Below are 72089 nucleotides of genomic sequence, written 5' to 3' on the forward strand. Positions count from 1 at the left end.
AGAGAGGATTTTTAGGGCCATGAAACTACTCTGTATAATACTATAAAAGTTGATATCAAACGCATAGACTATGCAATACTAAGAGTGAACCGCAATGTGAAGTATGGGCTTTGGATGCTAATGACATTTCAGTGTAGGTACATATTTGTAATAAATGTATATAGTGGAGGATATTGATAATGGCCACAGCTGTGACGTGTGGAATGGGAGTAGCTGGGAAATCTCTGCACCTTCTGCTCAATTTTGGTGTGAACCTAAAACTGCTTTAAGACATGAAGTCAATCTATTAAAAAAAGTAATCCATATCAAAGACCATCTAGATTTTCTTCCATGATATCTACTAGGAATTTTATAGTTTTGTATATTATGTATGAGTTATTTTTGAAGGCTGTTAGGCTGTATATAGAAGCAATTTATTTTGTATTTGGATGCCCCAATGTTCAGATGTTCACCGTTTGCTGAAAAGACTGTCTTGGTCATTCTCAAAGGTCAGTTGGTTGTATTTATGTGGGTGTATTTCTGGACTTTCTATTCTGTTGCATTCATCTGTGTGTCGGCTCTTTCACCAGCGTCACTGTTTCAATTACTATAGTTTTCTTGAAAGTCTTATAGTCCAATGGTGTCAATCTTGAGGTGGCTATTCTAGGTATTTGGACCAATGGCCATGGGGGAAGAGACTCCACAAGCTTGTTAACTTTTTCAGCAAGTAGAGACAGAAATGCTTAGTTCTCTGGAGAGCCTGTAGGGTTCAGCTTCCATCACTGACCCAGGGAGATCTCTAGTGACCACTTCTGGCCAATATTCCATGAGCACAAAACCTCTGCAAATTTTTAACAGCAGTCATCTTGGGATGGAAGCATTGTAGATTCTTGTCCTGCTTTATAATTTCATGTTCTCCAACATTTGTTATCCAATGAGAGGTAGCATCTGTGTGGTGGTAGTAAATTGAAAAGACAGGTTCTTTGTTCCTAGGGGCTGAGGGATGAGAGCTCTGATGTCTGTGCTGTGCTCAGCCTTGTGACCATTAGCGTGCACCTATTCCCTGAACAAAAATGTGTGGGACAGACACAGCCACTGGGAGTTTTTGTGAGCTGGGAACCCTTCCCATTTAGTTCTATAAATTCTGTGGAGGACAGAAAAATTCTCTCCCCAAGAAATTCTAGAAAAACAGGTGAAAAGAACACAGTACACAGGCATAGGAGTGTCCCCAGCACATATACCTGAGGACCCATTCCCCTGTAAATGCCAGCAGCAGTGTCAGAAGTAGGGATGGCAGAGGTGGGCACAGTGGGGAGGCAGGGACAAGCATTGTGGTGGCCCCTGGAGCCTTCTCTGTCTGAATGCTGTCCTAGAGAGGCCAAGGACTCCATGCTCTGAGGAGAGAAGACACTCCCTGCCTCCATGATGTCAGAGGAAGGGGATTATGATGAAGGAATGACCATGGGACTTTTAACACTTTTTCTTTAGATTATCAAATGGAAAGACAAGGGGCCACAAGCTGAGAACCTACTGGGCCAGTTGCTTGGGATTTCCAGAGCTTATGGAATTCACATGCTTGTGCTCATTCCTGAGGCTCATCCCATCCCAGTCTCACCAGGCTTCACCTCTGCTGATGTAGAGGCTCAAAGACATGGTATGGAAAGTGTAAGGGCCTACTTAATCAGAGGGAGCCATTTTGTTGCAGTGAACTTAGATTGACACTGCCCCTCCCAGAAGAACTTCCTTGCAAAGCCTAGATACAAGGGCAGGTCAAGCCAGGTGAAGACATCCAATCAGAGGGGCACGCATATGTCTACTAGGGTAAATTGAAATTCAATTGGCCGCCCCTGTGTAACCTAGCAGGTTTTTTTGTGTGTTGCAGATCTAGCATGACTGTGCAGTTTTCTCTGTGTATTGCAATCTCATTGGCTACCTGTGTATAGGCCGGCTAAAAGTGCCTCTATAAAAGTTAGTTTGCATGGCTAGTAGGGGCCGTAAGAGCTGTAAGCCTCGTCAGGAGCAGTCTCGCAGGAGCAGTAAGAGCTGTTAGTAAGAGCTGTTAAGAGTCGTCGGGGAGTGGCCTTGCCAGAGCATCCTCCTTCTGGGGAGTGGCCTTGCCAGAGCATCCTCCTTCTGGGGAGTGGCCTTGCCAGAGCAGCCTCCTTCCAGGGAGGGCCTAGTCTGGGGAGTGGCCTCGTCGGCAGCAGCCTTGTCTGGAGCAGCCTCGTCCACAGCGGCCTCGTCCAGAGCGGCCTCATCCAGAGCGGCCTCGTCCAGAGCGGCCTCGTCCAGAGCGGCCTCACCCAGAGCGGCCTCGCCGGAAGCAGCGTAATGGGGAGCAGAGTCTGCATCATTGGGGCTGTAGTCCTCGTAGTCGTCATTGCCTCTTCATCGTCGGGAGCAGCCTCGTCTGGGGAGCAGCCTGTCCGGGGAGCGGCCTCGTCCGGAGCGGCCTCGTCTGGAGAGGGCCTCGTCCGGAGTAGCCTCATCTGGGGAGCAGCCTCATCGGGGGAGCGGCCTTGTCGGGGAGTGGCCTCATCCAGAGCGGCCTTGTTCGGAGTGGCCTTGTCAGGGTCGTCGTCACCGTCTCTTCGAAAGAGACAGCCCCTATCAGCCGGTTTGATTTTCGATGCTTGGCGCGAAATAAAGCTTTGCTTGACTTTCACTTTGCATCAGTCTTGTTCCTTTTATCACGGACCCTAACAGAAAGAGGTTAGAGTTCTGCAGATGGTGATGATTTTTGTCGTAGAGGATGGAAGGGGCTCCATCCCCATGTTGATGAGACACTGGATGTGCCAAGGTCCCAGGCTTGACCTTGGGCATGGAGGCTTTCCTCAACTGAGGCCATCTCAATGAGGGCTGACAGCTAAGGGCCATCTCCTCAGGCCTAGTGTATCACAGGATCCACCACCCTCTGCAGAGCCCTTTCCACCTCAGTTGCTTGGGCACAGGACATGGATTAAGTGCATCCACCACTGAGGTCTTAAAGCTACCCTACTTCACCCAAGCACCCAGAGTTCTCTGACTCCACCTGATCTAACCTGGGCTTCACTAATTGGAAACATTTAGGGTGGATATTATGGGGGACTGAGAAGAAGGTTCTTTGGGGATCACTGAGTGACAGGCTTTGGGGTGAGCTCTAGCAAAGGACAGAGAAAGGATGAGGAAACTTACACTTGTAAAGTAAGATAAAATCTGGGTATAGAAACGCAGACATCTCCCCACCACACATTTCCTCGAATTGCCCTCCAACGTGCGCAAGAGGCAGAGATCCAGCTGAGGACAAGATGTTGACATTATTTTTTTAGAATAGAGTTACATTTTTGGAATAGTTTTACATTAGAGAAAAATGGCGACAATCACACAGAGTCCAATATGTAGGTGCATACAGTATCCTCTCTTTATAGCATTTTACAGTAATTTGTTGCATCTGCTAAAATTAGTGAACCAATATTGGTGCATTGTTATTAACCAAAATCCATAGTTTGTCTTAGCTTGGGCCGCTATAACAAGATAGCATAAACTGGATGCCATGAAACAACAGTAACTTATTTCTTACAGTCCTGGAGGCTGGAAGTCTGAGACCAGGGTGCCATGATATTTGGGCTGTGATGAGATCTCTCTTTGAAGTTGCAGACTTCCAACTACTTGTATTTTCACCCAGTGGATGGAGTGAGCTGGCTGTCTGGCCCCTTTTCATGATGGCAATGATCCCATTCATGAGGACTCCATCCTCATGACCTCATTATCTGCAAAGTCCCCACCTCCAAATCCCATGAGCGTTGGAGAGGTACAATTATTCAGTCCAGAAGAGACTTCCTTAGTTTTCACTCCATGTCCCCTTCTGTCCCAGAATTCCATGGATGATTCCACATTACATTTTCTTGTCATGACTCTCTAGGCTCCTCTCAGCTGTGAGACCTTCTTGGACTTTCCCTGATGGCGACGGCCTGACAGTTTTGAGTGCTGCTCAGGTATATGTTGGAATGTCCCTCATTGCAATTTTTTGGATGCTTTTCTCATACACAGACTGGGGGAGTGGGTTTGGGGAGGAAGGTCACAGAGGAAAAGTGTCGTTTTCATCATATCATATCAGGGAGCACACTGTGGCCGTGGTTTATGAGTATTGGTGAACTTGTGATCACGTGGCTGGACTGCATTTGTCAGGTGTTCCCTCTGTAGTTACTAACTATTCCTGCGTGCCATCCTGTCACCTTTGGAGGAGAGTCAAACCAGTGACTGCACTGCAGGAGTAAGCAGTTAAGCTCCCTTCTGAGCTTGAAGTGTCTAGATAAATCATTTGGAGCTCAAGAAGGCATAGCTACCAGGGGCATGGTGACAGGACTGCTGGTCCCCAGAGTGTGGATATGCAGCCAGAGGAACAGAGTGAGACAAGCTTACCACATCATTGAAGAAGGTGGTGGGAGGGAAGGTAAAATATCGCAAGGATGTGACACCAGAAGTATTCAAATTAATATTGTAAGGATTTCACAACATTGAAAGTACAAGGGATTGAATGTTGGAAGATGATCCCAACTGAGACTGAAGTGAGGTAATTCACATGGTGGCCCTATATGGTCAACTATGCAATCAAAGAAGAAGGTTAGCACTGTGCAAACTATTCATGATGAGTTTTTACAAAATAACAAAATGCTTCCCTTTTCAGTGTTTCTAATATTTGAAATACAATACACCCAATAAATAATGGTTCTATTATTTTTTCAGTTTCCTATACATTCGTCATTGACATTTGGAAACGTTCTGTGTTTTAAAAACGTTTTTAAAGGTCACATAAAAATCGTTATTCTCCCTGGTTTGTTGAGATCACTTTGCATGGTTTCAGCTGCACCATCATTGTTCTGTCCTGCACCATCGTGCAAAGTGAGCACTGCCTCCACTTATCATGTCAGCTAATCTTAAGTTCTACGAAAACAATTTAATTAGGCTGTGAGCTTTGGGAACCCAGAGTGAGAGAAAGGAATTGCTATTTCATACAGGGTGGTTTATGGAAGGGACTTTTTAATAAGGTGACCTGTAAACAGAACTTAAAAGAGGAAGAGAGTGTCATACAGATCTTTAGGAGGAAGAAGCAGAGACACAGTCTGACTTCCATTGTCATGGAATCACTGTAGCTGAAACTGAAGAGCCTGTAAGAGATGAAGAATGGTCCAGGAAGGAGTGTTGGTGGCCAGGACCAGGGAGCAGCCTTGGGGTGAGTATTGCAGATTCTGGGTGGAGCTCACTAGTTTTGGGAGGAGGCTTACACTCACTCCTGAGAGCTTCTCAAGAATGTTATAAGCAAGTTGTGAAACACTGTTACCTTGCCATTGGTAACATTGGGAGTGTTGACACCATGGAAGTCCACGAGCACTACAAATCAGGCTTCTTTTCCTTTCCCTGAGTAGACTGCTTCACATTTACCATCTGGCCACTGGATGTAGCATCTGAAGGCAGAACTGAATATGGGATATAAAGTAAGAAAACCGAGGATGGCTCCAGGCTTCTCAACTGCCAGCTCCTGTACATGAGCAGTGGGGCTGGGAAGGATGACGGTGACAGAAGAGCTAGTGTTCCCATCACAGGGAGGAGGGCATCTTGTCCCTGGGACAGAGGAGTAGGACATGTAGGCAAAGAGGAAGGAGAATCATTTCTCTTCTTCAAACCAGGATGAGATTCATTTTATTTAAGACCCAGTGAAGAACCTCACCAAGTCTGGAATGTCTGGGGTTTGGCAGAAATAACTCCCAAGAACATGGACGTGAGCATGTAGTTCAGGCCACAGTCCCCAGAAGATAAATGAAAGGCACCTGGTATGTGTAGGTGGGACTTGTTTCTCACATTCAGGCAGATATGCATGCATCAGTCCCCAGAACAAGTTCCCATAGTCCCTGCTGAGGACCTGGTATGAAGACCCAGCTCTGGGGGCATCAAGGATTGTGAGAAAGAGCAGAAGGGACTGTGGGCAGGTGGGTCTCTGGAAGAAGCAAGGTATTTGGGGCAGAGTTGGGGAAGCTTCTAGTTGTTCCTTGTTTTTGGCTGGGCCCCTCAAGGAAGGAAGGAGGCAGCAGAGACTGAGGGTGGCAAGTAGTAGGGGAGGAAGGGAGGAGCTGTGGGAACCATGTTCACAGTTGATTATCTGCTCAGCATTCCAGAAATATTCCTCACGTGTCTCTTATGTCCTCGGTGCTATTTTCCTCCTGGGACACCTATTGTGAAAGGACAGGCAGACCCTGATAGAGAACTCTGCCACTTTAGCCTTCCTCCCTTAGGGCTTGATCCTCCCTCCCCATCCCCTCCAATATTTCCCACAGAGGATCAGATTGGAAGCAGTCCTCAGAGCAGCCCTCTGGCACCTGTCAGCATTCCTCTAAATGCAGACATCTTGTGCCCAAAGGAGCCCCAGTGTTCCATAATCTAGTGATGGTCTCCAAGGGATCCTCCCACCCAGCTGCCTCTCATTCAGCCTCTCTGCCCACTTCCTTCCCAGAATCCCTAGGACTCTGTCCACACCCTTTGATAGCCTTTGACCCTGTCCATGTTTATAAGTTAAAGGCCCTCTCCCCCAACACCTCAGGGAGCTGGGACCCCTGAGACCCCCAAGGGTATCAAGGGAGGTGTGTCACATGCTCTTTACTGCAGGCGGACGCTGACCCTGTGTGACCTGTGGGCTGCCCCTCTTCCTGACCTGGCTCTTTTGGGACTAAATGTGGCCTGCCCTCCCTGACCCATAACTTACAATCAGGCCCTCGCTTCTTGTGGACATAGATGGCAGAGACAGAGATGAGCAGTAGCAGCTTCGGGCCCAGGATAACAGCCATCAGGAATGGAGTAGATGGACTTGACTCTGGAAAAGAAAGGATTGGAGGCACCATCAGAGGGGGCACACTGGAGTCCATTCCCTGGGTCCTCCACTTACTCTATCCAAAGCGACTCAGGCTTATCAATGCCCTGAAGCTCATGAATTCTTCCCCTGCTCAAGGCAGAATTCGGGGTAAGACATTCTTCACCTCACTCACCCTTTCTCACTGCCAGGTGTCCTTCTTGAGGGAAGAGGTGAGGAGAACCAGCACTCCACAATGGGTAAGTTTGGTTTACTGAATTGGTCCTCATACCCAGTGGAGCAGGTCACACAGCCTCTTTCTGATGAGCCAACAGGCTCCTAGTTTACAGAGGGTGGACAGATGAGGTGGTTCAGACCCAGGGATACCCCTAATTGCTGGCCTGCAGGATGAATCTGGGACCTTGTCTTTGGACCAGGACAAAGTCAAACTTTCTGAGCTATAGGGACAAATCTCCACCTGGCCTCAAGTGGAGTGAGAATAGATGTCATGGTCAGTGGGGTGCAATGCTGTCCTGCTTTTCTCCATGCACACAGTTTGACGACTGCCATGTACAGAGGTGAGGAGGGAGGCCTCAGGATGACCTGACCTCAGGAGACCTGCAGGCTGGACAATATCCTGAGGAGGCAAGGAAATGGGGTCTAAAGCTCAAGAGAGTTTTAAACACCATCCAGCCCACCTGAACCCCAGTGCCACTCACTGTCAGCTGATGTCTTTGTGTTGGACATAGAATGTTGGGTCTGGAAGAACAGCTCCTGATTTTTTGACTTTGTACAATGACCCATTTTTCTTTTTATATTTGAATTTTTAAAATCCAAGTATATTTCTGAAATATATAGAGCAATCTTAAGGGAAGGAGTAAGGCCTCACCAAATTTGCCCCTGGCATGTTAGAGAATGGCAGGTCTCTGCTGCGGAGGGTGGGGGGCGCTGGACTTTTTCTGAGTGAAAGAGCTGTGCTGTTCATGTTTGTACCTGTTTCTAGAGGAGAGCCTGCAACAGAAGGCTGGAGGAAGTGGGGGAACAGAGGCTAAGCCAATCCTCTCCATTTAAACAACTCATGAAGAACATTCAGCTTGCTTGCTCTCTGTCCAAGGCTGAGTCTTGCTGTCCTGAATTGTGTCAACATCTCCCTTTGCCAGTCCTGCCTCTTTCGCTCTCTCACACAGGTGGATCTGGCAGCAAACCACAGTGAGCTTTCTCTCTTCTCATATCATCGGAGAGTCTCCCTCCCGGGTCACCTGATGTGTGGAGTTTGTCTGGTTGAGGTGTGGAAAGCCAACTCTAATGGGCCCATTTGGACCAAGGTCTCTTTCTGCCAGCTGGTCATGAGGCCCCCAGCCCTGTGGGAGGTAGAGCAGGGTAGGTGTCGGCTTGCCCTGCCCTTGTCACTGCTGAAACCTCATCGTGGTGACCTGGGCTCGTGTAAGCAGAGGAGGGGAGTATCTTGGCATTCTGGAAATGATGTGATAATTACAAGAACTACTGTTGCTGGGCATCAACCCTTCGGAGAAAGACAGTGCAAAGTGAAGACTGATCACATGTGAAAGGTTATGTGTGAATCTCAGGGGACTTCTGCGCAACAGTGCAGACTCCTACCTCCTAGAGCTGGAGGACAGAAAAAGCTGAGGACACAGTTGTGTCCAACATAAACATAAGAGTATCAGGGCTATAGAGAGGACTGAATTCTCAGCTACACTGCAGTGGGGCCCTGTTGGGGAAATATGGGAGATGGATACCGATGTGGCATAGGAACACTGGGGCCAAGACTTTCAAATCCCTCTGGGCACTTTGTAATGGGCTGCTGAGTACAAGACTGAGGCTTAACTACTCACCTCCAAATACAGCCTCTCAACCCAAAGGAAAAACAACAAAAGGACAGTAAATTCTATGGAAAACTGGCTCTTGGTAGTCCCTGAAGAGCAATGCCCAAACTGCAGAATCTCTGGAGACTAAAAAGAAAAATTTCCACGTCCAAATGCCCATCCCCTTAGGCCATTCCCCTCCCACCTTCATCAAGCACAGGAAAAGGCAGGAGATGGTGCAGACTCATCTCTCCCACCTCTCCTGGCTCAGTAGAAGCCTGCGTCCTGGAACTCACACGCATGGAGGGCTCTGAAAGGTGGAAGAGGAAGGCAACTGGGGTAGTTGCTTCTATTCTGGAGGATGAACCCACACCAGGTATCCTGAGTCCACACTCCCAATTCCCCAAGGCCAGAAGGAGGCCGAGCTGTGGTATTCCAACAAAGAAAAGTCTAGACTTGATGATTTTTTTCCCATTTCAAAAAAAATGAGAAGGAGCAAAATAAGCCCAAATCAAGAGAAGGAAATAAAAAAAAGAGGAGAAAAAGCAAAGAAATTAACAACAAACAATAGAGAATATCACTGAAATGAAAGTGGGTTCTTTGAGAAGACTGATAAATTTGAAAAACTTCTAACCGTTGTAACAATGAAAAAAAAATGAGAATGAGGTAGTTTAGCTCATCAGCTGTACTAAGTGCAGGAAATATTCATCATCTGTCCCTCATTGCCCCCTGACTCCCTTCTGTAAAATTCCAGGTCACAGGGTTGGTTAACTAGGGAAGGAGACCAGGAATGAATTGGAATTGGCATAAAGTAAATGTGCTTTGAGCGATCATGACTATTGCTGGTCTGCTGTCACAAATAAAGGTAGAGAAGTGACCCCAGGTGTGACCACACATGGTCACCTGGGAGCCTGGTCAAGACTCAAACTCCATATCCTCAGAGTCCCTTCTGGAATTTCAGAATGCCAAGTGCAGACATTTTCCGTGGTGATGATGGAAAAGTGTAGAAGGGATAGAGACCATGCTAGGTGGGAAATAACAGGAGGAGGGGGTGTCTGGCCAGGCATGGTGACTAAATCATGGTCAGGTGAGGAAGCAGGGAGCAGGATGCAAGAAACAGGATCATTGAGGCCTCACCCTGGGTTTTATGGGTTTCCTGGTCCTTCTGGTGTGCAGAGGCCACAAGGGTATGATTTCTGGTGACCGTGGGCTGCCCGTCGTGCTGCACCAGGCAGGTGAACACCACATCTTCCCTGTGGGCAGATGAGTTCACCAGGAGCCAGCTCGTCCAGTTAAAGGTCCCATCCTTGTTCTCTACAAGGTTCGAGGCCCTTGAGGCCATTTCTGTTCGGAGCACGTTGCCATTCTCCAACCAAGTCAGCTGGAGGCGCTGGGGATAGAACTTCTTCACTTGGCAAGTGACCTTCACCTGGTCCCTTGACAGGGGCTGCTGGGAAACCTCCACGGTGGGCGGAACTGAAACAGCACAGGGCAGAAGCTCTCACCTTATGGAACAGACAGAACACAGGGAAGGGGCTCGAGAACTTAGCTCCCCCCACACAGCAAGGGAGTCACCCAGAACAGGGCTAGGCATGCAGTTGGTGCTCAAACACTGAGGAGAGTCTTTGCGTATGAATGAAATCCCTAAGCACAGTGCCCAGCACACAGTAGGTGCTCAAGGATTGATGGCTCCTGATAGCTAAGAATGAGTGAAGTCAAGATTCTCAGCCCCACAGTTGGAATAGAACAACTGTAGCAAAACAAATGACATCGCCAAGCACACGGTGGCATGGAATACAGCAGGTGCTCAATAATTGGAATTGCTAAGGTACAGTAAGAGAAAATACTGAGCACAGTAATTGGCACGTGGTAGGCATTCACGACCCAGCGGCCATGGAAACAGTAGGAGGTGATGGCACATCTAGGTGCAGGTGACCTGGAGGGTCTGCCAGGGGTCAGACTCCAGTGAATGGAGGGCTTGGGGCAGGGAGCAAGGGAGGGACAGGCTCAGAGACTTGGGGCTAGACCCGGGCTGGGGCTTGGGGGAGGGACATCTACCTCGGAGGACCTCAGACAGGTTGGCAATCCCACGAAGAGGAGGGCCCCCCTGCAAGGTCACATGGGTCACCTCACAGATGACGTGGGAACGAACGTCTCCCGGGGCCAGCACCAGCCTGGTTGTGCTGGAGATGCTGTAGGACGTTCTGTTTCCTTCTGGGTCCACGCTGGTCTGGGAGGCTGCCAGCTCATTCCCGTTTCTGAACCATCTCAGGGTGATGTTTCTGGGAGAGAAGCCGTGGGACTTGCAGGTGAAGTTCACTGTCTGCTCCGGCGAGGCCCTGGCCGTGGGGCCCGACACCACGGGGGGAGAGGGTTTGGCTACAAGAGGAGCATTTGTGAACGATAAGCATGACTGTGGTCCTTAGCGCTCAGGATACATGTGAGGTGCTGTGGAGAACCCGCCACCCTTCTGAGAGTGTGCGGAGGGAGGTGTCTTCTCCTCCTCACACAGAGAAAGCCCTGAGGTAACAGAGCTCAACACTGAGTCGGGGGCAGGGTGCAGGTGTAGTTCCAGACTGGAGTTCAAGTCCCCCCTTCTCTTCCATGCCAGGTCACTTCCCACAAATCTGGGCACAGGAAGGACGTTTCTGATGGGTCTGACTTTGGCATCAACTGCTCCTACGTACCTCCCTGCAAACCTCACTGAGGTCAGAGAGCGTGTGCAGCAGTCCGTGCAGGGGACAGGGGACCCCCAAGAAAGCCGGAACCAGCTGGCCAGCTGACCACAAGTGGGGCTGTGGCAAAGCGTGGCTCCTCCTCTGTGACATGGGACAGGAGGGATTTCTCCTTCCGGGGTTGCAGGGAGGGGCAAGTAAGGGAATGGAAGCAGTTTTGCTTGGAATTTTTCACTGAATACACAGATAGAAAAGAGCAGATGAATCAGACACTGGCTGACAGGAACCTTAGTCTCATTATAGTGTTAAAACCCCCCTCTGAATATTCATCTCCAGCCATAATATGGAGAGCCTACTTGCCCCTGTTCGGCATCATGGCTTTGGAAATTATTCCCTGTGATCCCTTACCTGTAAAATAAAGACAGCTTTGTGAGGGAACTTCCCCTGGGTGGTCTCTGTCTCTCCCTCACCGAGGAGCCAAGCTACTTTGGTCCAGTTACAATGGGACTGCTTTTTTTTTTTTTTATTAAATTTTTTATTTCTTTTCAGCATAACAGTATTCATTGTTTTTTCACCACACCCAGTGCTCCATGCAATCCGTGCCCTCCCTAGTACCCACCACCTGGTTCTCCCAACCTCCCACCCCCCGCCCCTTCAAAACCCTCAGGTTGTTTTTCAGAGTCCGTAGTCTCTCATGGTTCACCTCCCCTTCCAATTTCCCTCAACTCCCTTCTCCTCTCCATCTACCCTTGTCCTCTATATTATTTGTTGCTTTTTACCGGTCATTGCTTCCCAGGGAGACTTCCTGCGGCCTCCAGCTGTTTCATCCACAACAGAGCAAATGTCCCACCTTCTCCAGCCCGACCGTGATAGCCACCTTCCTTTTCCATCTGACATTCTCACTGCAAGTGGTTATGGGGAGGGGTCCCTCCAGGTGTCCAGACATGTTGACTGGACAACAACAGAAGGAAGATGTGGGGTCCCGACAGCTGAGTCTAGAATGTGAACTCTCGCTCAAGGAGCTGAACCCCCTCCAGGATGTGCCTCCCAGTCATCCTTAGTCTGCAGAGCCAGGAATGGGGTGCCCGGTGTTGCTGGGATTGCGCGGGCCACTATGCTCTGTCCAGGCCAGTGTGCCAGGCTGCTCAGTGAAGGAGCAACACCACACAACAGGGGAAAGACTTCGGATGCTCTTACACGTGAGAAGCCGTGTCCTCCAGGAAGAGGCTCAGCACTTCACGAGATGTTTGCATACCTGTCTGATCTGGGGGTGCAAAGCTAGCCACCTCTTCCTGTGTTTTCTTAATGTTCACTGCTGAAAAAGAGAAGCATACAAGATTTACAAGAGTTTCAAGGAGAGGGTTGGCACTTTCTCCCACTTTGGCCAGCACAGTGAGTGTGCAGAGAGCAGGGCTGTGAGTCAGGCTGTGGTTCACTTCCTGCTCAGGCTGATCTGCTGAGCCTCAGTGTCTTCATCTGTAAATGGGTGAGATGGTCCCTCTAGCTTCATTCACTCTCATCCAGGGCATTCCCTGTGTGGGCAGCTTGGGGAAGAGGAAGGAGAGCTCTCCCAGGAGGAACAGATCTACCCGGTGCTAGAGCCACGTACTAGCACTGGTTCCCTGGCAAGGGACATACCACTGGGAACTCCTGTAACACCTGCACAATCAGGATAAAACCACCTGCATGCCTATGTCCAGGAGCTGAGGGGAGACTCAGTGCTCTTATGGGAGTCAGTCCCTGAGTTGAATGATGCTTTTCTGCACAGACCCGCCACAAATGCCCAGCCTCTGGCATTTTCTCCATCCTGGGCTCTCAGCGTAAACAGTGAGTTTATACCTCTTCTCACTGTGATTCTTCTACGTTGAAAGAAAGACATATCCCACCTCCCTGCCCTGGGTGCATTTGTCCATAGGAAGGGAAGGGAACGTGAGCTGCATGAGAAAGGAGCCCTTCCCTGTTTTGTTTTCTGCTTCCCCTGCACGCAGATGGGAGCCTATACACAGCAGGTGCTCAGTAAGTGTTGAGTTAGAGAAGAGTCAGCCACATGGAGGGGACACTCTCTGGAGGCAGGAATAAGACTGGGTCATGTGACTGGGCAAGTCACTTAGACGGTAAGTCCCTCATCCCTGGAACCAGAGGGCTGATCAGGATTGGAAAAGGTGAGAACTGTGGACCCACAGACTGGGGTTCTAGACTTTCCCACCATTTATCAGGGGACTTACGCAAGCATCAGTACCTCTCCAGGCCTCTACTTCCCTGATTAGTGGAAGGGGCTGATGTCGGGGACACCCACCACAAGGCTAATTCTTAGCTGTTGGTCAGACAATTGCAGGGCATTCTTATTGACTTGTTGTCACAACCAGGGGACAGAGGAGGCCCAGGCCGTACTCACCGCTCACAGTGACCTGGGTGCCTGGTCCAGACTTAAACTCCACATCATCAGGGGTCCCTTTCTGGAACCTCACACAGTAGTAGGTTCCGGTGTCTGCTGGGGTGATGTTACTGATGCGGATGGAAAAGTCCGTGTTGTTTCTCCTTGTGGCATCAGAAACATTTGTTACTCGGGGCAAGTGGCCTCCTTTGAAACTGAAGATTAACTCCCGGCCTGTCCCTGTCCCCCTGAACCACTGAACCGGCCCTATGGGGCTCAGGGAGGTCACGGTGCAGCGCAGAGTGGCTGTCTGTCCGGCTGCGACTGACACTGACTTGTCAGGCTGGATCACCTGCAGCCCTGCCTCACCGGCCACACCTGGAGGGAAAACAGAGCAGTCGTCTACTCATCCTGCCGTGATCCTGCACGTCTCCTCACGTGTTTACGCACAACAGCTCCCTGACTGAGTGCACATCGGGATCGGCCCTCCCCCAGAGCCTGTAATGGGAGACCCCATCACAACCGAGGAAACAAAGACACAGAGAGGCTCAGTGATGTGGCACAGAGCAGGTTTGACTTCGCAGCTGGATTTCCTGCTTTGATGACTAGTTAGTCTCTGGAGACATCGAGAAACAGAAACTCTTTCCTTCTTACGTGAAGTGTCCTCAAAACCAGGCAGGGACAGAAATCAGAGAAGCAGGCTGCTGGTGCATCACACATACACCCAGTGTTCTTTTCCATTTCTTAGCTACTCCTCAGGGAGGAAATTTGTGATTCACCCTTGCAGCGTGTGAGCTGGTAAAACCCACGCAGTTAGCAGTATTTGCAACCAAGCATGCCTCCTAAGGAGGGCAGGTATTACAGGCAGGTCCTTGGTGTGCCAAGAACAATATGTGTTTTGGTTTCAAGTCTGGAGAAGACTGGGGTCAGGATGCTGCACTGCTAGGAGAAAAATGGGAAAAAACAGGAATGCACTGGAGGGAGACATGGAGGGAAAATGAGAGGGGAGAGGGAAGAGGACCAGGTCATGAGGAGCCAAGGAAAGGTGAAATACCTACCATTTGTGTATCTATATTCCTCCTATTTCTATCTCTGGCCCACGCCTTGCCTCTCAGCTATGCTATGTATGTCCAAACACCATTCGACCTTTTTCTTAGCTAGAAGTAAACTTCTCACAGCTAACATGTCCTAAACTGAACTCAGTTTCCCACACATCCTTGCACATCTCAGGAGAGGCACCTTTATTTTCCCAAATGCTCAGGTCCTGACCCTTGGGTGCCTTTCTTTCCCACCTCAATTCCTATGCACCAGGACATCCTAATGGCTCCCCTACTGCAGGCACCCACAGTCTGACCTCTTTCCCCTTTCTCTGCTGGGTGCTGTCTTGCTGCAAACGACTTTTCCTTGTTCACTTAGATGCACTGAGCTCTTGAGGGCTCTAGCTACTTCTCCCGATGCCCTATAGTACACCATTCTCAACCAAATGCCAGAATAAAACTCATGTCAGACTGTGTCACTTCTGTCTTCAAAACCTTGCAATAGCTACCATTTCATTCAGAATAAAAGCCCAAATCCTTGAACAGTGCAAGAGGATTCAGCTCTCATGATGTTCCCAACGAAGGCTCTTGCCCCAGAAAATCATATGGCTCACCCCCCCCCACCTTCTTAAAATCTTTGCTCCAGGGTACCTGTTTAAATACATCCCACCCTAGCATTTCTCCCATTGTCGTATCCAGCTGTACTGTCCTGCTTTTTCCTTAAGGCTCCTCACTTTCTGTATCCTTTGTTATTTACTGATTTATTGCGTCTATTATTTCCTGTCCTTTCTGCCACTATGATACAGCTTCTACAAGGGCAACTACTTTGTCTCTTTTATTCATCGATATGCCCTACGTTAATATAATTGTTCTTGTCACCTAGTAGGTATATAGTTAATATTTGTATATTGTGTGAGTTGCCCAATGTGACCCCTTTCCGATACCATGAACTCTATTTTCAGTGGAGATTTCTCAGGATAGTATATTGGAAGCTGAGTTTCCCACATAGATGACTTGGAGGAAGCAAACACTTGCATAAACCCAAAATACTTGAGAGAAGCAAACCACAAATGTTCCTTACCACACCATCCCCTTCCCCACACTGACTGAAAGATCTGCAGAAATGTCATGGGATGGGTGTGGGGTCATAGGGTTTGAAAAGAGCAATGATTAGACATGTCAGATCTAGAATCAGACTGCCTAGGTTCCAATCCTAGCTCTCGCATTTATACTCAGTGACCTTGGCCCTCTCTGTGCCTTCTTTTCTTATCTCCAAGGTAGAGGTGAGAAGAATGTCTACTTTGGATACAAAGATTGCATGACATAATGGACATAGGCATTTCCAGGTTATGTGTGTGGCACATGGTGAGTGCTCAGGAATTTAGAAAGTTATCACTCATGAGATTTCCTGAGGCACAGAGGCATCAGTGGACACCAGATAATGGGGATCGGGATATGAAAATGGATATAATTACAGATCACACAGGCAAGAGTCTCTGAATTTGTGTCCCCTTCTTTCCTTGTCCACTTGAATCCAGCATGGAGGCATTTCCAAGGTAGTAATGCACAAGGTTCTACTCATTTTACCAAGAGAGAAGTTGGTTTAACTTGAGAGCTTGGTGAGGGGTGAGAGGTAGGTTTAGAGAATTAAAAAAGAGGATGAGTAGCTCAGAGACAGGGAACCAAACATCTGTCCAACGTGCATTTCACGCAGACTGCCTGTATTATGAGGAGAAAAAGCAAAGTGTTTTCAAAAATCCCATGTGTGTGCACACAGACATATGTGTACCTTTCCTTATGCCCATTCCTATGCACACACACACGTGCACACACACGAAGAGGTAAGTGCATTCCCTGTATATGTACAGTGTGGCCCAGCATGCTAGTACAGAGATTGTTTTGAGGATTAAGTGAAATTATAGTACATGTTAAACTTCAGTGACAATTTAGCACCTAGGAAACATGCAGCACATCATTAAGAAGAGTTTATGAGTACACACAGCACAGTGGAACTCTGGAGACCTCTGCGTGTGATGTGTGATGGCTCTCCTTTTGTTTACCTGTCTGTGTTTCTGATGTTTCTACACTTGGCCTCCACTGAGGAGCCAGGCAGCATAACATGGTTAACAGGGTGAACTGTGGAGCTCAGTGGGTTGGACATGAACCCCAGCTGATCCAGGGACTAAAGTAGGTGACTCTGGGCTGGTTGCTCTCTCTAACTCAGTTTTCCTATCTGCGATCAGGAGTATAGTCATAGCTATCAGCAGGGATGTTGTGGGGATTAGATCAATGAACACACACAAAGCTGTCATTGTGACCCATTGAAGCATTGATTCTTTGGTTGCCAGTGGTAACCAGCTACCAGTGATGGATCCACAGAGGAAATGCTCAGATCCCTGATTTCATGCTCAGATGAGACCTAGTCCTTGGCTTTCTGTGGAGGGTGTGGGTAGAACACCTGTGTTTATGTGGAGGCCCTAAATTCCCAAAGGAGAGGTTGAGGAGGCAGGGTAAGAGGAGTCTCCCTCAAGGCAATGCTCACCTGTGAGTCTCCACAGCAGAGCCAGCAGCAGGTGAGGAGGAGGGCATGGTCCGGAGGCAGGGGCCCACATGGTGGAGGCCTGAGGGTCCTGCTCTCTGCAAATGTGTGTGCTGGGCGATGGTGCCTCTGATCTGTGGGGAGGAACAGCCCGCCCTTCTGGTGAGGGAAGAGGAAGGAAGCATCTATAATGCAGTGACACAGCTGTGAGGCAGCAATCTGCTTCTGGATTGTGAAACAGACATCAGGCAAAGAGGCCTCACATGGTGAGAGGGACTTCTTCTTACGTTTTCAATTGTGTGTGTGTGTGTGTGTGTGTGTGTGTGTGTGTGTGTGTGTGTTTTAATTATTATCATGTTATGTTAGTCACCATACAGTACATCACTAGTTTTTGATGTAGTGTTCCATGATTCATCATTTGCGTATAACACCCAGTGCCCCATGCAGTCTGTGCCCTCTTTAATACCCATCATTGGGCTCACCCTCTCTAAAACCCTCGGTTTGTTTCCCGGCCTCTATAGTCTCTCATCGTTGGTCTCCTGCTCTGATACCCCCACATTTATTTTTCCCTTCCTTCCCCTAATGTCTTCCATGTTATTCCTTATGTTCCACAAATAAGGAAAACGATATAATAGTTGATTTTCTCTGACTTATTTCACTCAGCATAATCTCATCCAGTCCCGTCAATGTTGATACAAAAGTTGGTTATTCTTCCTTTCTGATGGTTGAGTAATATTCCATTGTACATATGAACCACATCTTCTTTATCCATTCATCTGTTGAAGGGCATCTCAGCTCTTTCCACAGTTTGGCTATTGTGGACATTGCTGCTATGAACATTGGGGTCATGTGGCCCTTCTTTACACTACATCTGTATCTTTGAGCTAAATGCCCAGTAGAGCGATTGTTGGGCCGTAGGGTAGCTCTATTTTCTACTGTTTGAGGAACCTCCGCACTGTCTTCCACAGTGGCTGTACCAACTTGCATTCCCACCAACAATGTAAGAGGGTTCCCCTTTTTCCACAACCACTCCAGCATTTCTTGTTTCTTGTCTTGTCAGTTTTTGCCATTCTAACAGGTGTAAGGCGGTATCTCAATACGGTTTTGTTTTGTTTTTTAAAGATTTTATCTATTCATTTGACAGACAGATCAGTAGGCAGAGAGGCAGGCAGAGAGAGAAGGGAGGAAGCAGGCTCCCCGCTGAGCAGAGAGCCCGATGCGGGGCTTGATCCCAGGACACCGGGATCATGACCCGAGCCGAAGGCAGCGGCTTTAACCCACTGAGCCACCCAGGCGCCCCATCTCAATACGGTTTTGATTTGAATCTCCATGACGGCTAATGATCCTGAACATTTTTTCATATGTTTGTTAGCCATTTGTATGTCTAATTTGGAGAGTGTCTGTTCATGTCTTCTGCCCATTTTTTGATGTGATGATTTGTTCATTGAGGATTGAGTTTGAGAAGTTCTTTATAGATCTTGGATACCAGCCCTTTTATCTGTCGTGTCATTTACAAATATCTTCTCCCATTCCATGGGTTGTCTCTTTTTTTGATGTTGTTGACTGTTTCCTTTGCTGTGCAGAAACTTTTTATCTTGATGAAGTCCTAAAAGTTTATTTTTGCTCTTGTTTCCCTTGCCTTTGGAGACGTGTCTGGAAAGAATGTTCTGTGGCTAATGTTGAAGCAGTTACTGCCTATGTTTCCTCTAGGATTTTGACGGATTCCTGTCTCTCATGGAGGTTTCATCCATTAGATTTTAAGCTAAAGACCGTAGTTAGAGATACAGAAGGACACTATATCATTCTTAAAGAGTCTATACAACAAGGGGATCTAACAATTGTAAATATCTATGCTCCCAACATGGGAACAGTTAACTATAAAAGGCAACTGTTAACCAAAATAAAGAAACATATTGATAATAAAACGTTAATAGTAGAAGACCTCAACACTCCACTCTCAGCAATAGACAAATGCATCTAAGCAGAAAATCAGCAAAGAAACAAGAGTTTTGAATGACACACTGAACTAGATGGACTTCATAGATACATACAGAACATTCCACCCTAAAACAACAGAATACTCATTCTTCTCAAGTGCACATGGAACTTTCTCCAGAATAGGCCACAAATTAGGGTCACAAATTAGGTCTCAACCAATACCAAGAGACTGAGATTATTGCCTGTAATTTCTCAGACCACAGGGCTTTGAAACTCGACTTCAATCACAAGAAAAAATTTGGAAGAGGGGCGCCTGGGTGGCTCAGTGGGTTAGAGCCGCTGCCTTCGGCTCAGGTCATGATCTCGGGGTCCTGGGATCGAGCCCCGCATCGGGCTCTCTGCTCGGCAGGGGGCCTGCTTCCTCCCTTCTCTCTCTGCCTGCCTCTCTGCCTACTTGTGATCTGTCTGTTCAAATGAATAAATGAAATCTTTAAAAAAAAAAAAAATTTGGAAGAAATTCTTTTTATGTTTCAGAGAGAGTGGACAGGCCCAGCAGAAATGATGCTTCCTGGGGTGCCTGGGTGGCTCAGTGGGTTAAACCCTCTGCCTTTGGCTTGGGTCATGATCCCGGGGTCCTGGGATTGAGCCCCACATCGGGCTCTCTGCTCAGCAGGGAGCCTGCTTCCCCCCTCTCTCTCTGCCTGCCTCTCTGCCTACTTGTGATCTCTGTCTGTCAAATAAATAAATAAAATCTTAAAAAAAAAAAAAAAGAAATGATGCTTCCTGCCCGCCTGGGGCCTCTGCTTTCTGCACGGGACCCCTCCTCCCACCTTGAGGTCTTCATGGTGATTCTCCACTTGGGAGCCCCAGGCCAAGAAGGATCTGCAGTTGGGGGTTGTGTCCCATCTCCTGAGCTCTGGACACCTGGGAGTGGTTGGCTTGTGGCCTCATTTTGCACCAGCTTCCACAAAGAGCTACTGAGCTGGAGAAAGAAATGGGTTCGTCAGGACCTAAGAAATTTTGGGGTCAAATGAGGTGGGCTCCAGAAATGACTCCCTATTCCAACCCTTTATTGATGGAATAGTAAACTTAGCCCAATTGCACAGTGCAGTGTGGGCTTCAGAAGTTGTATTTGCTTAGGGTATGTGGTTAGCTCAGTAGGTGAAGCGAGCAACTCTTGATCATGGGGTTATGAGTTTGGGTTCCAAGTTTGATGTAGAGATTACTTAAAAAAGAAATAAAATCTTTAAAAAAAGAAGTTGTATATGCTTGCCTCCAACAAAAAGCATCATTTCTTCCTCTTTCCGGAGAGGAAGCATGTTTTATGTCCCAGAGATCACTCTACCAGACATTTATCTGAGCAAAATGAAGACCATAGCTTTACAGAGTCTCTGTGTGAATGTTTAGAGCAGCTTTTTTCATAATGGAAAAAAAATTGGAAACCAGCAAAATGCCCAGTGATAAGTGAATGGTTGAACAAACTGTGGTGCATTCCTACCAGGAAATATTACACAGCAATAAAAAGGAATAACTTATTTACATGCACACAAATTTTGAGATTCCAAAGGGATTATGTGGAGTAAAAAAAATTACTCTCAAAATGTCCATACTGTGGGACTCCACTTCCACAACATTCTCAAAGTTATAGAGAACAGATCGGCATGTGCCAGAGGTTTGGGTGCTGGGGCTGGCTATTACTAAGAGAGGCTATCACAGGGGTAAGCTCTGTGGCCATGGAATTGTTCTGTACCCTGAATATGGTGGTGGTTACCCAAAATACACATGAGCAGATCCACACACACTAAAAGCTGGGAATGTTACAAGGTTGAGACACTTGATGTAATAAGCACTGGGAGTCATATGTTACTGGTGAATCACTAAGTTCTACCCCTGAAACTAACACTACACTATATGTAAACTAACTTTAATTTAAATAAAATCTTGAAGGAAAAAAATGTTGAGTATAAAACATCATTGCCATTATAATGTGGATACTGACTATGACATTATCTAAAATTAAAACATTAAGGGGGTGGGTTAGAAAAGGCACATGTGTTGTGGTTTCCATAGTAGCAGAGCATTGCATCCCCATCATGCAGAGTGGGAAGTCAGTGAATAACGCCTACCGGTGAGAAGTCAAGAAGAGACAATATATGCATGCTCTATGAGATCTGGGTATAGAATCTAGAAGAATCATTTTAAAATTATCAATTAAAGGAGTGCAAAATGGTTGCATCTGGGAGGTGAAAAATAGCAGGAGGTCAGAAGACTCCAGTTTTCATACGTAGAAAGTATAGAACTATTTGCCTGTTGAAGCGTGTGCATGTGTAACTTTAATGAAGGTAAAAACTAACCTAGGTGGGATGATTGATGTTGTAAGATTTACACAGAAGAAAATGTCCGTACATAATCTGAGTGTGATAAGCTTGATGGATAGAAGATCAATGTTCAAAACTCAATTACATTCTTATACAGCAGTCCCAAACCCATAATACTAATTTTTAAAGATTCTGTACACCAGAAAGTATTAAAGATAGCTCTAAGTAAGGATGCATAAGATCATCATGGCACTAAAAATCACGGTAAACAGGTGAGCTGAAAATCATCAAAGAAAACCTAAAACACCTCATTTCCGTGAGTGGCAAAACTCAGAGTCAGAAAGATGTCAATTTGCCCACATGAATATACGAAGTGAAAGCAATCAAATCATAATTGTAAGAGGGGTTTTTTTAAAGATTTTTATTATTTATTTACTTGACAGACAGAGATCACAAGTAGGCAGAGAGGCAGGCAGAGAGAGAGAGGAGGAAGCAGGTTCCCTGCTGAGCAGAGAGCCCAATGTGGGGCTTGATCCCAGAACCCTGGGATCATGACCTGAGCTGAAGGCAGAGGTTTTAACCCACTGAGCCACCCAGGCGCCCCTGTAAGAGAGTTTTTAATGAAAGTTGACAAAGTGATTCTAACTTGCATCTGGGCCAATGAGAGCCATAGCAGTTCTGAGCAATAAGACAAAGTGGGAAGTTTTGCCCAAAAGAGAGATCAAAACATATTATAAAGCTGTTCTAATTGGGAAAGAGCAGTATATGTATGTGTATGTGTGTGTGTGTATATATATATATATATATATATATATATATATATATATATGTATAATCTGCAAAACTCTCATTGATGCTCATATATGTTCTTCAGTGGAGCTCTGATGACATCTTTTTTATACACGTAAAAAATGTGATTGTCCATCTTCTTGCTGTTTTGTTGTTAGAGTTCTATAAATATTCTCTCAGGCATTGCAACCTTCTTAGAGGGCCAGACAGTAAATGCCTTATGGCTGCTGTCCGTGAGGTCTGTCTGGGCTGCAATCACTTCTCTCTGACATCTCACCTGAAAGAAGCCACCGATTATAAACTTGATTAGTACAAACAGGCAGTTGTCCCCAATGCAAGTCCTTCATTAGATTTCACATGACAATTATTCTTTCCTAGTTGGTAACCTTCCTTTTCTTTTTATTACACAATATCATTTTAAGAATAAAAGTTTTAAAGCTTCATGAATCAAATGGATCAATGTTCTCCTTTATAGATTGTGTTTCCCCTGTCTTATCTATGAAGCATCAGCTAACCCAAGACCAAAAAGATTTAGTTTTGTTGTTTTTTTCTCCCAACAGTTTCTTCTAGAAACTTCATCATTTCAGATTTTATATTTAGGTATGATCCATCTGATCATATTAATTTGTTCTTAGTATTTTTGTATGTGTTGTTCAGTCATATTGATATTAGGTAATATAATTTTAGGAAGGAGATTATGCTGTGTGAAAAAGTCAAACAGAGAAGGTCAATTATCATTTGCTTTCACTTATTTGTGGAACATAAGGAATAGCATGGAGGACATTAAGAGAAGGAAGGGAAAAATGAAGGGGGTAGAGAATCAGAGGGAGAGTGGACTATGGACTCTTGGAAAAAAAACTGAGGGTTATAGATGGGAGGGGAGGGGATGAGTGAGCCTAGTGATGGGTATTAGGGAGGCCATGGATTGCATGGAGCACCGGGTGTTCTATGCAAACAATGAATCATGGAACACTACATCAAAAACTAATGATATCCTGTAAGGTGACTAACATAACACAATAAAAAAAGACAATATCAAATTTTGTGTATAAAGAAATCAGTAAGGGTCTTCTTTTCTTAACAAAGGAGTATCTAATTGTTTCATGGCCATTTGTTGAAAAGATGATCCTTTCCACATTGAATTGTTTTGGGACATTCGTCAAAAATCACTTGGCCAACTACGTATTATGTATGGGTCTTTTTCTTTTTCTACGTAAAGGCAAATTTTATATTTAAAATATTTTTAAGTTTTTATTATTAAAGTTGTTATATGGTGCTGTAGTAGATTTAAATGCACAACATAGTAATTTGAAAGTTCTATGCACTATGCAATACTCACCATAGTAAGTGTAATCACCTTCTGTCCCCACACAATGTTATTCCAGAACTGTTGACTGTATTCCACTGTGCTGTACTCTCATCCCCATGACTTATAGGGTGAAGACATTTTTTTTATAATTTTTTTTATTATGTTATGTTAGTCAACATACAGTACATCATTTTTTATGTAGTGTTCCCTGATTCATTGTTTGCCTATAATAAAAAATGTGCTTCATGCAATCCATGCTCACCCATGGATTAATACCTATCACCAGGCTCACCCATGCCCCCACCCGCCTCTCCTCATTTGGATTCCCAGAGTCCATAGTCTCTCATTGTTCGTCTCCCCATCTGATTGTTCATCCCCTTCATTGTTCCCTTCCTTCTCTTAATGTCCTCCATGCTATTCCTTATGTTCCACAAATAAGTGAAACCACATGATTATTGTCTTTCTCTGTTTGACTTATTTCACTTATCATAAGCTCCTCCAGTTCCACCCATGTTGATGTAAAAGTTGGGTCTTCATCCTTTCTGATGGCTGAGTAATATTCCATTGTATATATGGACTACATCTTCTTTACCATTCATCTGTTGAATAGCATCTTGGTTCCTTTCACAGTTTGCCAAAAATTCTCAACAAGATCCTAGCTAATAGGGTCCAACAGTACATTAAAGGGATTATCCATCACCACCAGGTGGGATTTGTCCTTGGAAGGTAAGGGTGTTTCAACATTCGCAAATGAATGTGACAGAACACAGAAGTAAGAGAAGAGAAAGAACCACGTAGTCCTCTCAATTGATGCAGAAAAAGCATTTGACAAAATACAGCATCCTTTCCTGTTTAAAACCTCCAGAATATAAGGACAGTGGGATCATTCTTCAATTTCATAAAAACCATCTATGAAAAGTCCACAGTGAATATCATTCTCAAAGGAGAAAAGCTGAGAGCCTTTCCCTTAAAATCAGGAACGTGACAAGGATGCCCACTCTCACTACTATTGTTCAACATAATACTGGAAGTCCTAGCAACAACAATCACTCCATGGTCAAATAATCTTCAACAAAGCAAGAAAAAATATCCAATGGAAAAAAGACAGTCTCTTCAACAAATGGTGCTGGGAAAATTGCACAGCCATATACAGAAGAATGAAACTTGGCCATTCTCTTACACCATCAACAAAAATAAACTCGAAAGGAATGAAAGACCCCAGTGTGAGACAGGAATCCATCAAAGTCCTAGAGGAGAGCATAGGCAGTCACCTCTTCAACATCAGCCACAGCAACTTCTTTCAAGACACGTCTCCAACAACAAGGGAAACAAGAGCAAAAATAAACTTTTAGGACTTCATCGAGATAAAAATCCTCTGCACAGCAAGGGAAACAGTCAACAAAAAAAGAGACAACCCATGGAATGGGAGAAGATATTTGTAAATGACACTACAAATAAAGGACTGGTATCTAAGATCTATAAGGAACTTCTCAAACTCAACCCCCAGAGAACAAATAATCAAGTCAAAAAATGGGCAGAAGACATGAACAGACACTTCTCCAAAGAAGACATACAAATGACTAACAGACACATAAAAAAATATTCATCCTCATTAGCCATCAGGGAGATTCATATCAAAACCACATTGAGATACTGCCTTACATCAGTTAGAATGGCAAAAACTGACAAGACAAGAAACAACAAATGCTGGAGTGGTTGTGGAGAAAACAGAACTCTCTTACCCTGTTGGTGGGAATCCAAATTGGAGCAACCATTTGGAAAACTGTATGGAGCTCCCTCAAAAAAGTTGTAAATAGAGCTACCCTATGACCCAACAATCTCACTACTGGGTATTTACCCCAAAGATACAGATGTAGTGAAAAGAAGGGCCATCTGTACCCCAATGTTTGTAGCAGCAATGGCCAAGGTCACCAAACTGTGGAAAGAGCCAAGATGCCCTTCAATGGATGAATGGATAAGGAAGATGTGGTCCATATACACTATGGAGTATTATGCCTCCATCAGAAAGGATGAATACCTAACTTTTGTATCAACATGGATGGGACTGGAAGAGATTATGCTGAGTGAAATAAGTCAAGCAGAGAGAGTCAATTATCATATGGTTTCACTTATTTGTGGAGCAGAACAAATAACATGGAGGACATGGGGAGATGGAGTGGAGAAGGGAGTTGAGGGAAATTGGAAGGGGAGGTGAACCATGAGAGACTATGGACTCTGAAAAACAATCTGAGGGTTTTGAAGGGGTGGGGGTTGGGAGGTTGGGGGAACCAGGTGGTGGGTATTGGGGAGGGCACGGATTGCATGGAGCACTGGCTGTGGTGCAAAAACAATGAATACTGTTATGCTGAAAAGAAATAAAATATTTTTTTAAAAAAGTAAAAGTTTTTTTTTATATTATGAAAGCTCCCAAAGGATACTAAAACTGTTGCTGCGTGGACCACAGCAGAGGAGCTGGAGGGACGCTCTCGTGTGAGCCCGTGGACACAGAGACAGAAATGCTTGTTACAAAGCTGTATTACCCAAGCAGCAGACAGAGCTTTCATACCATCCTCTGAAGAATTTCTAAGTTGTAGCATATTGTTATAACAGAGAGCTACAAAGTCATGGAAAACTGACAAAATGGAGCTATGTACAGCAACATGAAAAATCCCACAAACTGTGTTCAGCATAAAACAATAGAAGTTCCAGAATATGTATACATATAACAGAATTTATATACAATTTAAAACATGCAAAGTAATACTACATATTGCTTAAGGACTTATAGTATGTTATAAAATTATAAAATCTAGTTTGAGAATAATAAACACCAAATTCAGAATGGTGCTTTTAAAAGAAACAGAGGATCATAACGGCAAATTGTTAATATTTTGAAAATTTGAGCACATACTATGTGTCAGGCCCTCTCAAGATGAGATTGATGGTGCAAATCAGAAAAAAGACCCCTACTCACTGCAGCCCAGCCCCTCTGTCTGAGTTCTGAATTCTCCCACACCCACGATCATCTGTGCCACTAGTTAAAGCCTTCCAGTCCTTCTTCAGCTCCACTAGTAAAGTTTAGCACTACTTTTCTTATTTATTCTGAAAGCAAGTCCTATGAAACAGCATCTGCGGGCACTCTCCGGAGTTTGGAGCTCAAAGCTTTGACCTTCATCCCACCTTCACATCTTGGACCCCCACCCCGGATTCAAGGGATTTCACTGAAAAACCTGCAAACCCCAGGGCACTGCCTGATGCATGAGAGCTGGAAGCCTCTGAGATCTCCTACAGACATTTAGAGAAAACAAGACTGTTCTCTACCTTTTCTTGAGGCTGGATACCCCCTGGTATGTGCTGTGTGAAATCATGGTCTCGTCTTGGACTCTTCTGATCAGCCTATGATAGTGACCACAACCCTCTCCTTATGAAATAAGGCCTGTCCCCAACTCACCTGTTATAGTTCTGCCACCTGCAGATGTAGGTGACCCTGAAACTCATTACCAGCACCTTGAAGCCCAGAAGGAAAGCCACAAACATAAGGGCAGGCATCTCTGGACTTACCACTAGGCAGAAGGAGACAGCAAATGGGACTCTCTGACTTTAAAGACCTCATGCCACTCAGTAGACAAGGGTGACCCAGTAGCTCAGAGCAGTAGAGGTGAGCTTACCTGAGCTTCCAATGACCTGTATATGCCGAGGGCTGCTGTGGACAGTAGGAGGTTGGCCTAGGTGGGAGGTTGTGCCTCATGCTGCACCTTATAGATGAGGATCCACTCGGACTCCTGCCCCAACACATTCACCAAATGCAAGCTTTCCAAAGTGTAGGTCCCATCACATTCCGCTTGTATGTGAGTTGCTTGCCTCCCATGAACTTAGGACACTTCTCTACCCACATGAGATGCACACTCTGTGGATAGAATCTCTGTACATGGTAGGTAATAGCCACCAAGTCCAAGGGGAGTGAAGACTGGGACACTGTCACTTTACGGGGAACTGACACATTCCAGAGAAAGCAGAGAATTACTATTGGAAATCCACAATGGGTGCTGGGGACCTCCTGGAAGATGAGTCATCTGCTCAGGGTCTGCCCCAGAGGAGGATGCAGGTACCCATTAACAGGTGCATGCATAAGAAAATGCATTGCTGACTGAGAGAGTGCATTGAGTGAATGCATGTTTGATGTGTGAGTGCATGGGGAATATATGCATGAAAGAATGATGGGATTGAGGAGAGCCATCCAGATCTCTCCTTTTCTTTTCCACTTTGGCTATGAAAGATGCAAAGATGAACACTCCATTCTATTTAAGAACGTGTAAGTCAGAACATTCCATTTAAGAACCTATTACTCACTCTGTAACTTGATATTTCTAAAATTTGAAGATTCACAGACACTACATGGTTATGAATCCAAGGTACGAGATTTTACACAGGAAGGAATTAGGGTTTGGAAAAGTTCAGTAAGTAGCCCAATGTCACAAGGGGAAAACTTCAGATTAGGCCAGATGCAGCATGTTTTACCATCATGCTGATCTTACAACTTTAAGGCTGTATGCATTTGGGATTCCTGCTCTCTGCAGTTATCACCTATGACTTCTAGAAGTCTTTTCAACTGGATTTTCAGCTGTGCAGTAGAATGTGTTCAGAATGAGGAAAATCTGGAAGATACTTAGATACTATAAAATATTATATACTTCAGTAGATTTCATACACATACACAGCATAGTACAGTGTAACACTAAACCAAGGGCAGGTAGATCTAGCTTGTGGTCCCTGCGCTAACCACAGTCAAATGCAAGAGAATGGCAGGTAAGCCACCCATACTATATTTTTCAGCTTGAGGGAAAGATGTAAATTTTCCATGGCCAGTTGGATGGCATGGAATGTGGCTGAACTTGAAGAGAACATTACTGAGGAAGACTGGTTTTACCAGCAGATGGACACACTAATCTCACTGTATTTAATGTAATTAGTTCAGGGAGTAGTAAGGAGCAGAAAACACTGGTTGATCTCAGAGAATAAGAGAACATCAGAGCAGTGGGTAGACCAGGGCAGACCAGCGAAAGAGTAAGTGCCAGGAGAGTGATTCTGCCCTTCCAGGACAACTTTTCCAAACAAGACCTGGGAGTGGATGACACACAAGACACCTCCTTCTAGTCTCCTGGCTCCCAAGAAGCCATAGTAGGAAACCACACTATCTCTTCGACTTTCTGTGTGAAGAACAGGTCCCTGACTGCACTGTGGTGGTCCCTAGTGACCGGCCACTGGGCCTCGATCACATTACAGGTAGAAATGGGTGAGTGGAATTGTGAAGGCTTGTAGAGGTTCTGTCTGCCTGTGGATCCCTTTGTTTTGATTCAGGAGATACTAGGCTTGGGAGCTAACTACACCTATGTTGATATTTCATCCAAATCCGGAAGCTAACATGTGGCTGCAAGGGCTGTGAGTGAAGGGTAGAGAGTCAGGAAACAGGCTACCATAGACACAATGCATTTTCTTGAGGTCAGGTTTGTCCTCACACCTCAGAAAGGCCAGTCAGACTTCTAGGCTCATTTACCAACTTTTTGGACCATGCAATGCACACTTGTGGTTGCACTTTACCTACTGAATATCTTTTTATTTTTGAGTTTCCCTTGCCCGATGTTCAGGTTTTGGTGGCTGGGCCATCAAAAAAGAGCATGGTTTGTCAATATGGCTTGATTCAATACGCTGCATAGGGTCCCTGACCGACAGAAGGGCCAACTACAGACCCAACCTACAGGGTGTTCATGGATTAAGGGGCATAGTATCCAGTGTATAGTAATGATTTGGTACATATTTCAGGTTTTGAAAAATTTATTTTTACAAGCCAAGGAAATGAGTTTCTCAGACTGTACTCACCATTCACAGACACATAGGTACCTGAACCAGATACATATGCTATGTCAGGATGCCCTCTTTCTTTTTGATATTGATTGATTGATTGATTGATTGATTTTAGAGAGCAAGAGAGAGCCTGACCTGGGGCTCAATCTCATGATCCTGTGATCATGAAACTCGGCAAACCCAAGACCCGGGTGCTAAGCTGACAGAGGCACCGGACATCCACAGATGCCCTCTTGTTCACGTCACACAGCAACAGATGCCCACATCTTTGGGCTATATGTCGCTGATGCAGATGGAATAATGTGTGTGGTTGACCTTTGTGTTTTCTACTTGTTTTATTCAGGGGCAGTGGCTTCCACTGAAACTGTAGATTAATTGCTGTTCTTGCCCATTTTCCCAGAACCACAAGACAGGCCCTGCTGGGGAGCGAGCAGACACGTTGCAGCCCAGGGTCAAGGTCACCTTGACTGAAACTGAACTCTCGGGCTGGGTCACCTGGAAGTCTTGGTCCAAAGTTCCTGAAAAGAAAATTGGCTTCATTTCTCATGTTCTTTGTCTTGGCCCAAGATGACGTGAGGCTCTGGTTCTAGGTCAAGGTGGAGACTCATCACACCCTCTTTTAGCAACATGTACTGACACAAATGTATGAAAATTACAAATCGGGTTGCTATATGGGATAAGGGGAGAAGGACCCATGTACAGAAAGGGGGAGGGTACTTTCCTTCTGCATCATGATAGGAGAATGGCCTGGAGCATAGTAGATGCTGAATAAACAGGGGAACTTGCTGCATAACAAATTACCACAAACAGAAAAGTTTAGGGAAACATATATTATTTCATAGTTCCTGTGGACCAGGAATTCAGGCACAGCTCAGCTTAGCTGTCATACACAGAGGGAAGATGATGTGAAGACACAGGGGGAATGCCGTGTACAATCCGAGGATGGTCTGAGTGTACCAGAAGCTAGGAGAGAGGCCTGGAACAGATTCCTCCTCGCAGTTTATAGCAGCTTTAGTTATAATTGCCAAGCTTGAAGGCAACCAAGATGACCTTCAGTAGGTGAATGGATATAGAAATTGTGGTACATCCTGACAGTGGAATATTATTTGGCGCTAAAAGAAATGAGCTAGGAAGTCGTGAAAGGATATGGAGGAAACTTAAATGCTTAACATTAATTGAAAGGAAAAGCCTGCTTACTGCATGATTCCAACTATATGACATTCTGGAAAAGGCAAAACTATGGTGCATGTACATATATCAGTAATTGCCTGGGTTTAGGGTGAAAAGAGGTAAAAAGACAGAGCAGAGAGGATTTTTAGGGCCATGAAACTACTCTATATAATACTATAAAAGTTGATATCAACCGCATAGACCATGCAATACTAAGAGTGAACCACAACGTGAAGTACGGACTTTTGATGCTAATGACATTTCAGTGTAGGTTCATATTTGTAATAAATGTATCATTCTGGTGGAGGATATTGATAATGGCTGCAGCTGTGACATGTGGAATGGGAGTCCCTGGGAAATCTCTGCACCTTCTGCTCAATTTTGGTGTGAACCTAAAACTGCTTTAAGACATAAAGTCAATCTATTAAAAAAAGTAATCCATATCAAAGACCATCTAGATTTTCTTCTATGATATCTACTAGGAGTTTTATAGTTTGGGGTTTTATATATGAGTTATTTTTGTGAAGCCTGTTAGGTCTGTATGTAGAAGCAATTTTGTGTGTGTGTGTGTGTGTGTGTGTGTATTTGGATGTCCTGATGTCCTGATGTCACCATTTGCTGAAAAGACTATCTTGGTCCTTCTCAAAGATCAGTTGGCTATATATATGTGGGTGTATTTCTGGACTTTTTTTTTTGTCACTTACTAGCTCTTTTTCTTTTTTTTTAAATTTTTTATTTATTTTCAGCATAACAGTATTCATTGTTTTTTCACCACACCCAGTGCTCCATGCAATCTGTGCCCTCCCTAATACCCACTTTCTATTCTGTTGCATTGATCTATGCGTCGGTTCTTTCACCAATGCCACTGTTTCAATTACTGTGGCTTTTTTGGAAGTCTTATAGTCCAATGGTGTCAATCTTGAGTTGGCTATTCTAGGTATTTGGACCAATGGCCTTGGGGAAGAGATTCCACAAGCTTGTTAATTTTCCATCAAGTAGAGACAGAAATGCTTAGTTCTCTGGAGAGCCTGTAGGGTTCAACTTCCATCACTGACTCAGAGAGACCTCTAGTGACCACTTCTGGCCAATATTCCATGAGCACAAAACCTCTGCAAATTTTTAACAGCGGTCACCTTTGGATGGAAGCATTGTAGATTCTTGTCCTGCTTTATAATTTCATGTTCTCCAACATTTGCTGTCCATTGAGAGGTAGCATCTGTATGGTAGTAGTAAATTGAAAAGACAGATTCTTTGTTCCCAGGGGCTGGGGGATGAGAGTTCTGATGTGTGTGCTGTGCTCAGCCCTGTGACCATTAGCAGGCGCCCATTTCCTGAAGAAAAGTGTGTGGGACAGAGACAGCCATTGGGAGTTTTTGTGAGCTGAGAAAACTTCCAATTTAGTTCTATAAATTCTGGGGAGGACAGAAAAAATTCTCTCTCCAAGAAATTCTAGGTAAACAGGTGAAAAGAACACAGTAAACAGGCATAGGTGTGTCCCCTGCACATATACCTGAGGACCCATTCCCCCGTAAATGCCAGCAGCAGTGTCAGAAGTAGGGATGGCAGAGGTGGGCACGGTGGGGAGGCAGGGACAGGCATTGTGTTTGGCCCTTGGAGGCTTCTCTGTCTGAATGCTGTCCTGGAGAGGCCAAGGACTCCATACTCTGAGGAGAGAAGATACTCCCTACTCCATGATGTCAGGAGGAGGGGATTATGATGAAGGAATGATCATGGGAGTTTTGACACTTTTTCTTTGAGATTATTAAATGGACAGGCAAGGGGCCACAAGATGAGAAGCTACTGGGCCAGTTGTTGGGATTTCCAGAGCTTATGGAATTCACACGCTTGTGCTCATTCCTGAGCCTCATCCCATTCCAGGCTCACCAGGCTGCAGCCCTGCTGATGTAGAGGCTCAAAGACATGGTGTGGAAAGAGGTTAGAGCTTTGGAAATGGTGATGATTTTTTTTTTAATTTTTTATTTATTTTCAGCGTAACAGTATTCATTGTTTTTTCACCACACCCAGTGCTCCATGCAATCTGTGCCCTCCCTAATACCCACCACCTGGTTCCCCCACCCTCCCACCCCGCCCCTTCAAAACCCTCAGGTTGTTTTTCAGAGTCCATAGTCTCTCATGGTTCACCTCCCCTTCCAATTTCCCTCAACTCCCTTCTCCTCTCCATCTACCCTTGTCCTCTATATTATTTGTCATGCTCCACCAATAAGTGAAACCATATGATACTTGACTTTCTCTGCTTGACTTATTTCACTCAACATAATCTCTTCCAGTCCTGTCCATGTTGCTACAAAAGTATTATGCCTCCATCAGAAAGGATGATTTTTGTCTTAGAGGATGGAAGGGGCTTCTACGCCATGTTGATGAGACACTGGATGTGCCAAGGTCCCAGGCTTGACCTTGGGCATGGAGGCTTTCCTCAACTGAGGCCATCTCAAAGAGGGCTGACAGCTGAGGGCCATCTCCTCAGGCCTGGTATATCACAGGATCCACCACCCTCTGCAGAGCCCCTTTCATCTCAATTTCTTGGGTACAGAACATGGATTAAGTGCATCCACCACTGAGGTCTTCAAGTTATCCTACTTAACCCAAGCACCCAGAGTTCCCTGACTCCACCTGATCTAACTTGGGCTTCACTAATTGGAAATATTTAGGGTGAATATCATGGGGGACTGAAAAGCAGGCTGTTCTGGGACCTCTGAGCGCCAGACTTTGGAGTGAGCTCTAGCAGAGGACAGAGGCCTGAGAAAGGAAGAGGAACCTTAGACTTGGGAAGTAAGATAAAATCTGGGTATAGAAACGGAGACCACTCCCCACCACACATTTCCTCGAATTGCTCTCCAAGGGATGCAAGAGGCAGAGATCCAGCTGAGGACAACTTGTTGACATTATTTTTTTTAGAATAGAGTTACTCGGGGGTACCTGGGTGGCTCAGTGGGTTAAAGCCTCTGCCTTCAGCTCAGGTCATGATCTCAGGGTCCTGGGATCGAGCCCCACATCGGGCTTTCTGCTAAGCGGGGAGCCTGCTTCCCTCCCTCTCTCTGCCTACCTCTCTGCCTACTTGTGATCTCTCTCTCTCTGTCAAATAAATAAATAAAATCTTAAAAAAAATAACAACTTTAGAATAGGGTTACTCTTTTGGGACAGTTTTACATTTAGAGAAAAATTTAGACAAGCACACAGAATTCCAATATATCGGTGCATACAATTTCCTCTTTTTATAACATTTTATAGTAATTTGTTGTGTCTGTTATAATTAGTGAACTAATATTGGGGCATTGTTATTAACCAAAATCCATAGTTTGATCTTGTCTTAGCTTGGGCTGCTATAAAAAAACAGCATAAACTGGATGCTTGAAACAACAGGAACTTATTTCTCACAGTCCTGGGGTCTGGAAGTCTGAGACCAGGGTGCCATGATAGTTGGGTTGTGATGAAATCTCTCTCTGAAGTTGCAGACTGCCATCTAATTGTATTTTCACCCGGTGGATGCAGTGATCTGGCTGTCTGGCCCCTTTTCATGAAGGCCATGATCCCATTCATGAGGACTCTACCTTCATGACCCCGTTATCTGCAAAGTCCCACCTCCAAATCCTATGAACGTTGGAGAGATACAACTATTCAGTCTAGAAGAGAATTCCTTAGTTTTCATTCCATGTCCCTTTCTGTCCCAGAGTTCCATGCAGGATACCACATTACATTTTCTTGTCATGTCTCTCTAGGCTCCTCTCAGCTGTGAGAGCTTCTTGGACTTTCCGTGATAGCAATGGCCTGACAGTTTGGCGTGCTGCTCTGGTATATGGTGGAATGTCCCTCATTGCAATTTGTCTGATGCTTTTCTCATACACAGACTGGGGCAGTGGTTTTGGGGAGGATGGTCACAGAGGAAAAGTGTCGTTTTCATATTATATCAAGGAGCACACTGTGGATGTGGTTTATGACTATTGGTGAACTCGTGACCACCTGGCTGGAATGTATTTGTCAGGTGTTCCCTCTGAAGTGACTCCCTATTCCTCCTTGACATTCTGTCGTCTTTGAAGGGGAGTCACACCAGTTCCTGTGCTCCAGGAGTAGGCAGTTAAGCTCCCTTCTGAGAGTGAAGTGTCTGCATAAATCATTTGGAACTTTGCTGTACAGGACAGCAAAGTTTATTAATTTATTCAGTTATTTACTTATATCAATATGACTTCAAAGATATTTATATGGGCCGTTATAATCGGTCTTAGTCAATTCAGGCAGATATAGCAAAACGTCACAGACTGGGTGCCTAGGAAACAAAAGAACGCTCTTGCTCATAGTTGAGGAGGCTGGAGTCTGAGATCATGGAGCCAGCATGGTTGGGAGAGGGGCCTCTACAGATTTCTCCTTGTGTCCTCACATGGTTGTAGTGACTGGGAGCCCTGGGGAGTCTCTTCTCTAAGGGCTAATCCCACTCATGAGGGTGGAGCACTCATAACCTGCTCACCTTCTGGAGCACACCCCTCCCCCTGCCAACACAATCATGCGGGCTTGTGGATTCTAACACTCAGTTATGTGGGGACTTGAACATTTAGACCATAACAGAACCAGATACTACTTTACTTATTTTTTGCCCAAACTCTTGCACATGGGCCACTGGGAGCTCTTCCAGAAGGTTCCTGTACCCATTCCTGTACTCCAATCAGTGTGTTACTGTTCTGTTTTTCGAAAATCCACCTGCTTGCTTTCTGGAGGATATGAAGTTCTGATAGATCTTTCAAACACAAAGAAGAGAGAGTAGTATTTAATGAAATGGTTTTAGGTACATGTACCAGTGTAGAGTGAAGTGAAATGATATTTTAAAATCCAACATTTGGTAGAAACTGATGTTTTCAGTGACCTATTCCCCAATATATGTTTTAAAAATGTGATGGCCTAACATGTGGCCGCCATTGTCTGGCAACAGGGACTGAGTTTGTGAGGTGCAGACATGCACAAATGTCAGTCACCACAAGTCAGTTAAATACCATCAGTCCCCCAACACATGATTTCAGTTTCATTTGGCATGGAGGAATTTTCCATGAGCAAATGCATGAAGTACAAATTTTGCTGCCAGCTCAGCCTCAGGCCACAAATCTTTATGTAACCAACAGGTGCTCATCATAATAATAATAAGTAAGCATCACATCTTTCAAAGCCGGTAGTCCTGGTTCTCTGTGACTCTGTTACTCACTTTACCACAGACAGCAATGCAGGTGGTTGTGTTGTCTCCTGGTCTCCCAACGAGGGACCCAGGAGACATTATACACAAGTGAATAGTGGCCAAAGGGATTGGTACAAAGCTGAAAGTATGACGGAGAAATGAGAAGAGATGAGGCCTTAGGTGAAGTTCAAATTGATTGCGAGTGGGACTCATGAAGGCATAGCTACCAGGGGAATGGTGACAGGGGTGCTGGTCCCCAGAGTGTGGATATGCAGGCAGAGGAGCAGAGTGAGACAAGCTTACCATGTCGTTGAAGAAGGTGGTGGGAGGGAGGGTGAAAATGTCCCAGAGGGTGTGACACCAGAAGAATTCAAATTAATATGGTAAGGACTTCACAACATTGAAAGTACAAGGGATGGAATGTTGGAAGCTCAGATCCCAACTGAGACTGGAGTGAGGTAATTCAGATGTTGGCCCTATATGGTCAACCATGCGATTGGAAGAAGGCAAGCACTGTGGAAACTGTTTATGATGAGTCTTTAGAAAAACAAAATGCTTCCCCTTTCTGTGTTTCAATATTTGAAATGACAGTGCACAAAATAAATAATGGTTCTATTGTTTTTTCATTTTTCTATACATTCATCATTGACATTTGTGAACTTTCTATGTTTTTTTTAAAGATTTTATTTATTTATTTATTTGACAGACAGAGATCACAAGTAGGTAGAGAGGCAGGCAGAGAGGGGGGCGGAGGCAGGCCCCTCGCAGAGCAGAGAGCCTGATACGGGGCTCGATCCCAGGATCCTGGGATCATGACCTGCGCTGAAGGCAGAGGCCTTAACCCCACTGAGCCGCCCAGGTACCCCAACTTTCTGTGTTTTAAAAAACATATTTAAAGGTCACAGAAAAATAAGTATTCTCCCACTGATTGTTGAGATCACTTTGCATGGTTTCAGCTGCACCATCATTGTTCTGTCCTGCACTATCGTGCAAAGTGAGCACTGCCTCCACTTATCATGTCAGCTAATCCTAAGTTCTAGGGAAACAGTTTAATTAGGTTATGAGCTGTGGGAACACAGAGTGAGAAAAAGGAATTGATATTTTATACAGGGTGGTTTCTGGAAGGGACTTTTTAATAAAGTGAAGTGTAAACAGAGCTTAAAAGAGGGAGAGAATGTCATGCAGATCTTTAGGGGGAAGAAGCAGAGGAAAGACACAGTCTGACTTCCATTGCCATGGAATCACTGTAGCTGAAACTGAAGAGCCTGTATGAGACGAAGAATGGTCCAGGAAGGTGTGCTGGTGGCCAGGACCAGGGAGCAGCCTTGGGATGAGCATTGTGCAGATTCTGGGTGGAGCTCATAGATTTTGGGAGGAGGCTTGCACTCCCTATTGAGAGCTTTTCCAGAATGTTGCAAGCACGTTGTTAACCTATTGGTAGCTTGCTATTGGTCACATTGGGAGTATTGATACCATGGAAGCCCACAGGCGCTACAAACCAGGCTTCTTTTCCTTTCCCTGAGTAGATGGCTTCACATTTACCATCTCACCACTGGACACGGCATTCTGAAGGCAGAATCGAAGATGGGATATAAAGTAAGAAAACCAAGGATGGCTCCAGGCTTCTGGACTGCCAGCTCATGTGCACGAACAGTGGGGCTGGGAAGAATGAAGGTGACAGAAGAGCTAGTGTTCCCATCACAGGGAGGAGGGCATCTTGTCCCTGGGACAGAGGAGTAGGACATGTAGGCAAAGAGGAAGGAGAATCATTTCTCTTCTTCAAACCAGGATGAGATTCATTTTATTTAAGATCCAGTGAAGAACCTCACCAAGGCTAGAATGTCAGGGGTTGGCAGAAATAACTCCCAAGAATATGGACGAGGGCATGTAGTTCAGGCCACAGTCCCCAGAAGATGAATGAGAGGCACCTGGTATGTGTAAATGTGACTTGTTACTCACATTCAGGTACATATCTGTGCATCAGTGCCCAGAGCAAGTTCCCATGACCCCCGCTGAGGACCTGCCATGAAGACCCAGCTCTGGGGGCATCAAGGATTGTGAGAAGGAGCAGAAGGGACTGTGGGCAGGTGGGTCTCTGAAGGAAGCAAGGTATTTGGGGCAGAGTTGGGGAAGCTTCTAGTTGTTCCTTGTTTTTGGCTGGGCCCCTCAAGGAAGGAAGGAGGCAGCAGAGACTGAGGGTGGCATGTAGTAGGGGAGGAAGGGAGGAGCTGTGGGAACCATGTTCACAGTTGATTATCTGCTCATCATTCCAGAAATATTCCCCATGGGTCTCTTATGTCCTCGGTGCTATTTTCCTTCTGGGACACCTATTGTGAAAGGACAGGCAGACCCTGATAGAGGACTCTGCCACTTAAGCCTTCCTCCCTTAGGGCTTGATCCCCCCTCCCCATCCCCTCCAATATTTCCCACAGAGGATCAGATTGGAAGCAGTCCTCAGAGCAGCCCTCTGGCACCTGTCTGCATTCCTCTAAATGCAGACATCTTGTGCCCAAAGGAGCCCCAGTGTTCCATAATCTAGTGATGGTTTCCAAGGGATCCTCCCACCCAGCTGCCTCTCATTCAGCCTCTCTGCCCACTTCCTTCCCAGAATCCCTAGGACTCTGTCCACACCCTTTGATAGCCTTTGACCCTGTCCATGTTTATAAGTTAAAGGCCCTCTCCCCCAACACCTCAGGGAGCTGGGACCCCTGAGACCCCCAAGGGTATCAAGGGAGGTGTGTCACATGCTCTTTACTGCAGGCGGACGCTGACCCTGTGTGACCTGTGGGCTGCCCCTCTTCCTGACCTGGCTCTTTTGGGACTAAATGTGGCCTGCCCTCCCTGACCCATAACTTACAATCAGGCCCTCGCTTCTTGTGGACATAGATGGCAGAGACAGAGATGAGCAGTAGCAGCTTCGGGCCCAGGATAACAGCCATCAGGAATGGAGTAGATGGACTTGACTCTGGAAAAGAAAGGATTGGAGGCACCATCAGAGGGGGCACACTGGAGTCCATTCCCTGGGTCCTCCACTTACTCTATCCAAAGCGACTCAGGCTTATCAATGCCCTGAAGCTCATGAATTCTTCCCCTGCTCAAGGCAGAATTCGGGGTAAGACATTCTTCACCTCACTCACCCTTTCTCACTGCCAGGTGTCCTTCTTGAGGGAAGAGGTGAGGAGAACCAGCACTCCACAATGGGTAAGTTTGGTTTACTGAATTGGTCCTCATACCCAGTGGAGCAGGTCACACAGCCTCTTTCTGATGAGCCAACAGGCTCCTAGTTTACAGAGGGTGGACAGATGAGGTGGCTCAGACTCAGGGAAACCCCTTACTGCTGGCCTGCAGGATGACTCTGAGACCTTGTCTTTGGACCAGGACAAAGCCAAACTCTCTGGGCCATAGGGACAAATGTCTGCCTGGCCTCAAGTGGAATGAGAACAGATATCATGGTCAGTGAGGGACAAGGCTGTCCTGCTTTGCTCCACGCACACGGTTTGAGGACTCCCCTGTACAGAGGTGAGGAGGGAGGCCTCAGGATGACCTGACCTCAGGAGACCTGCTGGCTGGACAATATCCTGGGGATTCAAGGAAATGGGGTATAATGCTCAGGAGAGTTTCAAACACCATCAGGCCACATAAACCCCATTGCCACTGTCAGCCAACATCTGTCTCTTGGACATAGACTGTTGATCTGGAAGGACAGCTTCCAGTTTTTTGACTTTATACAATGACCCATTTTTGTTTTTATATTTGAATTTTAAAAATCCAATTTCTTTTTGAAACATGGAGTAATCTTAAAAGAAGGAGTAGGTCTTCAGCATATTTGCCCCTGACATGTTAGAGGATGTCAGGTCTCTGCTTTGGGGCCCCTGGACTTTTTCTGAGTTTAAAGAGCTTTATTGGCCATGTGTGTACCTGTTTCTAGAGTGGAGCCAGCAGTAGAAGGCTTGAGGAAGTAGGGATACACAGGCTAAACCATTCCTTTCCATTTAAAACAACTCACGAAGAGCATTCAGCTTGCTTGCTCTCTGTCTGAGGCTGAGTCTTGCAGTGCTGAATTGTGTCAACATCTCCCTTTGCCAGTCTTGCCTCCTTCGCTCTCTCACACAGGTGCATAGGGCAGCAACCCACAGTGAGCTTTCTCTCTTCTCATATCATCTGAGAGTCTCATTCACGGGTTACCTGATGTGTGGAGTTTGTCTAGTTGGGGACTGGAAAGCTAGCTCTAATGGGCACATTTGGACTGGGGTCTCTTTCTGCCAGCTGGTCATGAGGCCCCCAGCCCTGTGGGAGGTAGAGCAGGGTAGGTGTCGGCTTGCCCTGCCCTTGTCACTGCTGAAACCTCACCGTGGTGACCTGGGCTGGTATAAGCAGAGGCAGGGAGTATCCTGGCATTCTGGAAATGATGTGATAATTACAAGAACTATGGGTCGGGTTGCAGGGCATCAACCATTCCGAGAAAGACATGCAAACTAAAGACTGATCACATGTGAAAAGTTATGTGTGAATGTCAGAGGACTTCTTGGCAACAGTGCAGCCTCTTACATCCTAGAGATGGAGGGCAGAAAAAGCTGAAGACACAGTTGGGTCCAACATAAACATAAGAGTATCAGTGCTACAGAGAGGACTGAATTCTCAGCTATACTGCACCTACTATGCTGGAGCGGGGCCCTGATGGGGAAATATGGGAGATAGATACCGAGATGTGGGATAGGGACACTGGGGCCAAGACTTTCAAAGCCCTCTGGGAACTTTGTAATGGGCTGCTGAGTAAAAGACAGGGGCTAACTACTCATCTCCAAATATAGCCTCTCAACCCAAAGGAAAAACAACAAAAGGACAGTAAATTCTATGGAAAACTGGCTCTTGACAGTCCTTGAAGAGCAATGCCCAAACTGCAGAATCTCTGGAGACTAAAGAGAAAAATCTCCAACTCCAAATGCACATCCCCTTTTGCCATTCCCCTCCCACCTTCCCGAAGCATAGGAAAGGCAGTAGATCGTGTGGACTCATCTCTCCCACCTCTCCATGCTCAGTAGAAGCCTGCCTCCTGGAAATCTTGTGTGGTCCACCCATGGAGGGCTCTGAAAGGTGGAAGAGGAAGGCAACTGGGCTAGTTGCTTCCATTCTGGAGGAGGAACCCGCACCAGGTATCCTGGGTCCCCACTCCCGATTCCCCAAGCCCAGAAGGATGCCCAGCTCTGGTATTCGAACAAAGGAAAGTCTAGACTTGATAATATTTTTCCCATTTCAAAAAAAAAAAATGAGGAGGAGCAAAATAAGCCCAAAGCAAGAGAAGGAAATAAAAAAAAGAGGAGAAAAGGCAAAGAAATGAACAACAAACAATAGAGAATATCACTGAAATGAAAGTGGGTTCTTTGAGAAGACTGATAAATTTAACAAACTTCTAGCCGCTGTAACAATAAAAAAAAAAATGAGAATTGACCCATTTCCAATATCAGGGATGAAATGAGATACCCTACAGACATCACAATCACAAGGATTACTAGGGAATACTATGAGAAGCTCTATATGCAGAAATTTGACAACTCAGAGAAAAAGACCACATTTCTCAAAAGCACAGCCTCCCAGAAGCATCCAATATGAAATGAAGAATTTTTGTAGCCCTAGCTATTCAGATTCTATTCAGAGGAACAAAAGAATCGGGCACCTGAACTCCCTTCTCCTCCATATTATTTGTTATGCTCCACAAATAGAGTTGAGGGTAATTGGAAGGGGAGGTGAACCATGGACTCTGAAAAACAACCTGAGGGTTTTGAAGGGGCGGGGAGTGGGAGGTTGGGGGAACCAGGTGGTGGGTATTAGGGAGAGCACGGATTGCATGGAGCACTGGGTGTGGTGAAAAAACAATGAATACTGTTACACTGAAAAGAAATTAAAAAAAAAAAAAATCGGGCGCCTGGGTGACTCAGAGGGTTAAGCCTCTGCCTTTGGCTCAGGGCATGATTACAGTGTCCTGGGATCAAGGCTCTGCTCAGCAGGGAGTCTGCTTCCCCCTCTCTCTCTGCTTGCCTCTCTGCCTACTTGTGATTTCTCTCTCTGTGTGTGTGAAATAAATAAAGAAAATACTAAAAAAAAAAAAAAAAAAAAATCATGCAGACCCAGACCCAGGTATTTCACAGGAAAAATCTATGAAACATTTACAGGTGAATTAAAACCAAGTTAGGTTCACAAAATAAAGTTAATAGAAGAAGCTTTGGAAAACTGGAATATATACTCCATTTTAGGTGACATTAGGAATTATTGTTAATTTTACTAAGAATGTAATAGTATTGGTTTTATATTAGAAACCATGTCATTAATCACATGACCACACAAGTGTGGACTCCATTTGGAGCTGGATGTGGATCCGTGACTAAGTCATTAGTGGACACAATTAAGCAACATCTGCATACCTCTACTTTTAAGGGAAATTGTTCCTTTTCCCCTTCCTATCTCTAGTCTCCTGGGAAGAAGTGACATGAACACTCGGTGGCCCAGTGTAGACCCAGGCAAGAGGACACTGTCATTGGGCACGTTAGAAGGAACATGGGCCTTTGAAAGATCTTCTGGGTCAAAGACTCCTGGAAAACTGGCTTGACCTCCCCCTGATGTTATATGAGAGAGAAATAAGGAACGTTTTAGTCGTAGAAAGAGGACACCGTAGTTCTTTGGGACTATGCTCCCCTGCTATAATTAATCCCCCACCCCCTTTTTTTGTACAGTTGCTGGTCTATCTTCAGGGACTCAGGTTTCCCTCAAATAGCTTAGCGCATCAGCTGGCCTAAGGGCAGGAAATGTTCTCCAACTGTCCCTCACTGCTCCCTGAGTTCCTTCTGTAAAATTCCAGGTCACAGGGTTGGTTAAGCAGGAAAGGAGATAAGAAATGAGTTGGAATTGGCATAATGTAAATGTGCTGTGAGCAACCATGACTATTGCAGGTCTGTTGTCACAAATAAAGAGAGAGAGGAGACCCCGGTGTGACCACACATGGTCACCTGGAAGCCTGGTCAAGACTCAAAACTCCAGGTCCTCAGGGTCCCTTCTGGAATCTCAGAGTGTCAAGTGCAGGCAGTTTCCATGGTGATGATGGAAAAGCATAGAAGGGATAGAGACCATGCTAGGTGGGAACGAACAGAGGGAGAGGTGGCTGGCCAGACATGGTGACTTAATCATTGTCAGGTTAAGGCGCAGGGAGCAGAACACAAGAAACAGGATCACTGAGGTCTCACCCTGGTCCTTCTGGTGTGCAGTGGCCACAAGGGTATGATTTCTGGTGACCGCGGGCTGCCCGTCATGCTGCACCAGGCAGGTGAACACCACGTCTTCCCTGTGGGCGGATGAGTTCACCAGGAGCCAGCTTGTCCAGTTAAAGGTCCCATCCTTGTTCTCTACAAGGTTCGAGGCCCTTGAGGCCGTTTCTGTTCGGGACATGTTGCCGTTCTCCAGCCAGGTCAGCTGGAGGCGCTGCGGGTAGAACTTCTTCACTTGGCAAGTGACCTTCACCTGGTCCCCTGACACGGGCTGCTGGGAAACCTCCAAGATGGGCGGAACTGAAACAGCACAGGGCAGAAGCTCTCACCTCATGGAACAGACGGACCACGGGGGAGGGGCTCGAGAACTTAGCTCCCCCCACACAGCAAGGGAGTCACCCAGAACAGAGCTAGGCATGCAGCTGGTGCTCAAACACTGAGTCTTTGCATATGAATGAAATCCCTAAGCACAGTGTCCAGCACACAGTAGGTGTTCGAGGACTGATGGCTTCTGATAGGCTAAGAATGAGTGAAATCAAGATTCTCAGCCCCACGCATACAGTTGGAATAGAATAACTATAGCAAAACAAATGACCCCACCAAGCACATGGTGGCATGCAGTACAGCAGGTGCTCAATAATTGGAATTGCTATGGTAGAGTAAAGAAAACTACTGAGCGCAGTGCTTGGCATGTGGTACGTGTTCACCCCACGGCGGCCATGGAAACAGTAGGAGGGGACGGCACATCTAGGTGCAGGTGACCTGGAGGGTCTGCCAGGGGTCAGACTCCAGGGAAAAGAGAGCTTGGGGCAGGGAGTGGGGGAGGGGCAGGCTCAGAGACTTGGGGGCGAGACCTGGGCTGGGGTTGGGGGGCAGGGGCATCTACCTCGGAGGACCTCAGACAGGTTGGCAGTCCCACGAAGAGGAGGGCCCCCATACAGGGTCACATGGGTCACCTCGCAGATGACCTGGGAGCGAACATCCCCCGGGGCCAGCACTAGCCTGGTTGTGCTAGAGATGCTGTAGGAAGTTCTGTTTCCCTCTGGGTCCACGCTGGTCTGGGAGGCTGCCAGCTCATTCCCGTTTCTGAACCATCTCAGGGTGATGTTTCTGGGGGAGAAGCCGTGGGACTTGCAGGTGAAGTTCACTGTCTGCTCTGGCGAGGCTCTGGCAGTGGGGCCCGACACCACGGGGGGAGAGGGTTTGGCTACAAGAGGAGCATTTATGAACAGTGAGCATGACTGTGGTCATCAGCTCTCAGGATACGTGTGAGGGGCTGTGGAGAACTCTCCACCCTCTGATAACGTGCGGAGGCCGGTATCCTCTCCACCTTGCACAGAGGAGGCCCTGAGGTTCCAGAGCTGAACTCTGAGTCAGGGGCAGGGCCCAGGTGCAGTTCCAGGCTTGAGTTCAAGTCCCCCCCTCACTTCTCTGCCAGGTGACTTCCCACCAATCTGGGCACAGGAAGGACGTTTCTGTTGGGTCTGAGTGTTGGCATCAACCGTTCCTAGCTGCCTTCCTGCAAACCTCACTGAGGTCAGAGAGTGTATGCAACAGACTGTGCAGTGACCAGGGACCCCAAAGAGGCCAGAACCGGGATGGCCAGCTGACCACAAATGGGGCTATGGCACGGCGTGGCTCCTCTTCTGTGACATGGGACAAGAGGCATTTCTCCTTAGCGCGATTGCAGGGAAGGACAAGTAAGGGAATGCAACCAGTTGTGCTTGAAATTTATCACTGGAAACACAGATGAAAAAGAGCAGATGAATCAGAAAGTGGCTGACAGTAACCTCAGTCTCATTATAGTGTTAAAACCCCCCTCTGAATGTTCGTCTCCAGCCCTAATATAGAGAGACTACTTGCCCCTGTTCCACATCATGGCTTTGGAAATTATTCCCTGTGATCCCTTACCTGTAAAATAAAGACAACTTTGTGAGGGATCTCCCCTTGGGTGGTCTCTGTCTCTCCCTCACCAAGGAGCCAAGCTACTTTGGTCCGAGCACAACAGGGCTGCTCCTCACTCCTCATTGCATACCAGGGAGACTTCCTGTGGCCTCCAGCTGTTTCATCCACAACAGAGCAAATGTCCCATCTTCTCCAGCCTGACAGTGACAACCACCCTCCTTTTCCATCTGACATTCTCACTGCCAGCAGTTATGGGGAGGGGTCCCTCCGGGTGTCCAGACATGTTGACTGGACAACAACAGAAGGAAGATGTGTGGTTCCGACAGCTGAGTCTAGAATGTGAACTCTCGCTCACGGAGCCGAACACCCTCCAGGATGTGCCTCCCAGTCATCCTTAGTCTCCAGAGCCAGGAATGGGGCGCCTGGTGTTGCTGGGATTATGAGGCCCCTTTTCTCTGTCCAGGCCGGTGTCCCAGACTGCTCAGTGAAGGAGCAACACCACATATGAGGGGAAAGACTCTGGATCCTGTTACTCGTGAGAAGCCGTGTCCTCCAGGAACAGGCTCGACACTTCACGAGATGTTTGCATACCTGTCTGATCCGGGGGTGCAAAGCTAGCCCACCTCTTCCCGTATTTTCTTAATGTTTCTTGCTGAAAAAAAGAACCATACAAGATTTACAAGAGCTTCAAGGAGAGGGTGGGCACTTTCTCCACTTTGACCATCACAGTGAGTGTGCAGAGAGCAGGGCTGTGAGTCAGGCTGTGGTTCACTTCCCTGCTCAGGCTGAATCTGCTGAGCCTCAGTGTCTTCATCTGTAAATGGGTGAGATGGTCCCTCTAGCTTCATTCATTCTCATCCAGGGCATTCCCTGTGTGGGCAGCTTGGGGAAGAGGAAGGAGAACGCTCCCAGGAGGAACAGATCTACCCGGTGCTAGAGCCACGTACTAGCGCTGGTCCCCAGGCAAGGGACATACCACTGGGAACTCCTATAACACCTGCACAATCAGGATAAAACCACCCGAATGCCTATGTCCTGGAGCTGAGTGGAGATTCAGTGTTCTTATGGGAGTCAGTCCCTGAATTGAATGATGCTTTTTGGACAGACCCACAACAAATGCCCAGCCTCTGGCATCTTCTCCATCCTGGGCTCTCAGCGTAAACAGTGAGTTTATACCTCTTCTCACTGTGATTCTTCTATGTTGCAAGAAAAACATATCGCACCTCCCTGCCCTGGGTGCCTTCGTCCACAGGAAGGGAAGGGAACGTGAGCTGCATGAGAAAGGAGCCCTTCCCTGTTCTGTTCCCTGCTTCCCCTGCACACAGACAAGAGCCTGTACACAGCAGGTGCTCAGTAAGTGTTGAGTCAAGAAGAGTCAGCCATATGGAGGGGACACTCTCTGGAGGCAGGAGTAAGACTGGGTCATGTGACTGGGCAAGTCACTTAGATGGTAAGTCCCTCATCCCTGGAACCAGAGGGCTGCTCAGAATTGGAAAAGGTAAGAACTGTGGACCCACAGACTGGGGTTCTAGACTTTCCCACCATTTATCAGGGGCCTTGAGCAAGCATCAGGACCTCTCCAGGTCTCAACTTCCCTGATCCGTGGAAGGGGCTGAAGTCGGGGACACCCACAACAAGCCATGATTCTTAGCTGTTGGTCAGACAATGGAGGGCATTCTTATTGACTTGTTGTCACAACCAGGGGACAAAGGAGGCCCAGGCCATACTCACCGCTCACAGTGACCTGGGTGCCTGGTCCAGACTTAAACTCCACATCATCAGGGGTCCCTTTCTCGAACTTCACACAGTAGTAGGTTCCAGTGTCTGCTGGGGTGATGTTACTGATGCGGATGGAAAAGTTCGTGGCGTTTCTCCTTGTGGCATCAGAAACATTTGTTACTCGGGGCAAGTGGCCTCCTTTGAAACTGAAGATTAACTCCCGGCCTGTCCCTGTCCCCCTGAACCACTGAACCGGCCCTATGGGGCTCAGGGAGGTCACGGTGCAGCGCAGAGTGGCTGTCTGTCCGGCTGCGACTGACACTGACTTGTCAGGCTGGATCACCTGCAGCCCCGCCTCACCGGCCACACCTGGAGGGAAAACAGAGCAGTCGTCTACTCATCCTGCCGTGATCCTGCACGTCTCCTCACATGTTTACGCACAACAGCTCCCTGACTGAGTGCACATCGGGATCGGCCCTCCCCCAAGCCTGTAATGGGAGACCCCATCACAACCGAGGAAACAAAAGGCACAGAGGCTCAGTGATGTGGCACAGAGCAGGTTTGGCTTTGCAGCTGGATTTCCTGTATTGGTGACAAGCTAGTCTCTGGAGACATTCAGAAATGCAAACTCATTCGTTATTACGTGAAGTGTCCTCAAGACCTGGCAGGGACAGAAATCAGAGAAGCAGGCTGCTGGTGCATCACACATACACCCAGTGTTCTTTTCCATTTCTTAGCTGCTCCTCAGGGAGGAAATTTGTGTTTCATCCTTGCAGTGTGTGAGCTGGTAAAACCCATGCAGTTAGCAGTATTTGTAAATAAACATGCCTCCTAAAGAGGGCACGAGCTATTACAGGCAGGTCCTGGGTGTGCCAAGAACAATACATACTTTGGTTTCTAAGTCTGGAGCAGACGAGGGTCAGGGAGCTGAACTGCTAGGACAAAAACGGGAAGAAACAGGAATGCACCGTGGAGGGAGACATGGATGGAAAATCAGAGTGGAGATGGAAGAGGATCAGGTGGTTATGAGGAGCCAAGGAAAGGTGAAAATTCTACCATTTGTGTATCTATATTCCTTCTCTTTCTATTTTTGGCCCACGCCTTGCCTCTCAGCTATGCTATGTATGTACAAACACCGTTCGAACTTTTTCTTAGCTAGAAGTAAACCTCTCACAGCTAACATGTCCTAAACTGAACTCAGTTTCCCACACATCCTTGCGCATCTCAGCGGAGGCACCTTTATTTTCCCGGGTGCTTATGGTCCCGACTCTTGGGTGCCTTTTTTTCCCACCTCAATTCCTATACTAATGCCTAAAGACTCCCCTACTGCAGGCATCCACAGGCTGACCTCTTCCTCTTTCTCTCCTGTCTGCTGTCTTGCTGCAAACCAGTTTACCTTGTTCACATGGAAGCCCTGAGCTCTTGAGGGCTCTAGCTACTTCTCTCTCTGCCCTGTGGTACTCCATTCTCAGCCAAATGCTAGAATGAAACTCCTGTCAGATTGTGTCACTTCTGTCTTCAAAACCTTGCAATAGCTACCATTTCATTCAGAATAAAAGCCCAAATCCTTGAACAGAGCAAGAGGATTCTGCTCTCATGCTGTTCCCAATGCTGTTCAGGAAGGCTCTTCCCCCAGAAAATCACACGCCTTCTTACAATCTTTGCTCCAGGCTACCTGTTTAAATACATCCCACCCTGGCAGTTCTCCCATTGTCATAACCAGCTGTACTGTCCCGTTTTTTCCTTAATGTTCATCACTCTCTGTATCTCTGTTATTTACTGATTTCTTGCGTCTATTGTTTCCTGTCCTTTCCTCCACTATGATACAACTTCTACAAGGTCAACTACTTTGTGTCTTTTATTCATCAACACGCCCTATGTTAATATAACTGTTCTTGTCGCCTAGTAGGTATATAGTTAATATTTTTATAATGTGTAAATTGCCCAATGTGACCCCTTTTGGAGACCATGAAGTCTATTTTCAGTGGAGAATTTCTCAGGACATTATATCAGAAGCTGAGTTTCCCACGTAGATGACTTGGAGGAAACGAACACTTGCATATACCCAGAATACAGAAGGACTTGAGGGAAGCGAACCACAAATGTTCCTCATAACACCAGCCCCTTCCCCACAGAGATTGGAAGATCTGCAGAAATGTCATGGGATCGACCTGGGGTCATAGGGTTTGAAAAGAGCAATGGTTAGACCTGTGAGATCTAGAATCAGACTGCCTAGGTTCCAATCCTACCTTCCCACTTATACTCAGTGACCTTGGCCTTTCTGTGCCTTCTTTTCTTATCTCCAAGGTAGGGATGACAGGAATGTCTACCTTGGATACAAAGATCACATGACATAATGTACATAGGCATTTCCAGGTGTGTGTGGCACATGGTGAGTGCTCAGGAATTTAGAAAGTTATCACTCATGAGATTTCCTGAGGCACGGAGGCATCAGTGGACACCAGAAAATTGGGATTGGAATATGAAATTGGATGTAATTACAGATGCAGATCACATAGGCAGGAGTCTCTGAATTTGTGTCCCCTTCTTTCCTCTGCCACTTGAATCCAGCATGGAGGCATTTCCAAGGTAGTAATGCACAAGATTCTACTCATTTTACCAAGAGAGAAGTTTGTTTTTAATTTAAGAGCTTGGTGTGGGGTGAGAGGTAGGTTTAGAGAATTGAAGAAGAGGGTGAGTAGTTCAGAGACAGGGATCCAAACATTGTTCTAATGTGCATTTCACGTAGACTGGCTGCATTATGAGGAGAAAAAGCAAAGTGTTTTCAAAAATCCCATGTGTGTGTGCACATGCATGTGAGTACCTTTCCCTATGCCCATTCCTATGCACGCACGCACATGGGCACACACACAGAGGTAAGTGCATTCTCTGTACATGTACAGTGTGGCCCAGCATGCTAGTATAGAGATTGTTTTGAGGATTAAGTATAATTATAGTACATGTTAAACTTCAGTAACAATTTGGCACCTTGGAAACATGCAGCACATCATTAACAAGAGTTTGTGAGTACACGCAGCACAGTGGAACTCTGGAGACCTCTGTGTTTGATGCGTGACGTTTCTCCTTCTGTTTGCCTCTCTGTTTCTGATGTTTCTGCACGTGACCACCACTGAGGAGCCAGGCAGCATAACATGGTTAATAAGATGAACTGTGTAGCTAAGTGGGCTGGACCTGAATCCCAGCTGCTCCAGGGACTTAAGTAGGTGACTCTGGGCTGGTTACTCTCTCTGCCTCAGTTTCCTTATCTACAATCAGGAGTACAATCACAGCTTTCAGGCAGGGATGTTGTGAGGATTAGATCAATGAACACACACAAAGCTGTCATTGTGACCCATTGAAGCATTGATTCTTTGGATGCTGGTGGTAACCAGCTACAAGTGATGGATCCCCAGAGGAAATGCTCAGATCCCTTATTTCAAGATCAGATGAGACCCAGTCCTTGGCTTTCTGTGGAGGGTGTGGGTAGCACAGCTGTGTTTACCTGGAGGCCCTAAATGCCCAGGGACAGGGAGTGGTTGAGGAGGCAGGGAAAGGGGAGTCTCCCTCAAGGCAATGCTCACCTGTGAGTCCCAACAGCAGAGCCAGCAGCAGGTGAGGAGGAGGGCATGGTCCGGAGGCAGGGGCCCACATGGTGGAGGCCTAAGGATCCTGCTCTCTGCAAATGTGTGTGCTGGGGCAATGGGGCCTCTGTTCTGTAGGGAGGAACAGCCCGCCCCTCTGGTGATGGAAGAGGAAGGAAGCATCCATAATGCAGTCACATGGCTGTGAGGCTGAGATCTGCTTCTGGATTGTGAAACAGACGTCGGGCAGAGAGGCCTCACATGGTGAGAGGGACCTCTTCTTATGTTTTGGGGGGGGGGGGTTGTGTGTTTTTTTAAAAAATATTATCATGTTATGTTAGTCACCATACAGTACATCATTAGTTTTTGATGTAGTGTTCCATGATTCATCGTTTGCGTATAACACCCAGTGCCCCATGCAGTCTGTGCCCTCCTTAATACCCATCATGGACTCACCCTTCCCCCCACTCTCCTCCCCTCTAAAATCCTCTGTTTGTTTCCCAGCATCTACAGTCTCTCGTTGTTGGTTTCCTGCTCTGATTCTCCCCACCTTTATTTTTCCCTTCCTTCTCCTTTTCTTTTTTTTTAAAGATTTTATTTATTTATTTGACAGAGAGACAGATCACAACCAGGCAGGCAGAGAGAGAGGAGGAAGCAGACTGCTTGCTGAGCAGAGAGCCCGATGTAGGACTCGATCCCAGGACCCTGGGATCATGACCTGAGCTGAAGGCAGAGGCTTTAACCCACTGAGCCACCTAGGTGCCCTCCCTTCCTTCTCCTAATGTTTTCCATGCTATTCCTTATGTTCCACAAATAAGGGAAATGATATGATATGATATGATATGATAGTTGACTTTCTCTGACTTATTTCATCCAGCATAATCTCCACCAGTCCCGTCCATGTTGATACAAAAGTTGGTTATTCATCCTTTCTGATGGTTGAGTAATAGTCCACTGTACATATGAACCACATCTTCTTTATCCATTCATCTGTTGAAGGGCATCTCGGCTCTTTTCACAGTTTGGCTATTGTGGACATTGCTGCTATGAATATTGGGGTACATATGGCCCTTCTTTTCACTACTTTTGTATCTTTGAGCTAAATGCCCAGTAGAGCAATTGCTCGGCCGTAGGGTAGCTCTATTTTCTATTTTTTGAGAAACCTCCACACTGTCTTCTACAGTGGCTGTACCAACTTGTATTCCCACCAACAGTGTAAGAGGGGTTCCCTTCTTCCACAACCACTCCAGCATTTGTTGTTTCTTGTCTTGTCAGTTTTTGCCATTCTAAATGGTGTAAGCTGGTATCTCAATACAGTTTTGATTTGAACCTCCCTGATGGCTAATGATGATGAACATTTCTTCATATGTTTGTTACTCATTTGTATGTCTTCTTTGGAGAGTGTCTGTTCATGTCTTCTGCCCATTTTTTGACGTGATGATTTGTTCATTGAGGATTGAGTTTGAGAAGTTCCTTATAGATCTTGGATACCAGCCCTTTATCTGTAGTGTCATTTACAAATATCTTCTCCCATTCCGTGGGTTGTCTCTCTCTCTCTCTCTTTTTTTTTTTTTTTTTGGATGTTGTTGACTGTTTCCTTTGCTTTGCAGAAACTTTTTATCTTGATGAAGTCCTAAAAGTTTATTTTTGCTCTTGTTTCCCTTGCCTTTGGAGACGTATCTTGAAAGAAGTTGCTGTGGCTGATGTTGAAGAGGTTACTGCCTATGTTTCCTCTAGGATTTTGACAGATTCCTGTCTCACATGGAGGTTTCATCCATTAGATTTTAAGCTAAAGACCAGAGTTAGAGATACAGAAGGACACTATATCATTCTTTTTTTTTTTTTAAAGATTTTATTTATTTATTTGACAGACAGAGATCGCAAGTAGGCAGAGAGGCAGGCAGAGAGAGAGAGAGGGGAGGAAGCAGGCTCTCTGCTGAGCAGAGAGCCCGATGCGGGGCTCGATCCCAGGACCCTGGGATCATGACCTGAGCCAAAGGCAGAGGCCTTAACCCACTGAGCTACCCAGGCGCCCCCGACACTATATCATTCTTAAAGAGTCTATACAACAAGGGGATCTAACAATTGTAAATATCTATGCTCCCAACATGGGAGCAATCAACTATAAAAGGCAACTGTTAACCAAAATAAAGAAACATATTGATAATAAAACGTTAATAGTAGGAGACCTCAACACTCCACTCTCAGAAATAGACAGATGCATCTAAGCAGAAAATTGACAAAGACACAAGAGTTTTGAATGACACCCTGAACTAGATGGACTTCGTAGATACATACAGAACATTCCACCCTAAAACAACAGAATACTCATTCTTCTCAAGTGCACATGGAACTTTCTCCAGAACAGACCAGATTCTGGGTCACAAATTAGGTCTCAACCAATACCAAGAGACTGAGGTTATTGCCTGCAATTTCTCAGACCACAGGGATTTGAAACTGGAATTCAATCACAAGAAAAAATTTGGAAGAAATTCTTTTTATGTTTCAGAGAGAGTGGACAGGCCCAGCAGAAATGATGCTTCCTGCCTGCCTGGGGCCTCTGCTTTCTGCACTGGGCCCCTCCCCCCATCTTGAGGTCTTCATGGTGATTCTCCACTTGGGAGCCCCAGGCCAAGAAGGATCTGCAGTTGGGGGTTGTGTCCCATTTCCTGAGCTCTGGACACCTGGGGGTGGTTGGCTTTTGGCCTCATTCTGCACCAGCTTCCACAAAGAGCTACTGAGCTGGAGAAAGAAATGGGTTCGTCAGGACCTAAGAAATTTTGGGGTCAAATGAGGTCGGCTCCAGAAATGACTCCTTATTCCAACCCTTTGTTGATGGAATAGTAAACTTAGCCCAAATGCATAGTGCAGTGTGGACTTCAGAAGTTGTATTTGCTAAGGGTATGTGGTTGGCTTAGTTGGTGAAGCGAGCAACTCTTGATCATGACATTATGAGTTTGGGTCCCAAGTTTGGTGTAGAGATTACTTAAAAAAGAAATAAAATCTTTTTAAAAAAGAAGTTATGTGTGCTTGCTTCCAACAATAAGCATCATTTCTTCCTCTTTCCGGAGAGGAAGTAGGTTTTATGTCCCAGAGATCACTCTCCCAGGCATTTATCTGAGCAAAATGAAGACCATAGCTTTACAGAGTCTCTGTGTAAATGTTTGGAGCAGCTTTTTTCATAATGGAAAAGAATTGGAAACACGCAAAATGCCCAGTGATAAGTGAATGGTTGAACAAACTGTGGTGCATTCCTATCAGGAAATACTATATAGCAATAAAAAGGAATAACTTACGTACATGTGCACAACTTGTGAGATTCCAAAGGCATTATGTGGAGTGAACAAAATCACTCTCAAAATGTTCATACTGTGGGACTCTACTTCCACAACATTCTCAAACTTATAGAGAACAGACTGGCATGGGCCAGAGGTCTGGGTGGTGGGGCTGGCTGTCACTAAGAGAGGCTAGCACGAGGATAAGCTCTGGAGCCATGGAATTGTTCTGTACCCTGAATACGGTGGTGGTTACCCAAAATACACATGAGCAGATCAACACACACTAAAAGCTGGGAATGTTACAAGGTTGAGACACTTGATGTAATAAGCACTGGGTGTCATAGGTTACTGATGAATCACTAAATTCTACCCCTGAAACTAACACTTCACTATATGTAAACTAACTTTAATTTAAATAAAATCTTGAAGGAAAAAAAGGATTGAGTATTAAACACAATGTCATTGCCATTATAATAACATTATAAAAGCAATGTATAATGATAACTGACTATGACATTATCTAAAATTAAAATGTTGGGGCGCCTGGGTGGCTCAGTGGGTTAAAGCCGCTGCCTTCGGCTCAGGTCATGATCCCAGCATCCTGAGATCGAGCCCCACATCGGGCTCTCTGCTCAGCAGGGAGCCTGCTTCCTCCCTTCTCTGTCTGCCTGCCTCTCTGCCTACTTGTGATCTGTCAAATAAATAAATAAAATCTTTAAAAAAAAAATAAAAAAAAAATAAAATTAAAATGTTAAGGGAATGGGGTAGAAATATATACATGTGGTGTGGTTTCCATAGTAACAGAGAATTGCATCCCCATCATCCAGAATGGGAAGTCAGTAAATAATGCCTACGGGTGAGAAGTCAAGAAGAGACAATATATGCTCGCTCTATGAGATCTGGGTTTAGAATCTAGAAAAAAATTATCAATTAAAAGAGTAGAAAATAGTTGCCTCTGGGAGGTGGAAAATAGCAGGAGGTCGGGAGACTCCAGTTTTCATATGTAGAAAGTATAGAACTATTTGCCTGTTGAAGCATGTGCATGTGTAACTTTAATGAAGGTAAAAAACTAACCTAGGTGAGATGATTGATGCTGTAAGAGTTACACAGAAGAGAATGTCCGTACATAGTCTGAGTGTGATAAGCTTGATTTATAGAAGATCAATGTTCAAAACTCAATTACATGGGGTGCCTGGGTGGCTCAGCGGGTTAAACCTCTGCCTTCGGCTCAGGTCATGATCTCAGGGTCCTGGGATTGAGCCCCACATCGGGCTCTGCTCAGCAGGGAGCCTGCTTCCCCCTCTCTCTGCCTGCTGCTCTGCCTACTTGTGATCTCTCTCTGTCAAATAAATAAAATCGAAGTCAAGATGGCGGAGAAGTAGCAGGCTGAGACGACATCGGGTAGCAGGAGATCAGCTAGATAGCTTATCTAACCATTGTGAACACCTACAAATCCAACGGGAAATCGAAGAGAAGAAGAGCAACAATCCCAGAAACAGAAAATCGATCACTTTCTGAAAGGTAGGACCTGCGGAGAAGTGAATCCAAAGCGACGGGAAGATAGACCCCGGGGGGAGGGGCCAGCACCCGGCAAGCGGCGAGCGACGGAGCACAAAATCGGGACTTTTAAAAGTCGGCTCCACTGGGAGACATCGCTCCAGAGGCTAAACTGGGGGGAAACCCAGGCGGGGTCAGCATAACCCCAGGACCCGCGGGGTCACAGAAGGACTGGGGGTGTCTGAGTGCCGCAGAGCTCGCAGGTATTAGAGCGGGGAAGCCGGCTATAGCGACAAAGCCGAGGAGTGAGCTCTAAGCCCGGGGTTACCTTGTGCCGGTCGCAGGCTGGGTGGGCTCGGAGCGCGGCCGGAGGCCACGGAGACAAAAGCGACCCGGCGCTTTTCTCCAGCTCCAACAATTGACTGCTTTCCTCGAGGCGCGACCGCAAGCCAGGGAGGCGGGGCTATTGGGCGCTTTGCTCTGAGAGTGCACTGAGGAGCGGAACCCCAAGCTCTTGGCTCCTCCGGGCCGAGAGATTGGGAGGCCGCCATCTTCATTCCCGTCCTCCGGAACTCTACGGAAAGCGCTCAGGGAACAAAAGCTCCCGAAAGCAAACCCGAGCGGATTCCTTAGCCCGGCCCCTGGCAAGGGCGGTGCAATTCCGCCTGCGGCAAGGACACTTGAGAATCACTACAACAGGCCCCTCCCCCAGAAGATCAACAAGAAACCGAGCCAAAACCAACTTCAGTCACCAAGAACAGCGGAATTCCACAGCAGGAGAAAGCAAATCCTACCTGGACAAAATGACAAGGCGGAAAAACTCACCTCAAAAAAAAGAACAAGAGGCCGTACCGAAGGCTGGAGACCTAATCAATACAGACATAGGTAGCATGACAGATCTAGAGTTCAGAATGACAATTCTCAAGGTTCTAGCCGGGCTCGAAAAAGGCATAGAAGATATTAGAGAAACCCTCTCCGGAGAGATAAAAGCCCTTTCTGGAGAAATAAAAGAACTAAAATCTAACCAAGTTGAAATCAAAAAAGCTATTCATGAGGTGCAATCAAAAATGGAAGCTCTCACTGCCAGGATAAATGAGGCAGAAGAAAGAATTAGTGACATAGAAGACCAAATGACAGAGAATAAAGAAGCTGAGCAAAAGAGAGACAAACAACTACTGGAACACGAGGAGAGGATTCGAGAGATAAGTGACACCATAAGACGACACAACATTAGAATAATTGGGATTCCAGAAGAAGAAGAAAGAGAGAGGGGAGCAGAAGGTATATTGGAGACAATTATTGGAGAGAATTTCCCTAATATGGCAAAGGGAACAAACATCAAAATCCAGGAGATGCTAAGAACGCCCCTCAAAATCAATAAAAATAAGTCCACACCTCGTCACCTGATAGTAAAATTTACAAGTCTTAGCGACAAAGAGAAAATCCTGAAAGCAGCCCGGGAAAAGAAGTCTGTAACATACAAGGGTAAAAACATTAGATTGGCAGCGGACCTATCCACAGAGACCTGGCAGGCCAGAAAGAACTGGCATGATATATTCAGAGCACTAAACGAGAAAAACATGCAGCCAAGAATACTATATCCGGCTAGGCTATCATTGAAAATAGAAGGAGAGATAAAGAGCTTCCAGGACAAACAAAAGCTGAAAGAATTTGCAAACACCAAACCAGCTCTACAGGAAATATTGAAAGGGGTCCTCTAAGCAAAGAGAGACCCTAAAAGTAGTAGATCAGAAAGAAACAGAAACAATATACAGTAACAATCACCTTACAGGCAATACAATGGCACTAAATTCATATCTCTCAATAGTTACCCTGAATGTTAATGGGCTAAATGCCCCAATCAAAAGACACAGGGTTTCAGAATGGATAAAAAAACAAAACCCATCAATATGCTGCCTACAAGAAACTCATTTTAGACCCGAAGACACCTCCAGATTTAAAGTGAGGGGGTGGAAAACAATGTACCATGCTAATGGACATCAGAAGAAAGCTGGGGCGGCAATCCTTATATCAGATCAATTAGATTTTAAGCCAAAGACTATAATAAGAGATGAGGAAGGACACTATATCATACTCAAAGGGTCTGTCCAACAAGAAGATCTAACAATCTTAAATATCTATGCCCCTAACATGGGAGCAGCCAACTATATAAACCAATTAGTAACAAAATCAAAGAAATACATCGACAGTAATACAATAATAACAGGGGACTTTAACACTCCCCTCACTGAAATGGACAGATCATCTAAGCAAAAGATCAACAAGGAAATAAAGGCCTTAAATGACACACTGGACCAGATGGACATCACAGATATATTCAGAAAATTCCATCCCAAAGCAACAGAATATACATTCTTCTCTAGTGCACATGGAACATTCTCCAGAATAGACCACATTCTGGGTCATAAATCAGGTCTCAATCGGTACCAAAAGATCGAGATCATTCCCTGCATATTTTCAGACCACAATGCTCTGAAGCTCGAACTCAATCACAAGAGGAAATTTGGAAAGAACGCAAATACATGGAGACTAAACAGCATCCTTCTAAAAAATGAATGGGTCAACCAGGAAATTAAAGAAGAATTGAAAAAATTCATGGAAAGAAATGATAATGAAAACACAACAGTTCAAAATCTGTGGGACACAACAAAGGCAGTCCTGAGAGGAAAATATATAGCAGTGCAAGCCTTTCTCAAGAAACAAGAAAGGTCTCAAATACACAACCTAACCCTACACCTAAAGGAGCTGGAGAGAGAACAACAAAGAAAGCCTAAACCCAGCAGGAGAAGAGAAATCATAAAGATCAGAGCAGAAATCAATGAAATAGAAACTAAAAAAACAATAGAACAAATCAACAAAACTAGGAGCTGGTTCTTTGAAAGAATTAATAAGATTGATAAGCCCCTGGCCAGACTTATCAAAAAGAAAAGAGAAAGGACGCAAATAAATAAAATCATGAATGAAAGAGGAGAGATCACAACCAACACCAAAGAAATACAAACAATTATAAGAACATACTACGAGCAACTCTATGGCAACAAATTTGACAACCTGGAAGAAATGGATACATTTCTAGAGATGTATAAACTACCACAACTGAACCAGGAAGAAATAGATAACCTGAACAGACCCATAACCAGTAAGGAGATTGAAACAGTCATCAAAAATCTCCAAACAAACAAAAGTCCAGGACCAGACGGCTTCCCAGGGGAATTCTACCAAACATTTAAAGAAGAATTAATTCCTATTCTCCTGAAACTGTTCCAAAAAATAGAAATGGAAGGAAAACTTCCAAACTCATTCTATGAGGCCAGCATCACCTTGATCCCAAAACCAGACAAGGATCCCACCAAAAAAGAGAATTACAGACCAATATCCTTGATGAACACAGATGCGAAAATTCTCACCAAAATACTGGCCAATAGGATCCAACAGTACATTAAAAGGATTATTCACCACGACCAAGTGGGATTTACTCCAGGGCTGCAAGGTTGGTTCAACATCCGCAAATCCATCAATGTGATACAATACATTAATAAAAGAAAGAGTAAGAACCATATGATACTCTCAATAGATGCTGAAAAAGCGTTTGACAAAGTGCAGCATCCCTTCCTGATTAAAACTCTTCAAAGTGTAGGGATAGAAGGCACATACCTCAATATTATCAAAGCCATCTATGAAAAACCCACCGCAAATATCATTCTCAATGGAGAAAAACTGAAAGCTTTTCCGCTAAGGTCAGGAACACGGCAGGGATGTCCGTTATCACCACTGCTGTTCAATATAGTACTAGAAGTCCTAGCCTCAGCAATCAGACAACAAAAAGAAATTAAAGGCATCCAAATCGGCAAAGAAGAAGTCAAACTATCACTCTTTGCAGATGATATGATACTATATGTGGAAAACCCAAAAGGCTCCACTCCAAAACTGCTAGAACTTATACAGGAATTCAGTAAAGTGTCAGGATATAAAGTCAATGCACAGAAATCAGTCGCATTTCTTTACACTAACAACAAGACAGAAGAAAGAGAAATTGAGGAGTCAGTCCCATTTACAATCGTACCCAAAACCATAAGATACCTAGGAATAAATCTAACCAAAGAGGCAAAGAATCTATACTCAGAAAACTATAAAGTACTCATGAAAGAAATTGAGGAAGACACAAAGAAATGGAAAAATATTCCATGCTCATGGATTGGAAGAACAAATATTGTGAAAATGTCTATTCTACCTAAAGCAATCTACACATTTAATGCAATCCCTATCAAAATCCCATCCATTTTTTTAAAGAAATAGAACAAATAATCCTAAAATTTATATGGAACCAGAAAAGACCTCGAATAGCCAAAGGAATATTGAAAAAGAAAGCCAAAGTCGGTGGTATCACAATTCCAGACTTCAAGCTCTATTACAAAGCTGTCATCATCAAGACAGTATGGTACTGGCACAAAAACAGACATATAGACCAATGGAACAGAATAGAGAGCCCAGAAATAGACCCTCAACTCTATGGTCAACTAATCTTTGACAAAGCAGGAAAGAATATCCAATGGAAAAAAGACAGCCTCTTCAACAAATGGTGCTGGGAAAATTGGACAGCCACATGCAGAAAAATGAAATTGGACTATTTCCTTACACCACACACGAAAATAGACTCAAAGTGGATGAAGGACCTCAATGTGCGAAAGGAATCTATCAAAATCCTTGAGGACAATGCAGGCAGCAACCTCTTTGACCTCCACCGCAGCAACTTCTTCCTAGGAACATCGCCAAAGGCAACAGAAGCAAGGGCAAAAATGAACTATTGGGATTTCATCAAGATCAAAAGCTTTTGCACAGCAAAGGAAACAGTTAACAAAACCAAAAGACAACTGACAGAATGGGAGAAGATATTTGCAAACGACATATCAGATAAAGGGCTCGTATCCAAAATCTATAAAGAGCTTATCAAACTCAATACCCAAAGAACAAATAATCCAGTCAAGAAATGGGCAGAGGACATGAACAGACATTTCTGCAAAGAAGACATCCAGATGGCCAACAGACACATGAAAAAATGCTCCACATCACTTGGCATCAGGGAAATACAAATCAAAACCACAATGAGATACCACCTCACACCAGTCAGAATGGCTAAAATTAACAAGTCAAGAAATGACAGATGCTGGCGAGGATGCGGAGAGAGGGGAACCCTCCTACACTGTTGGTGGGAATGCAAGCTGGTGCAACCACTCTGGAAAACAGTGTGGAGGTTCCTCAAAAAACTGAAAATAGAGCTACCCTACGACCCAGCAATTGCACTCCTGGGTATATATCCTAAAGATACAAACGTGGTGCTCCGAAGGGGCATGTGCACCCGAATGTTTATAGCAGCAATGTCCACAATAGCCAAACTGTGGAAAGCGCCTAGATGTCCATCAACAGATGAATGGATAAAGAAGATGTGGTATATAATATTTTTTTTTTTAAAGATTTTATTTATTTATTTGACAGAGAGAGATCACAGTAGACAGAGAGGCAGGCAGAGAGAGAGAGAGGGAAGCAGGCTCCCTGCTGAGCAGAGAGCCCGATGTGGGACTCGATCCCAGGACCCCGAGATCATGACCTGAGCCGAAGGCAGCGGCTTAACCCACTGAGCCACCCAGGCGCCCCAGAAGATGTGGTATATATACACAATGGAATACTATGCAGCCATCAAAAGACATGAAATCTTGCCATTTGCGACGACGTGGATGGAACTAGAGGGTATCATGCTTAGCGAAATAAGTCAATCGGAGAAATATAACTATCATATGATCTCTTTGATATGAGGAAGTGGAGATGCAAGGTGGGGGGGTTTGGGGGGAGGTAGGAAAAGAAAAAATGAAAAGATGGGATTGGGAGGGAGACAAACCATAAAAGACTCAATCTCAAGAAACAGACTGAGGGTTGCGGGGGGGAAGGGGGACGGGAGAGGGTGGTGGGGAAATGGACATTGGGGAGGGTATGGGCTATGATGAGTGCTGTGAAATGTGTAAACCAGACGATTCAGAGACCTGTACCCCTGGGGATAAAAATACATTATATGTTTATTAAAATAAAAAAATTAAAAAAAATAAATAAATAAATAAAATCTTTAAAAAATAAAAAAAATTTTTAAAAAACTCAATTACATTCTTTAACCCACTGAGTCACCCAGGCGCCCCTCAATTACAGTCTTATACAGCAGTCCCAAACACATAATAATAATTTTTAAAGATTCCATACACTAGAAAGTATTAAAGATAGCTCTAAGTAGGGATCCGTAAGACCATCATGGGACTAAAAAGCCCTGTAAACTGATGAACTGAAAGTCATCAAAGAAAACCTAAACCACCTCATGTCCGTGAGTGGCAAAACTCGATATCAGAAAGACGTCGATTTGCCCACATGAATATACAAAGCGAAAGCAATCAAATCATAATTGTAAGAGGGCTTTTAATGAAAGTTGACAAAGTGATTCTAAAATGCATCTGGGCCAAGGAGAGCCATAGCGGTTCTGAGCAACAAGACGAGGTGGGAAGTTTTGCCCAAAAGAGGGATTAAAACGTATTATAAAGCTGTTCTAACTGGGATATAGCAGTCTTTTTTTTTTTGTAATACATTTTGCATCAGCAAAACTCTCATTGATGCTCATAGATGTTCTTCGGTGGAGCTCTGATGAAATCTTTTCTATGCACATAAAAAATGTGATTGTCCATCTTCTTGCAGCTTTGTTGTTAGAGTTCTTTAAATATTCTCTCAGGAAACATTGCAAACTTCTTCTCTTAGAGGGCCAGACAGTAAATGCCTTATGGCTGCCAGCCTTCAGGTCTGGGCTGCAATCACTTCTCTCTGACATCTCAGCCTGAAAGAAGCCACCGATTATAAACATGATTAGTACAAACAGGCAGTTGTCCCCAATCCAAGTCCTTCATTAGATTTCACGTGACAATTATTTTCTCCCAGTCGGTAAGCTTCCTTTTCTTTTTATTAACAGTATCTTTTGAAGAATAAAAGTTTTAAAGCTTCATGAAGTCAAATGGATCAATGTTTTCTGGATCAATGTTTTCCTTTAGAGACTGTTTTCCCCCTGTCTTATCTATGAAGTGTCTGCTAACTGAAGACCAAAAAGATTTAGTTTTGTTGTTTTTTTCCCCCAACAGTTTCTTCTAGAAGCTTCATCATTTCAGATTTTATATTTAGGTATGATCCATCTGATCATATTAATTTGTTCTTAGTATTTTTGTATGTGTTGTTCAGTAATATTGATATTAGGTAATATTATTTTAGGAAGGAGATTATGCTGGGTGAAATAGTCAAACAGAGAAAGTCAATTATCATGTGATTTCACTTATTTGTGGAACATAAGGAATAGCATGAAGGACATTAAGAGAAGGGAAAAATGAAGGGGGTGGAGAATCAGAGGGGGAGATGACTATGGACTCTGGGAAACAAACTGAGGGTTATAGAAGAGAGGAGGGTGGGGGGATGAGTGAGCCCAATGATGGGTATTAAGGAGGCCATGGATTGCATGGAGCACTGGGTGTTATATGCAAACAATGAATCATGGAACACTACATCAGAAACTAATGATGTATTGTAAGGTGACTAACATAACACAATAAAAAAAGAAAATATTGAATTTTTTGTGTAAAGAAATAGTTAAGAGTCTTCTTTTTTTAACCTATGCGTATCTAGTTGTTTCATGGCCATTTGTTGAAAAGATGATCCTTTCCACATTGAATAGTTTTGGAACCTTTGTCAAAAATCACTTGGCAAAATATGTATTATGTATGGGTCTTTTTCTTTTTCCACGCAAAGGCATATTTTATTTTTAGAATATTTTTTAAAGTTTTTATTATTAAAGTTGTCTTACAGTGCTGTATTAGTTTTAAATGCACAACACAGTAATTTGAAAGTTATATGCATTAGGCAATGTTCACCACAGTAAGTGTAATCACCCTCTGTCACCACACAACATTATTCCATAACTATTGACTGTATTCCCCTGTGCTGTACTCTCATCCCCATGACTTACAGGGTGAGGAAGTTTTTTTTAATAATTTTTTTATTATATTATGTTAGTCACCATACAGTACATCATTAGTTTTTGATGTAGTGTTCCATGATTCATTGTTTGCATATAACACCTAGTGCTCCATGCAATCCATGCCCTCCTTAATACCTATCACCGGGCTCACCCATCGCCCCACCCACCTCTCCTCGGTTTGATTCCCAGAGTCCATAGTCTCTCACTGTTCATCTCCCCCTCTGATTCTCCACCCCCTTAATTTTCCCCTTCCTTCTCCTAATGTCCTCCATGCTGTTCCTTATGTTCTACAAATAAGTGAAAGCATATGATAATTGTCTTTCTCTCTTTGACTTATTTCACCTAGCATAAGCTCCTCCAGTTCCATCCATGTTGATGCAAAAGTTGGGTATTCATCCTTTCTGATGGCTGAGTAATATTCCATTATATATATGGACCACATCTTCTTTACCTATTCATCTGCTGAATGGGATTTTGGCTCCTTCCACAGTTTGCCAAAATTCTCAACAAGATCTTAGCTAATAGGATCCAGCAGTACATTAAAAGGATTATCCATCACCACCAAGTGGGATTTATCCCTGGGAGGCAAGGGTGGTTCGACATTTGCATATCAATCAACATAACAGAACACAGAAGTAAGAGAAGAGACAAGAACCACATAGTCCTCTCAATTGATGCAGAAAAAGCATTTGACAAAATACAACACCCCTTCCTGAATAAAACCTTCAGAATATAGGGCTAGAGGGAACATTCTTCAATTTCATAAAAAACCATCTATGAAAAGCCCACAATGAATATGATTCTCAATGGGGAAAAGCTGAGAGCCTTTCCCTTAAGATCAGGAACATGACAAGGATGCCCACTCTCACTACTATTGTTCAACATAATACTGGAAGTCCTAACAACAGCAATCACTCCATGGTCAAATAATCTTCAACAAAGCAAGAAAAAATATCCAATGGAAAAAAGACAGTCTCTTCAATAAATGGTGCTGGGAAAATTGCACAGCCATATACAGAAGAATGAAACTCGGCCATTCTCTTACACCATCAACAAAAATAAACTCTAAATGGATGAAAGACCACAGTGTGAGACAGGAATCCAACAAAATCCTACAGGAGAGCATAGGCAGTAACCTCTTCAACATCAGCCACAGCAACTTCTTTCAAGACACGTCTCCAAAGGCAAGGGAAACAAGAGCAAAAATAAACTTTTAGGACTTCATCAAGATAAAGCTTCTGCACAGCAAAGGAAACAGTCAACAAAAAAAAGAGACAACCCACAGAATGGGAGAAGATATTTGTAAATGACACTACAGATAAAGGGCTGGTATCCAAGATCTATGAGGAACTTCTCAAACTCAACCCCCAGAGAACAATAATCAAGTCAAAAAATGGGCAGAAGACATGAACAGACACTTCTCCAAAGAAGACATACAAATGGCTAACAGACACATGAAAAAATGTTCATCCTCATTAGCCATCAGGGAGATTCATATCAAAACCACATTGAGATACTGCCTTACATCAGTTAGAATGGCAAAAACTGACAAGACAAGAAACAACAAATGCTGGAGTGGTTGTGGAGAAAGGGGAATCCTCTTACACTGTTGGTGGGAATCCAAATTGGAGCAACCATTTGGAAAACAGTATGGAGCTCCCTCAAAAAAGTTGAAAATAGAGCTACCCTATGACCCAACAATAGTACTACTGGGTATTTACTCCAAAGATACAGATAGATTAAAAAGAAGGGCCATATGCACCCCAATGTTCAAGGCAGGGAAGTTTTGACAGACATAGAGAAGAGTTCAATGGCAATAAAACCTCCAAAAAGAATCACACATTCATGGAATGGTCTGCTCTATGGCAAAGGCAGCTCTCTGATCAGTAAGTTCTGGACAATTTATCCCAAAGGGAGAAAAAAAAATAACATCCCTCCCATCTCTAACACACACAAGCACAGAGCTCAAAAGAATAAAGCCAGATCAAAGGTATAAACAGAAAGAGCAAAACTTCATAAAAAATTAAAAGCTTTTTTTGTATTACAAAAGCTTCCAAAGGATACTAAAACTGTTGCTGCATGGACCACAGCAGAGGAGCTGGAGGGATGCTCCCATGTGAGCCCATGGACACAGAGACAGAAATGCTTGTTGCAAAGCTGTATTACCCAAACAGCAGACAGAGATTTCATACCATCCTGAGAAGAAATTCTAAGTTGTAGCATATTCTTATAAAAGAGAGCTACAGGGTCATGGAAAATTGACAAAATGGAGCTAAGTACAGCAACATGAAAAATCCCACAAACTGTGTTGAGCATAAAAGAATGGAAGTTCACTTTGGAGAACAGTGTGGAGATTCCTCAGGAAATTAAAAATAGAGCTTCCCTATGACCCTGCAATTGCACTACTGGGTATTTACCCCAAAGATACAGATGTAGTGAAAAGAAGGGCCATCTGTACCCCAACGTTTATAGCAGCAATGGCCATGGTCGCCAAACTGTGGAAAGAACCAAGATGGCCTTCAACGGATGAATGGATAAGGAAGATGTGGTCCATATACACTATGGAGTATTATGCCTCCATCAGAAAGGATGAATACCCAACTTTTGTAGCAACATGGACAGGACTGGAAGAGATTATGCTGAGTGAAATAAGTCAAACAGAGAGAGTCAAGTATCATATGGTTTCACTTATTTGTGGAGCATAACAAATAATATAGAGGACAAGGGTAGATGGAGAGGAGAAGGGAGTTGAGGGAAATTGGAAGGGGAGGTGAACCATGAGAGACTACGGACTCTGAAAAACAACCTGAGGGTTTTGAAGGGGCGGGGGGTGGGAGGTTGGGGGAACCAGGTGGTGGGTATTAGGGAGGGCACAGATTGCATGGAGCACTGGGTGTGGTGAAAAAACAATGAATACTGTTACGCTGAAAATAAATTAAAAATTTAATTAAAAAAAAAAGAATGGAAGTTCCAGAATACCGTGTACATATAACAGCATTTACATAAAATCTGAAACATGCAAAGTAACATTGCATATTACTTAAGGACTTATAGTATGTTATAAAATTATAAAATCTAATTTGAGAATAATAAGCACCAAATTCAGGATGGCGTTTTTAAAGAAACAGAGGATCATAACAACAAAATGTTAATATTTTGCAAAATTTGAGCACATACTATGTGGCAGGCCCTCTCAAGATGCAATTGATGGTGCAAATCAGAAAAATTACCCCTACTCACTGCAGCCCAGCCCCTCTGTCTGAGTTCTGAACTCTCCCACACCCACGATCATCTGTGCCACTAGTTAAAGCCTTCCAGTCCTTCGTCACCTCCATTAGTAAAGTCTAACATTACTTTTCTTATTTATTCCAAAAATAACTCCTACGAAATTTGACATATGAAACAGTATATGGGGCCACTCTCTGGAGTTTGGAGCTGAAAGCTTTGACCTCCATCCCACCTTCACACCTTGGACCCCCGCCCAGGATTCCAAGGAACTTTACTGAAAAACCTTCAAACCCCAGGTCACTGCAGGATGTATGAGAGCTGGAAGTTTCTGAGATCTCCTACAGACATTTAAAGAAAACAGCAGTGTTCTCAACCTGTTCTTGAGGCTGTGTGAAATAATGGGCTCACCTTGGACCACTGTGGCCAGCCCACAACCATGACATGACCTCACTCTCTACATACTAAGGTCTACCTCCAACTCACCTGTTACAGGTTCTGCCGCCTGCAGATGTATGTGACTATGAAACTCATCACCAGCAGCACCTTGAAGCCCAGAAGGAAAGCCACAAAGATAAGGACAAGCATCTGTGAACCTAAGTACCAATGGGCAGAAGGAGACAGCAAATGGTGCTCTGTGAGTTTAAAGACCTCACTCCACTTACAGACAAAGGTGACCCAGTAGCTTTGAGCAGTAGAAGTGAGCTTACCTAAGCTTCCCATGGGCTTGTATGTGCCGTGGGCTGCTCTGGACAGTATGAGGTTGGCCTGGATGGGATGTTGTGCCTCATGCTGCACCTTACAGGTGAGCACCCTCTCAGACTCCTGCCCCGACACATTCACTAAATGCGAGCTTTCCAAGGTGTAGGTCCCATCGCCATTCTGCCTGGATGTAAGTTGGTCAGCTTCCTTGAAGGTATGACAGTTCTCTATCCAGGTGAGATGCACACTCTGTGGATAGAATCTCTGCACGTGGCAGGTAATAGCCACCAAGTCCAAGGAGAATGAAACCTGGGAAGCTGTCACTGTAGGGGGAACTGACACAGTCCAGAGAAAGCAGACAATTACTATAGGAAGTCCACTGTTGGAGCCCAGGAACTCCTTGAAGATGGGTCACCTGCCCAGGGCCTGCCCCAGAGGAGGACTCAGGACCTGGTAACAGGTGCATGCATGAGTAAATGCAGGGTTGAAAGAGTGCATTGAGTGAGTGCATGTTTGATGCGTGGATCCATGCACAGGAATGCATGGATGAAAGAATGATGGGATTGAGGAAAGTCATCCAAATCATCTCTCTCTCTCTCTCTCTCTCTCTCTCTGTTTTTTTTTCCACTTTCACTACAAAAGATGCAAAGATAAACGTTAAATTCTATTTAAGAACCTACAAGTCAGCTGCCTCATTCTATGGCTTGATAATAATAAGATTTGAAGATGCACAGATTCTATATGGTTGAGTCCAAGCCACTGAGATTTTACACAGGAAGGAACTAGGGCATAGAGAAGTTCAGGAACTTGCCCAGGGTCACAAGGGGCAAAGCTGGGATTACACCAGATATAGCATATTTTACCATCATTTTCTCAACTTTAAGACTATATGTGTTTGTGATCTTGGCTTCTGAAATTATGATCTAATAACTTCTGTAATTCTTCTCAACTGATTTCCAGCTGTGAAGTAGAATGTATTCATAATGAGGAAAATATGGAAGGTGTTAGATACTATAAAATGTTATGTATTTCCGTAGAATTCATATGAACACACAGCATGGTACTGTCGAACCCTAAACCAAGGGCAGGAAGGTCCAGCTTGAGGTCTTGCACTAACACCACATTCAAATGCAAGAGCTTGTTGAGTCACTTTCCCTCTGTCTCCAAAATTCTTAAATTATGCAATTGTCTAAGGTCAAATCATGTGTTGCTGGCCTAGTTGAGACATTTCCTGCATTGGTCTTGGGGAGAGAAACTCCTTCCATTGAGCCATAGAAGGAACAAAGGGCATCTAATCAACCCACCCAGCTTGATAAAATTCTGTCAGTGCTGCTTAATGGGTGGGTAGACATGGCAGGCCAACACCCCAGAAGGTCTTTATCTGTACTCACCATTTCCCCTTCAGCACATAGGCAGGGATTACTCCCAAGCAAAGGGTGGGGGGACCCTGAGGAGGGAGGATTCAGGCTTTGGAACTGGGGTGATGTCCAGGAAGGATAAACCAGGATAAGGTACCCCCAGGCCAGGGTTATGGGCCATGAAAGATGCTCAAAGGAGGGAGAGGCTCGGATGTCCCTTCTAGCTGCCAGGGAGTTCTCCTGGCTGTGTGGTGTCCAAGCAGTGCTGGGAGGACAGAGTCCCAGGCACAGTGCTCCCACACACGGAATGGCGGCACATATGATGCCTCCTTGAATCCTCACAAGACCAAATGAGCTAAACACAGAAGGCTACTTGGTATCAGAAAACAACAGGGGTGCCTGGGTGGCTCAGTGGGTTAAGGCCTCTGCATTCGGTTCAGGTCATGATCCCAGGGTCCTGGGATGGAGCCCTGCATCCGGCTCTCCGCTCAGTGGGGAGCCTGCTTCCTCCTCTCTCTCTGCCTACTTGTGATCTCTGTCTGTTAAATAAATAAAATCTTAAAAAAAAAAAAAAAGAAAACAACAAAAAGCCACTTAGAAGAAACGCATACAAAACAGGCCCCAATTTCATAGACACTGTCAAGGAAGAATGGGTTGCAGTTTCATCCTGAAAAACATTTCAGTGATAAAACTATTTTTTTAATTTATATTTTAATTAAATGTAGTAAATAACCACAACTATGCACCAACTCTTAGAAGCAATGAGTGTTGGGAGTATAAGAAGGTAGATATAATTTTTCCCAAAACCTTCCATGACAGTACCGACAAATCCATATGGTACCTACAGATTCCACATTCGCAGCATCATCATTAAAAGGTGATGAAAAAATTATTTGAAAGCTTTTGAATATTCTATCAATTTTCACCGGGACCTCTTTAAATCCAAGTGTCCTCTTTTGAAATGCCCACGGAATCATGAGCATCGTGAATCTTTTTCTTCTTTTTCTACCTTGAAGCACTCAGAGGCTTCGCCTGTGATCCCAGCAGTTCCCCCGTATCACCGGCATCAACTTCTTGCAACACAACTTTGGCAAGATCTCTGATTTCACTTTGCAATGGTTGCAGATTCTTCCTCACAGTGTGGTCTCTCGCTAGCCACACTTCAATCAAGGCAATGCTGTTCAAGAGCAGAGGGTTTCTGAGCTCCACTCCCCCTCCCCCGCACTGCCCCATCTCAGAGTAGCTGAGCTGGGACCTGCCTCTCCCTCCTGTAACTCCCGCAACACTTCCCAGATTTGCTGCCTTGGGATTTCTCCATAACCATCAAATGCCACCCAGACCGTGCAGACACAGTCTCAGCTCCCTTACCCCACCCGGGGTAATCTACCTAGTTCTGAGGACGAGCATCCTGAGGAGAAGTCTACCTAGTTCCTGAGGGGGTCTCACCGGTGCCGAGCCTCAGTTGTCTACCAGGGCACCCGTTCAGTAACTCACCCTTTCTTGGGTGTCCTGCTTTCCCTGTCCGACATTCCCCATCCCTTATCCCAACCTCTGTGCCTCTGTGGATCATTTCCCAAACACATGCACCTAGTCCTGGTTTGAGGTTCTGTTTTCAGCGGAACCCAGGCAGAGACACCCACAGGGGCATTTCTGTGATGGGAAACCCAGCAGAGATGCAGGGATATTAAGCAGGGAGGGGTTTGAGTGGGGTTAATTTTATAAGTAATTGATTCATTTGTGAATATTTGTATTTGCTATGATTTTTGCTTTTCTATATGCTCGTCCCAACTCCGGGAAATTATATAATAAATGCTCAGATAAGGGGGACCCCCCTGAATGATCATTTTCCTGCTTTATACTCAAAGATACTGAAGCAGGTGATCCCACTATGGTAAAAAGAAGCTAGAAGCCTGAATTCATACAAAAGCTCTCTCACTCACCAGCTTTACAACCTATGGCAGACTACCTCTTTGAATCTCAGTTTCCTTGTGTAATCACCAGTGGGACAAACAGTATAGGTCAGTGGTACACATTTAATAAGTCAACTCACACGCGTGTGCTTTACTGACTGTGCTAAGCTCATTTGAGGTGTTAACACCAGTATTTTTATTCATGTGACATGATGCCTTTATTGCCATGATAATAGAAAAAGTATTGAGGAAATTATTTCATAGACTTTAAGGTCCTATACATATTTAAGGAATTAATTTTCCTTCTGTGCCACCTTGGACCACTCACTTGCCTTCTCTGGGCTTTAAAGTTGTCATAAACAATGGGATGATTGCTATAATTCCTTCTAGGCATGATACATATGACCTCACTGAATTTATAGACCTGTCAAGCATTCGTCCAGGCCCGGAAAATCAAGCACAACAAAAATATCAGATAAAAAAAAAAAAAGACTTGGACATGTTCTTCATATAAAACAATTATAAAAACACAAAATTTCCCAGAAGATACTGTTCCCCATTTTACAGGTGAGGAAACTGAGACCAGAGAGGTGATGTGGATAGGACAAACGAGAATGAGTAGCTACAGAGCAACTGCCACCCAAGTGGTTAGCACGAACAAGGCCTGTGTTATGTACTTGGCCACTCTTAGTTCGCTGAATTCTTGTCACAACCAAGTGAAAGCTGTACCATTTTCAGAGGAGGCAACTGAGGCAGAGACACACACAGCCCAGCTCTGGGCTGACCTACCTGAACAGGGAAAATGTCCTTACCAAGGAGGTACTGGTCCAGGCTGATGTTTTTCTGGAACACCAGCATGGACTTGTGATTGACGTGGCACTGGACCACGGAGAGCACGTCGTCAGCCAGCAGCGGGACGAGCACTCTGCTGGTCACGTTGTACGTGTCACCGCTGGCGTGGACGTGGGTCTGCTGCTTGGGGAGCTCGCGGTTCTTCTTCAGCCAGGTCACAGTCACGTGACGTGAGGAGAAGCCGGAGGACATGTAGGTCAGCTGGATGCTTGTGCCCGGCTCCGATCGCTGGAGGGGGCCTTGCAGGGAGGAAGGGTGGATGCTCCGGCCTGCAGGGAGAGAGCCCTCCCGTGAGAGGCAGGGAGGTGCCCAGATGCCGGCGGCATCCTGAGTAGCCCCATGGCTTCCTCCCCCATAAGGTATAAAGGTTACTTCTGATGGGAGTTGGATTCCGAAGCCGACATCAGCAGCCAGGCAATGACAGCATGGTCATTGCTGACTCCCGGCAAACACCCATATCGCCAGACTCTGCCGTCCAGCTCTGACTCACCAGGTTATCACTACAACCCTAGGAGGTGGGGATGCTTACTATCTCCATTTCACAGATGAAGACCCCGAGGCCCAGACCAGGCTAGGTACTCAGTCAGTGGCAGAGCTGCAGTTCTTAGTCAGACAGTCTGGCCCCAGGGTCTGTGTCTGCGGTTTTGGCTCAGGTCTGTCCTCCATACCCAGAAAGGGAACATCTCCCCCACACTCAAAGCCCAGGTCATATAAAAAAAGCAGGTGGCCCAGAGACAAGGTTAGGAGCACGGGCTTTGGGGTCACCCTCAACTGGAGTTTGCATTCCCGTCCCCTTCCCTGGCTGAGCCCGAGCAACCCAGCTCTCGATGACCCAGCTTCCCCATCTGCAAACTGGGGATGATTCTTAATTCTGAGTTAATAAATGAAGTAAAGGAACTAGAGTAGAATATAGTGATCCCATGATG

The 72089-nt window shown here is 45.2% G+C and overlaps 1 protein-coding gene across 1 annotated transcript; it reads right to left on the bottom strand.

Annotated features, from left to right (window-relative positions):
• Nucleotides 1–1961: 1961 nt before the first annotated feature.
• On the bottom strand, nucleotides 1962–50340 carry LOC308349068 (signal-regulatory protein beta-1-like; the record flags this gene model as incomplete). Its single annotated transcript, XM_080813610.1, has 7 exons — nucleotides 1962–2035; nucleotides 6716–6823; nucleotides 9760–10098; nucleotides 10681–11001; nucleotides 13693–14049; nucleotides 46702–47058; nucleotides 50271–50340. 7 exons carry the CDS (start codon nucleotides 50338–50340, stop codon nucleotides 1962–1964), a joined length of 1626 nt encoding a protein of 541 aa, XP_080669736.1.
• Nucleotides 50341–72089: the final 21749 nt, after the last annotated feature.

The sequence above is a fragment of the Martes martes genome (assembly GCF_963455335.1).
Source record: "Martes martes genome assembly, chromosome: 9".
Classification (NCBI taxonomy): domain Eukaryota; kingdom Metazoa; phylum Chordata; class Mammalia; order Carnivora; family Mustelidae; genus Martes; species Martes martes.